This window comes from Mchenga conophoros, linkage group LG12 (genome assembly GCF_057382185.1).
Source record: "Mchenga conophoros isolate Kocher_MC1m ecotype Shallow Benthic linkage group LG12, M_conophoros_male_GT1.1, whole genome shotgun sequence".
Taxonomy (NCBI): Eukaryota; Metazoa; Chordata; class Actinopteri; order Cichliformes; family Cichlidae; genus Mchenga; species Mchenga conophoros.
The window spans coordinates 13,222,926-13,295,014 of record NC_140537.1 but is presented as its reverse complement, the minus strand read 5'-3'; the positions used below and the strand labels follow the sequence as shown (position 1 = coordinate 13,295,014).

At 40.3% G+C, this 72,089-nt stretch overlaps 1 protein-coding gene and 1 long non-coding RNA gene across 5 annotated transcripts; both read left to right on the top strand.

The window, feature by feature from the left end:
- The first annotated feature begins 32,855 nt into the window (after positions 1-32,855).
- Positions 32,856-71,879, top strand: LOC146562223 (multivesicular body subunit 12B-like). Of its 4 annotated transcripts, none has more exons than XM_085293801.1 (10): positions 32,856-32,893; positions 34,350-34,451; positions 46,266-46,361; positions 48,160-48,250; positions 49,302-49,431; positions 49,561-49,671; positions 55,807-55,856; positions 66,871-66,929; positions 67,353-67,412; positions 70,970-71,879. In XM_085293801.1, the coding sequence occupies exons 2-10, from the start codon at positions 34,359-34,361 to the stop codon at positions 71,009-71,011; spliced, it is 732 nt and encodes a 243-aa protein (XP_085149927.1). In that variant the 5' UTR covers positions 32,856-32,893; positions 34,350-34,358; the 3' UTR covers positions 71,012-71,879. The 4 variants fall into 4 exon arrangements, with proteins under 4 accessions (XP_085149927.1, XP_085149928.1, XP_085149925.1 ...); XM_085293802.1 differs by having other exon boundaries at positions 32,858-32,951; XM_085293799.1 differs by having other exon boundaries at positions 32,873-32,970; positions 70,970-71,878.
- Positions 39,039-42,287, top strand: LOC146562224 (uncharacterized). Its single transcript, XR_014894634.1, has 5 exons — positions 39,039-40,529; positions 40,627-40,738; positions 41,054-41,110; positions 41,224-41,396; positions 41,560-42,287. It is a non-coding gene; the product is annotated as an uncharacterized LOC146562224 (long non-coding RNA).
- Positions 71,880-72,089: the final 210 nt, after the last annotated feature.

The window sequence follows — 72,089 nt, the reverse complement described above, 5'->3', positions numbered from 1 at the left end:
ACACACCAGCAACTGTAACGGTAAGGCATTTAAGTAATGGTGCGACTCTTGTCTTGTTTGAATGAATAAATCAAAGCAAATGTAAGGTGTTTGCGTGATCTGAAAAGTCGCTGTGTTACACACCCGGTTTAATTCACAGGTAACCTCATGATAGCTGAAGCAGAAATGCAACATGTCATGCAAAATTAGTTCAGAGAGAATAAGTTTCAGAGGGAAGCAAAATGTTATGAGGGAGTCCATAATGGCAGAGGCAGCTTTATCTGTGCTGCTCTCTCTCACACACACACACTCTAATTACATTTCACAGATTGTACAACAATAGCTGCTGGTAACCTTTAGTGGATGGGCTTTTCAATAATGCAAAGTACACATTTTCATATCTATTTTTCCCACTGTGCTTCCCATTTATTAATTTGCTGAACACAATAAAACAAAGGCTCAACGTAATGTGCTCCTTTGCTCGAAAGGCACCCAACAAGATAAAAACACAAAGCCATCTCTCCATAATGAAGAATGGGCTTGCATGCAAACCAGCAGGGTAATGTCTTATGTTTCCAATTTAGAAGGCCATTTGGCTAGTAACCACAAAATAGGACCTTTTGTTTCTCAAACTTTTTTTGGTGTGTGCGCGTTTAACCATTCAAAATAATTTATAGCCATGTCACGATTTAAATTGTAACCCCAAAATAAAACACTGTATTATTCGCAGATAACACTGGAGCAGAAATCTGAAAACAAATACCGGCTCTTGCAAATGTACAGTAACATGCATTGCTAATTATTTGCTGACATGTTCCTGGAGAGTTGAAGAGATAACTGTGTTTAACCAAACATTTACCGAAGGCAGAGTTCCCCTGGATACAACGTTTTACCTTATGAATGAATAGAAAATAAATTATTTCCATGAAGGTACAAGTGAAAATGTTACATGCTGGTAGACACAACTTTTATTGTTGTTCTAGGAAGCTAAGAGTCAGGTTGGAATAGGCAAATATATAAGGCAAAGCCCCTACAATATTTGGAGGAAGTCCCAACAATCAGACGATCCTATATGAGGAAGTACTGGGCAAGAGTGGGAAGGGAAAACTCCCTTTTAAAAGGAAAAAAAAAAACCTCTGGAAGAAAAAGGCTCATAGAAGGGTGGCCATGTTATAAAACAAACTACTCTAACTGAGCACTCAAAAGGCTTCATCCACCCCAAACACATTCACACAAGCCCTTTGTTGAACATGTACACACTCACACGTCACCAACGGCTGCATCAGGGGCCAAATCACTGAAGAAGCATCCTTCTCCCAGCCTTGGAAAACCAACCAGCTCTACCTCCAGAGCCACAGTCAGGTCATTTGCTACAAGCAACTATGGAAGGGGAAAAAAGAAAAAGGCAAGGATAAGGATAGAGGACAGAACACACACTATGGGAGAAAAGTGTGTGTGTTGACTCCCGTCAAAAAGCTAATACATTCAGATGAACGGTGTGGTAATAAAAACACAAAATCCAAAAAAAAGTTTTCTATAATTGAAAGATCTTCTGCCTCCAGACCCACTCTTCTTCTCCTCCACCAAGATATTTTATTTCAGAAACTGTCATTTACTTGCGTCAGATATAAGACGATCAGTTATCATAGTTCACGTAGGAAAAAAAAAATAAATAGCTGTACCTAAGGATTAATGCAAACAGTCATTCAGCTGGCGTGCGGTTACATTTATAAATCTTGGTGAAGAAAAACTGTTTTGTGGCCCTTGTTCTACCAGTTTGCCTCATAACACAAATAACATGTTCTTTTGATCCAAATCAACTATGGCAGCTGCTACAAGGGATTTTTAATTGAATGATTATTGTATTAAATAGTTGCTTTTAATGGAGCGTGCACCTCTGCAATTATTTCCGCTTTAAGAAGCTGAACCCTGGGCAGGTCTTTACTGCCACGGGCGCTTGGTTTGCTTCCAAATGAGTGGTCACTGTTGGTGTGGAGTCAGCCTTTCACCTGCAAAAGAAACATGCAGAAGACCAGACTAATAAGCCTGAGAAATGTAACCCTCTACGACAAACCATATTTTGGTGATTACACTGTACCTTAATTAGATTTTTTCATTTATTTACTTATTTTGTAACCCAAAACACCTCAGTGTTCAGTTAAATAATGAGCAGCAGAGGGTTTGACCTTTGACCTGGGGGTGGTGCAATCCTATCTGGTGCCAAATCTGCATAAGACGCAGTGCTAGCTACAGCTAATACTAATATTATATTTGTGCCCATTTAAATTGAAAAAAGAATATTTAAAAAAAATCTGAAGAATTATTTATTTAATTTGTTTGTTTAAAGAAAAATTCAGATTGAATTTGTTTACTAAAACAGCCCTTCTTGGTTTGTTGCCTCAGCGCAACATTGTGCAGTTAGATCGTGGTGCTACGTGTTAAGCAGTGGTTCTAAATTCTGGTCCTTGGGACTGCATGTTTTAAGATTTTAGATGCTTTCCCACTCCAAAACACCTGATTCAAATGATCGATCTGTTATCAGCCAGTTGCCGCACACAATACTGAGTTGGTCATTTGAGTCAGGTGTGCTGGAGCAGGGATTGGGATCACTTTTTGAGAGCACTGAGTGATGGAATTGTAAGCAATCAAATCATTCACTAAAATTAGCATTTTATGGGAAGAAAGGATTTGATTGGCCAGTTAGAGTCATAAGGTAGTAAAGGCAGTGAACTGGATGAGAGTGACAGGAAGTAAGAGAGGATCCCAGAATCTGCTCTGAGGAACAGTTAGAAGATCAGGGCTCAGTTAAGGGCTGTAGATATGTGATGTGTGTGGATAAGCAATAGTGTGCGCATTCAAATGATAATGATGATGATGATGATGATGATGTGTGTGCATGTGTGTGTGCGTGTATGGGGGGTTGGGGGCAGGGAGCTTTATGGAGAGAAGACTTTATGAGGAGAGATGTAAGGTACCAGGATATAATTGTATTCAAAAAGTCATAAAGTTCCACACAGAGTAGTTAGACACATTCAGACACATACAAACATAACCCGTGCATCAGCACAGACACAGACACACAAAAAGCACTTAGTTATTTGTCACAAAGCAGGTAATTAATACATTTCATATAAATCATCTACTGATTGAAAGGTTGGTGGTTCGATCCCTAGCTGCTCCAGGCTGTATCCCAAAGTACCCTTGGGCAAGATACTGAACCCTAGTTGCTCCCAATGCATTCATCAGAGTGTGAATGCCTGTGTGAATGTCAGAAAGGAAGCACTTACATATAGAAAAGGTGCTTGTATGAATGTGTGTGTGTGGGTGAGGCATGGATGAGACATGTTGTGGAAAAACTTTGAGTGCTCAAGTAGAAAAGCGCTATAGAAAAGGCAGTGCATTTACCAGTTATGTAGCAGCATGAAACACGTACATGAAAATCACTTTGATGTTTGTTAAAATAAAAATGAAAATTTTGAATGAATTTGTTGTTTTTCTCATAAATTTACAAAATGAGTATATACAAAAAACTGTGACATTGTAGTACCCTTATTGTATATTGTTCCATTGAGGTAAGGAGGGGCACTAATTTATTGATTCATATATTAAGAAGAAGCCCCCACCCCCCATGAAGTAGGGTGAAACATTTCTTTCTCTGAAAAACTAAAATTCATGCCATAGAGGGTTAACTAAATATTTAAAAATACACGTACTGTGTAAACACAGCACAAATCCTTGGCTGTGACTTGAAACTGGCAGCAAGAGATTCACAGCACAGAAGGCCCTTTGAAGTTATGTGACTGCTTTGCAAGTATAAAAAAAGAAGTCTAATAACTACTAATAGAACAAATCTGAACAATTTCCTTAATCCTGTGATATTTTTCTCTGATAGGATCAATATTTGCCAGAACAATTCCCTTATCTACACAGTGTGATGAAATATTGAATGTATGAAAGAGGTGATAATGTTAGTCATAGTCTTCTTCTAAAGCCAAGCACGATCCCAGATTATGGGATCATTTATGAAAGATTCTGCTGTTGTCTGCGAAGATATTTTCCCTGACATCAGAAAGATGGAGAGCCCACATGATCAAACATAGGAAAAATACACTACTGCAAATGCATTAAAGGAGGATTCGGTGCTAAATTCTCTTCATTTTGACTGCTAGACTGAGAAATATAAAAACCCGTGCAAATGTTTCAATTCCTCAATATGAGAAAAACAACAATTGCGGCAACATCTCAATCAAAGAAAGGAGCCTTTGAATGAAATTATCAAGTAAGAAAGCTTTTGTATATTATATGCACAATAAATCAGACTGTATAAAAGCCATTCATGTTATGTTGTCACGTTTTTTGGGTTAAAGTTCTTTATCTTGTGCTCTAATCCAACAGCTGATACATTTCTCTGTCAAAATGTCCTGGCAATTTTCTTGGCATTTCGCTGCTGCCAAATCATGTGAGTGCTAAAGACATGTAAGCAGTGTTGGGAAGGTTACTTTTAAAATGTATTCCATTACAGATTGCAGAATACATGCCCCAAAATGTATTCTGTAACGTATTCCGTTACGTTACTCGATGAGAGTAACATATTCTCAATACTTGGATTACTTAATATATTATCATGCTGTTTACAACTACGTGAACTACATATATATATATATATATATATATATATATATATATATATATATATATATATATATATATATATATATAATGTTTTTCCTCTACACCCCCCCCCCCCCAATTTTTTTGCACATGTCGAGGAGCGTGTCAGGCTACATTTCACTGTGTGTTGTACTTGTATAACTATGCATGTGACAAATAAAGAACCTTGACCTTGACCTTGAATGTACTATTGCTGTGATTTATTACTGTTACTGACGGTCCGCGGCTCCGAACTGTAGTAAAGGGACCTCTGGCTAATACGGTGGGTTCCGTGTCGGCTCGTAGCCGAAAACTAGCTTTACTTTGTTGTCTGGGTCAACTTTGTTTGCCAGAGACAGAGAGAGGCGTTGAAAGACTGTTCCAACGGACCTTATTGTTTCGGAGGAAAACACGAACAGAGCGTACAGTCGAGTCTTAATAGCTTACTTACAACTGGGCTCGTCAGGCACTCTTCTTGGCTACAGTGGTTATTATCATATTTACATGCTTCCAGCTCCCGTTTTTGCTCGATGACAACTTGTACTTTTCCTTTTTCTCCCTCCCTCGCTCACAGACACATAACGGGTATGGCAGTCCATTCTCCCTGCAGCATGGACTACACTGCCTATGAGGCTACATTCTTTAGAGCAGCGGTCCCCAACCCCCGGGCCTCGGACCGGTACCGCTCCGTGAGTCGTTTGGTACCGGGCCGCGAGAGTTGAGGCTCAGGTGTGAAATGTATGGTTTTCAGGGTTTTTATCGGTTTTCAGCGTTATTTTGTTATCATTTTGATCGTTAACTCGGTTTTCCTGGGTCTTTTCACGTGTGTTATGAATAAATCTTCTTTTTTTCAGTACCGGTACTAGTTTTATTTTGTTGTATTTATCCGCGACACCTTAAAGGCTGGTCCGTGAAAATATTGTCGGACATAAACCGGTCCGTGGCGCAAAAAAGGTTGGGGACCACTGCTTTAGAGCTATACCTGTAGCATTCTGCCTATTAGCTTAGCACAACAACAAAAAGGCGCTCTCTCACCCAGGAAACACGCAGAGAGAGAGAGAGCGTCACCGTGTAACCATTGCAACCGTAACGCTGCCGCCTGGAACAACAGAACATAGCTGTCAAACAAAACCTAAACAGTCCTGACCCGCCACAATATGAAACAGGAAAATACCGCTGTGTAATCTATTTATTTCAACAAAGTAACTGTATTCTAAATACCACCTTTTTAAACGGTAACTGTAACAGAATACAGTTACTCATATTTTGTATTTTAAATACGTAACGGCGATACATGTATTCCGTTACTCCCCAACACTGCATGTAAGTAACACATTGCAGAGAAGTAACAACTACCGTGGACAATGCATTCACGACTAGATGTGCGTCTAGAGCTTGAAAAGATAATGTCTTAAGAACATAACGCATACCCCACTCATGATAGGTGGTTTTTGTATTTGTTTGCATTCAGTAACTAATGTGTTTCCACTTAGTTTTCACAACTGCTTAAAAAGGAAAATATCTGAGCATACACCAAATATTCCAACTTATAGTTTGAAAATTTTAATATACAGTTTTATTAAATTAATGAATGCAAAAATGTTGTTCTTTTGGAAATTCTCCTTTTTGTTGTTTTTACTTCCACCACACTGAAGTCGTTAAAACCACAGCCGCAAGTTAAACAAAAGGGACTTGTGCAAATCAAGGAGTTTTGGGTTGACTCCATTACCCATTCTTTATACTGAGTTAAGCTAGAATTAACTGTATGACAAGGATTTTTCTAAAAACAACCTACCCTGCTGTATTGGTATGTTATGGAAGCCCGTTTCCGCCACTGAAAAAAAAAAATCCATAACTAAAAATTTCGAGTTATTTTCTCAAAATTTAGACTTATTAACTAAAAATTTTGAGAAAAGTAACTGCAATCAGTAATCTAGGTGAATGACGTCATTTCCTTGTTACCCGGAAGCTGAAGCCCTCAGCTACAAATACTACAGCTAAGCTACGAGTATTCCAGCCCGTCATGAATGCACAAATTGCTGAGTATTTTCAGCGTGGCTTCACAGATGATGAAATCCTTGTGTTATTAGCTGAATCACATGACGTTACTATCAGCAAACATACTCTCGAAAGCCCCAATTTGTTGCGATCCTGTTTTGAGTCACAATCCTCTGCGCCATATCCTGTCATTCACATAGATTACTGATTGGCAGAGCTAACTCGAAATTTCAACTTATTAACTCAAAATTTCGAGTTAATAAGTTGAAATTTCGAGAAAGATAACTCGAATTTTCGAGTTATGGATACTTTTTTTTTAGTGGCGGAAATGGGCTTCCATAGTATGTAGCTCCATAACAGCCATCATACCCTCCAAATGCAGCTATGTAAACTCTTTCATAGTAGGAATTTTTTCAGTATGATTTGTTAGCTTAGCAGAGTCAGACTTGTATATGAACACATAAATGGAAATCTGACAGTGGTGGAGAAGAAATCATTTGGAAACTACATGGATTCATGTGAACACAAAAGTGTACAAACCACATAAATGCTAAAAAAAATACTCTAATGTTTACATTTTCACAATTATGGTCCTAGTATTTAAATCTCGTGTTCAAAGTGGCTGCTGGCTGTGTCTGTGGCCAGTGAAGTAGGAGCAACATTAAGTACAGACAATATTATTTCCTACCAAGTATCTTTAGGTCACACAGGACCCATTTCACATTTCACTGTCTTTGATTTAATAATGCACCCATACTCTGGAAAATGAGGAACACGAGTGATCGCTTTCTTACTTTTCTCTGAAGTTAGCTTGTCATCGCTCTCTCCTCTCTTTAACAGCCATACCCAAACTTAAGTCCACCCTATTCCCACAGTCACTCTAAAATCCATCACCACACATCTCTGTCAACTCCGGAGAGACACGGAGTCGGGTGCACTGAGTTGTCCGTGCTCACCCAAGCACCAGTGGACCTCCAATGGGGAAATGCTTGGCTGCAGAGGAACCTGCACGAAATTAAATTCTTCACTTGGCTGACTGGGGTGACTCGTCCTGGTCTGCCGGCCTGTTCCTTCATTATTCCTGGGCTGATAACTGACTGAACGGGATGTCTTGTCTGTTTAATGCCAGCTCAGCTGCTTCATGGGAGGAACGGGCTTGTCACTCTCCGCTATAACACACTGTATTACCATCTCCACTTCATTTATTTGGCTCAGATTTTGTACGGCCGTCAAGCCACCCAAGCACCCACCCCCGCCCCCCTCTACCCCAAAAGACACTTGCAATTCTCCACTGCTCAACCTTCTGCATCTTTTAGGAAACTATTCAAAATAACCTGTCTAAAATTTTCATTAAAGTGTCATTTAGATGTCAGCCCGATGACTTGGATTTGAAACAATAAAGGTGACTTTAATTGTAGTTCGTCATACCCCCATCTACTTCTCAATGAGCAGCGCTGGTCGGCAGATTCTTCTTACTACGTGCCTTTTATTAGTGGTTAAAAACACTATCTTTTAAGGATTAAAGCACAAAAACAAAGTAATAAGATTTACCCACTGACCGCAGCAAATACTCTATAAGCACACAGTTTGCTGACGCAGGGCCAGACAGGAAGCTTTGCTCTCCTGCATTTATGAGCATTGAGTTAAAGGTTTCTGTATGAGGGTACCGCATGATTGAATGTTGCGATATGGAAACACGGGCAGGCAGCCGCTGTCAAAGACACGGCTCGCACTTGACCCACCAACACTCAGCGCCTGGCCCCCACCACTTTAGAGTCTCTAGAAATGGCTTTTCTCGGCTAGCTTTGTGGCATTTGCAGAATTAAAATGAATATATCCTTTCCTAATGCACTGGTATGCAGTATACTAATCATAATTCATCGCCTTAATGTAGGCTTTTAAGTGCACATGCTAGTGTTGAGCCTTTAGTGCTCATAAAGGCAAATCAATGGCAAATACTATTGTCTTATTGGCACACAGTTGCTCAACATAGAGAATCAAACATAAGCTTGCTTCTGAGCAAAAGCATCTCAGAGAGGAGAGTAATGAGAGTTGGAAAAAAAGGAGAAACCACTATTTGGAAGTCATTAAACATCCACCGCCCACTCTTTTTGTGTAACCTCAAAGCCAATAGCATTGTGGGACAAAATGCTTTCAAATGTGACAATTGATTGCTTTTTGGGTTAGTTGTTGGTTGATTTCATAATTGGTATAATTTTTCACAAGTACATGAGTGTCATGTCATGATAGGCTTTACAATCCTGGTAATGCAATGGCCTGTAGTTCAACCTTAAGATCAATAATGTATTAAAAACCAAGAGCTTATTGAAATAATAGAAGGGTTTTCGCCAGGGAAGAAAGGCAAGGAAAGAAAAATGCACCAAAGAGAAGTGTTTGATTGTGAGCCAGGCCTTCATTGTGAAGTGCATTGTTTTTATGCCAATGATTTTACTCCAAGAAATAAAGGGACAGAGAAAGTCTTAGTGATGTGAAAACTCTGGGCTCGGTGGTATTGATGCAGAGGACAATGTGCATAAAGAAGCACTTGATATTTCAGAGCCCAGAAGAACTGTAAAAGCAAAACTGTGAACACAAACTGTTCATTTTTTCTTATTTGGATAGCAGTCGGTGTGTTGATGAAGTAAACGATCCCAGACCGTTTTGCCTACACAGGTCATTATTTGCAGTACCTCATCAGTGTATAACATTTGGCAATCTGTGGTTCCCTGCTGCTATCTCTCTCTGTTGGATCTCCCTGTTTTGACAGTGTTTGAGAGAAGAACACTCTGTGAGGTGTCAGGTGAAGACTATATGTGACAGATTTGGAGGGGAAATCAAGAGAAGACAAACAGGCAGCTAAATGCCTGGGAAATATCTCAGCGCTCAGACAGAAGGCGATAAGTGCTGCTGACGTGGACATGACAAGCTAGCAACAGTAAACCTCAGGACACGCAGTCCCACCGGAGGCCTGGGAGTGGACACAGATCTCCATGACTGAATGCTGAATGCGCTTAACGGAAGAAAATTAACAAGAAGTGGGAAGCCCCCATAACCACACACACATATACACACACATCCAACGTCAAGCGCCTCTACCTTTCTACTGTAAGCTCTTTGATATTTCCCTGTTTCTCACTGACAGTCAGCTTTGGTTTTGATCAAAGTTTGATTTCTTGGGACATATCTGATACATACTATGAAAGCAACACAAGCACACATAGAGGTACAATGTATCTAAACTTAACTGTTGCACAGCGGTATGCTGAACAGGGCAATGACAGGAATACATCGCTTTCCCACACTAGCAACAAATAAAAAGGTAAAACCATGCATTAGAAATCATACAGTGTGTAAAGTTTCTTCATACTGGTGTTGATTTCTTTTCAAACTGGTTGTGGCGGGTCGGTGTCAGTGTGTGAGACTGACAGAGGAAAGGGAATACTGCGCTTTCATTTCGACTGCATCAGAAAACCTTGCTTTTCTGTCCTAAACACTGAGCAGCTCAGTACAGAATCTGTATCATGTAAAGGAAATTAAAATAAATCTATTTAGCAGACCAAATAAATATAAAAGAGACAAAAAAAATTCTAATTTTGCAGTTTGTTGTTATTTGTTGTGGTGAAAAGCAACCAATTTACTTAAATTGTGTACAGGTGTTATTAGTATTTATACATATTTTGTCTTCTCATTGGATTTTATTTTGTACTTCTACTTATTATACAAATTTTTGCTACATGGAGCTGAAATACAAAATTCGAATGCTCTGCACATTTAAAAATGTAAGTGTGTTTCCTGTGAACATCGCTAAATTAGAATAGAATAGAATAGAATAGAATAGAATAGCTCTTTACTGTCATTGTTACAAAAACAATGAAGGGCAGTTTGGCATCTCTCCATGTGTGTGAAGTACACAATAGCATAAGTATTTACACAATAACACAGACAAATTTACATTTACATTACATGCAATTAATTGCATGTCTTTTTGTGTGTTTTGTTTTGTTTTTCAAATTACTTTAATCCTAAATTGAAGAAACCTCTGCATTGAGGTTTTACACCCCTGAAAGCAAAAATGGTTCAGCAGTACTCTGTGTCATCTTAAAGGACTGGTGTTGTTATAAAAGCTCTGAAAATAGTCTGAGAATTCAAAGTGAAGCAGCCATAATGCTTACATCATTTTATCCACAACCCAGAGCACTTATCTGGGCTTACTTATTATCAAAGTAAAAGAGCAGATTCCTTTCTGTGAGTTTAACCTATCACAAAGTATTGAAAAAATACTCCATGCATGTACTTATTGTATGGCAGGTGATATCTTCTGCAATTGTTGAACTTCAAGGATGGATATTCTAAATTATTTTAGGATATATATTTGTGTAGCATTGAATTGCTTCATATTTAATACTTGTTTATGGCAATAACTGTGTATTATTTTTACACCAAATCAATAGAAATCTGTGAAGCTGAAAGTATGTTCACAAAGTTCATCACTAAAGTACAGGAAACATATGCAACAGTTTCAAAGTAGATGAAATGAAAAGCAAAAACAGTCTTTTCTCGATGACACTTTATGAACAGTTGGAGCAGAGGCCTGGTATCCAAATGAATTAAAAAATACCCACAAAAACCAACACTGATGTGACTACTTTAATTAGTGCTGTTATTTAAGTTGCAGTCAATTATTATGGTTTATTTTTAGCACAGCTTGATAGCAAGCGAGCTAGCTAGCCAGCGAGATAGATGGAATCAAAACACTTAGCTAAACATGCTAAGCCTCTGTGCTAAGAGAAGGCTGCTCCTTTAACAATAGTAAAAAGGAAACATTCCTTATAATGATTAAAGTCAGGGGTACCTGGGATACTTTTCTCCTTTTGCTCCATCTTCAGTCATCCCGCTGTCTAAGATAAAGGAACTGCTGTATGGGTAAGGTTAGACCTAGCCTGCTTATTTTGTCAGCATTCTAGTGCCTTTTCAATAACACCGACATCACACAGCATCCACCTGAGATGACACTAGTCCAACCAAATGTATAATGCCTAAAAACTGATGCATGTCCTGGTTTGAAACGTCTGGCCAGAATTGCATCGTGAATCAAAATTGGGGTAAAACACTTGAATTACAGAGCACAACTGTGATGTTTTCCCTCCTGGACTGCCAGATCATGAATATATATTGCATTATGAAGATGTGATGACATTTAGAGCAATCACATTTAACCCTCTTCTCTTGTGCCTCTGTTTCTCCTCTCTCCACTAATGCATTTTGCAGCAAGGAATGCATCTTAAAAGATTCAGGGAGAAATGTCAGCCAAAGCAGACACTGCTTGAGAGCTAGGGTCATTTCAGACTGGTTTTCTGAATTCTGGAGAGCACACACACACACGCGCACACACAGATACACACACAAGGGTGCTCTATCCTTCACTATCTCGCCATCCTCACCCACCCTTTCGGGGTTTTTTTCCTGTTTCACTCTGCCTCAGCCCCCTTCTCCTCTAAATATTTCTGTTGGTTTACCCTTGCCCGTGTGGCTGTGTTGGAGGTAGCAGAAACGCACTACCACGAGAGAGAGGCTTGACCAGTTGGGCGCTGTCTCCCACCTCATTACCAGATGCAAATGAAACGGGTACACATGTTTAATATTTAGTGGCAGCAGAAATGTCAGGCTGGCACAAGATGGAATTAAACAGCACTGTCAGCGCAAGTGAACTCAAGGCTTTCTCAGCTATTTCACTTCATATTGAGTTACTGTCACAATTTATTTCACAGCGGTGGGACGACTAGTGTGAAAATGTTCTGTGATGCCTTTAAGGATGGAAGGGGAATCAAGGAAGAAGTGTGAAGGGTATTGTTCTGATGAGGCTTTGTATTTATTTCTAAGCTCTGTGACAAAGCTTTTTTGTCTTAACAAAGCACTACTATTCTTCAAGATTTTATTTCTCCCCCTTCCTTTCTTTTAGATTATCATGGTTGCATTTCCGTTTCATTGGATAATATTTAGATTCAACGCAAAAGTAAGAGCCGGCAAACTCACAGTGTTGTTAAGAAAAGTATGCACACTGGACTGCTGAGCTGCAGACCTCCCAAGAGGGGAGAGTGCGGTTTAACAAATCCTGATGATCTATAATCATATCAAATATGTCATCCGGGCTACGCCATTAATTTGTGGAGGATTTAAAGCAATCTGGCTTTGACTTTTAACACGGAAGTCGCATATAGAGAAAAATATCATATGTTCAAGAACAGTGGTCGAATGTGCTGTCTACGACATGACGTCCGACTGGATTTTGCGCTCCTGTCACCACACGCAGTTGCATATTATCAGACTCGGGGCTAAAGCAAGTTAATGTTCATTCTAATCAGCATGGCAGATAACACAGGGACCCATAGGGACCTAATTAAAGATACTGTACATGAGACGTTTATCTTTGCAGCACTGGCAAAAGTGCACGCATCAATTTATTCTGCAAAAAAGAGGCACAAGCCAGATTGCAGTATATGTTTAGTTGTTACTGAATGTATAGCAAGAAATTTGGAATCTGAATTTTGTCTCATTAACAGGCCTTTGCGGGAGATGAGCAGGATGATGGCAAGTTTAGATTAAAGAGAAAGAGGGACCTTGGAAAAAGAGCAAAAAGTTGTATTTTTAATTAATTAAAGCATTACCGAGCTATATTGTATGACTGAATGGGAAATGAGAAAGTTTTGCTGTGGACAGGCAGTCAATGAACTCCCACTGCCTTCTAAAAAAAAGAAAAAAAGAAAAAATAGAAGCGTTTCATTATTCCAAGGTGAAGGTTTTAAAACAGCATTTTAAATGTTACCCCGCTGTTCAAGATCATGAAAACCTTTAATTTCATGCAAATGAACAGCAAGGAGCATGGAGCTTAATGTAAACGAATGCTTCTTTTGTACTGTTGTAGAAGTGAGCTGGAGAGAGAGAGAGGCCAGGAAGAAAATTCCCAAGGATTCTTTAATTGCTATCTGAAATTATGTAAATCCCTCTGCTAGGCTGAGTGCAATTATCCAGCGCCTCTCGCTGCCAGCTTTACTAATGTCTAACAAAATATCGGTGGCTGACATTTAGACGTGGTAATGCAAATGAGATTTAATTTTTCTTCCAAGACAAAGGGCAGTGGAAAGATCACACCATTTTATACAATAAAGGCTGGGAAAAAAAGTAGGGTTTGCAAGATGACAAAAAATGTTGATCAAGAAATGAGCCAAGCATTGAAGACCATTTTATATTTCGTAGCGCCAAATAAGATTATTCTTTATATTCTGGACTATTAATCTATTTCTGTTGCCACGGCGAGGTATGCTGCGAGCAGCAGACATTTATTTAGGCGCGGAATTAATTGCAGCGTGTGCCTCATTTTTAGTAATGATATGGGAAACCCTCCCAACTCCCAATTGTTAGAACACGTTCCTGCCATGGCTGTGATGTTGGACTGTTTGGGTCACGTTTTTCCATTTATCTCCCCAGGTACAAAGATGGATGTAGGCCAGGCACTGCAGCCTGGTGAGACTCCCCTGTGTGCAGCTCAGAACACCTGTCCCGCTGTGTCTTGGCACCTCCAGTCTTTACCAGGCCAAGGAGAAGCACCATGTCTTCCCCCAAGCCACCGTCTCCCGGGACCCAAAAGGAGCAAGTCGAGGTGGAACTTAGGGACCAGTGTTTACTGGGAGATCTGCCACCCAAAACTGCATTTCTTAACCAGAAATCAAATTACAAGCTGCTGACATGGAAGAAAACTGGCTATTAATATTTTAGTATGGATACTGTGTGCAAGATACCCCCAGCTGTGAGCACTCTCAGATGAAGGGGGGGAAAATACAACATTGTGATACACCAACAAGTACCTGTCTAGTGTGCTTCTACTGCACCAGCATATGACAACAAAGCTACTACTGAATGTTGTGGCAAAAAAATAAGCAGATTAATGATGCACACTTGTAGTTTGTGCAGGTAGTGTCTTGTGATGCTGCTATGGGAGAAGCCTCAGTTGTAATAAAACATGATAATATGAAGGTTTGTTCCTTTATGGGTTAAAAAACACTCATTCCTCAAGCCAAATAAGGAAGATAGAGTAAAGATTAGCTGCTTTTCTTAGCTTGCGAAAAGTTTTAGAGATACATGGATCTCACAGGATAGCAATTTAAGCTCCTAACTAACATGGTAAGAGCATTTTTTTTCTCAAAATCATTTCAATTCAATACAAAATTTTTGTTTTTGCATCTTTTAATGCCAAGAATCCGCTTCATAGAGTACTGAAAAATGTGTCAAACTTTGACATACAGATATTCTGATTTGCTAAATTGCTTTTAAATCGGCTGTTATCATCGGTCTGCGCCATATAGGGAACAAATCATCGCAGGTCACAAGAAATAGGCTTTGAAAATTCACCACACGGGACCTTTATTTTGTTTTGGAGATGGCCTGTCCCACAGAAAGCTTCATCGCGCATGCTAATGTCCTCTCTGGATCTGCAACTACTGCTAATGTGCTGCATTTGTAGGTATTTACTATTGTATCTAACCCCCACTGCACCTCTATCACCCTCCTTCTCCTGCTCATCTCTAGGTTTCTAACCTCCATCTTCCCTGCCCCTCCACCACCCGTACATCCATCAGAGCGCTGTCATGGTAGAGGGGCTTCGATGCTCCTTCCTGATGCGGCCATCAAGGCCCTCCATCTAACACAAGCCGACACATCATAATAACAGTAAGAGGCCTTTCCTGTCCAGTGTCATGCTTGGAGAGATTAGTTCCCCTCCACAAAACCCAGGTAATTTGCTTTTGCTGAAACACATTTGTAGATCGTATTCTTTCAGGTTAACTAGTTCATGAGAAGAGATGAGACACTTGCTGCACAGTATTTGCTCCTTTATGCCATTACTCCTCTCTCACAGTCGCTTTAAGTACAAACCAAACAGCTTTTTGCTTTATAGTTTGAGTAGTTGAGTGCATGGATTCAGTCCTTCAGCAGTTAAAGGATTTTTTCTCTTTATTTTGGATACACACATATTATACTCGTGTGTTTAACTACATAGAAATGCAATCAATTTTATTAGACAAGATTTCAATTTTACTGCAGAGAAGGAGACCACACAGGCACAAATTTACAAAGTTTTTTTGTGTTCTTTTTTACAAATGTCTTTATTTTCTTCTGACACAGACAAGTTAGAATATGTCACCGGCTTCATATAAATCCTTCTGAGGCTCTGATGTAAAGGCTGTCAAATAACAATTTTAGTCTGAGCTTTTAAAGATATATATATATATATATATATATATATATATATATATATATATATATATATATATATATATATATATATATATATATATATATATATATATATATATATACTTTCAACAGAAGTTTACTTTGAATATATTCTGTGACTAGGTCTTTTGAGCAAGACTTAATTTCCTCGGTTCTAATGTCTCTTTCATTCTTTATTAATCACTTGCACTAAATCCTCGCTGTGTATGAATGGGCTGTGCTCTGTGTCTTCTCACATTTGCTGCATGATCATATTTCATAAACACTGCATTTGAATTTTTATGTACAGAGTATGCAATATCCATGATAAACTGAATATGTAAATAGGTAACCTTTATTTATGAGTCCCTGCCAGAGTCTTACTCTTAAGTATTACTTTGGATGATAAGATGGATAGGCAAAAATGTTAGTTAGGGGAATTCTTGTGTGGCCGTGGAATGATTGATAATTAACAGGTTAATCTATACAGGCTGGAGGTTATATTTCAACCTGCTTTCATATATATATTTTTTTTAATGTAGAATAAAATAGATGATGTGGGGTTTTAAAAAAAATTCAAATCACTGGCAAAAATACAACTTTTAATAATTCCTTTAAAAAGAGACAAAAAAGATGTGTTTTTATGCTGCTTACTTACTTCTATTAGGATGTATAACACTGCTGTACTGAGCCGAGAATATCTACTAATTTACTTGAATGAATTACCCGGGGAAGTACCTAAAACTAGTCTGGTCTGTATCTTTTAGTCACACATTTAATCCCAATGCTACATTCCATTACATTTCCAGGCTGTAAGTGCCTTGGAATTACCCATCACATCCTGAAGGATTCCTTTTTGTTATTGTTTAGAGAGTGGTTAGCATGCCGAGGATGCTCCAAATGCGATTTTACATCCACTTATGGAAATCCATTGTTCCTTGAACATTTCCACATACAAACCAATATATGCTTTTCTGAGAGGTCTAAGACCTCAATTACATCAAAGGCAGTTTGTCCTGCTGCTGGGCTGCCTGTTAAAGGGCTTAAACAACTGTGTCAATGCTACCCCCTTGTGACCGCACTGCAGCAGAAGAATTTCTTCGCAGCAGCCTTTCAGTGCAAGAAATATGGTTGAATTCAACAAAACAGGAATGCAATGAAAAAGCAATAGTTTTACTCTGTATCAAATATCTTGAAGGACTTTGGCTCTAAAATGCAAATAGTTTCTGCAACACTGCAACATTTTTGCCCATTGTCGTGCACAGATAATTCTATCTAACACACCTATGTTAAAATAGAGCCTGTGTGTATGCCTTGTTTTGAAGGGCAATTGTCTGACATCTTCATCGCTGTTTGAACTGTGAAGCAGTGAATAATAAAGATTAAAAGAAAGTGTGAGAGGTGTTATTTGCACAATAGGAATTGAAATGTGTCATCGCGTCACCCGTTGCATTTGTAGCTCCTAGATCTCTTTCATTAAAACCAAAGACGTCTAGAAAGTTGCTATGATGACGTGCAGACAGATGTGCATGTCAGAGCCATGAGAGGGAATATTTTGGAGGGCACTCCTCCCGCTATCCGAGCCCCGAGAAGAGAAAAGCACGCAGTCTTTTATTGTATGGACTTGAAAAGAAATAATTAGACACAGAGATATATAATTCTGCAAAGCTGCATGGCTCACTTGTCACATGTGGCAGAGAGAAAAAGGGGCTGAATTCTCTGAAGTGCAGTTTGCCATAGGCCGCCACTTTTATTTTCTCAAGTTTGCTCTACCTTCAAAGACACTGCGTGGGATGAGGAAGTTAGAGCGCCTGGGCTTTTTTATTCTTTGTTATCGTAAGAGAGTATTGAGAAATAGGAAAGAGGAAGGATTTTTACAAATATTAGTATTTCATCTAAAAAATTAAGCACATTACAAAGCAACATTTAATTAAAACATATTGTTCAACAAATATATTACAGAACTTTGTGCTATAACAGATGTATAGTGTTTAATAGTTTGAATAATTACTAAGCAATGCCACGCCAGCATGTTTTAAATTTATATTATTCTCTCTCTGTATAATTATGGCGGATGGTTTAAATTACAAAACAAGATTCTGATTGAAACACTGTAAAGGAAACAGAGATGACATTTTTCATCAACTTCACAGAAAAGTCAGAGGAAGTCGATCATCAGTCAGAGTGGATGTGCCAATACTAATAAGCATAGCGTACTGAGAGAGCGGTGATTTCAACACAGGCCAGGGAACAAGACAAATAAGACATACAATTGGATTTTTGTTGTTATGTTTTCACACTTTCACATTATTATGTAAAGAACAATTCACATTTTATTTTTTAATCTACTCAATTTAAATGAAAGCTTATAATGTTGCTACAAAACTACAAAGCAAAAGAGATGCTTTGCCTATAATTCACTGTGAAACATGAGGCCATATTAGAGGGGGCTGCACTATGCTGACATCTCACACAGCCCTGAGGTTAGGCCGTGTCAATCACAGGACATGTGATTGCAGGAGTCCCCGCCTGCCCTCTCATCGACACCTCCCATCGACTTTCCTTCATGCAGATCAGTGAGCCTAAACCATTTCATTCAGGGTGACCCACCGTCTCCCTCCACACTGGACAGGTTGATTTGTGCCTTGCTGGCAGGCTTCAGCAGAGCTATGACTTTTATCCACTTAAGTATGTATATTTTACCTGACTGTATGGTTCCATCTCTCATTAATAGTCAGTGCACACCAGGAAGCATGGCTCCCAGCAACGTGTACAGTATGCATGCAACCAAACAATGTTCACTTTCAAAGAAGAGAAATAGTGTTTGATTTTTTTTCTCTCCCCCTGACCTTAGGTCTGTGTGTGTAAACATGTGACCTAATATCATGCTACCGCGCTGTTATTTATGTCATATAATCATTTCAACTCCCTCAGGATGCAGTCGGCACACAAACATGACCAAAATACATATTTAGATTTATTTGTCTGCAACTGTCCAATAAAACATATCCTTTGCATTTCCATCTCTGGGCTTTAGTCCCAGTGGGAGTTGCTGGCTGAGAAATGTTGTGCTTTCAAGCTTCAGGGAACAGCAATGTGAGCAATGTTCAGGGCGGGGGAATAAAAAAAAAGTGGTACGCTGCCTAAGTGTTGTACGAGAGAAGAAGTAGGTTTTCACATTCCAAAAGCCTCCAAGGGTTTTAGCTCTGCAGTGGAATGTGGGTGCAATCATCATACTCATCTCAGGAGAGACCAGACTATAGCAGGCTCCCAACCACTCACTCAGTCTCTTTGTCTCATTTTCCTTTTATTTCCAAGTCTCCGTCCTTTTACTTTGACCGTCTCTTAATGCTCACTAAAACCGTCCATGTTTTCTGTCAAGGCGAAGTATTTTGAAATACCCAAACGAGCCTCGGTTATGTCGCTGTCGTTCACGGAAATAAAATGTACAACTGCGTAATGAAACAAGTCGATTATAAAAGCGGAATGAAATATTTTATGATGTGCTTATGAAGAAGAAAGGAATGTCTTGATGAAAGCTGTGCCCTTCGGTGCGCTGCGGATTTCATCCTCATGCCATCCACACATGTTTTAGGGTGTTTGTGGGAGGAGAGGCATCCCCTCTGTGACCAGAGTCATAAATGAATTACTATAAAAAGGGTTACTCAAGGGCTAGATGGCTTTTACGTAATTGTGCTGTGGTGAAACGGGGTAAGGGTCTTTCCATAAAATTTCAATAAATTGTACATTTTCTCAATGACTTGTTGCCCCAGCGAGCGGCACATTGAGAACACTAGACTTGAAGAAGTGGACTGCAAATGCCAGCACAGGCAGTGTTATATTGAAATGTGAACTGTTAAAAGGGTAGCAATATGCTTCCCCCCCCCTGTAACGAACGTATTTAGGCTTATTTAAATTGTCATTGGAGGTCATGTGTGACATCTGTGTAAAAATTGACTGCTAAGTGCACCTCATATTCACAGAACATTATAGGGCTAAATGAAATTCATGATCAAGGCTGCCATTCTCCCTTGAGTAAATCTAAACCCCTTCTCATTGGATATGCCTTTAAATGCAACGCCAAGTTAACTATGTTACAATATAATACACTTGTAGCTTACATGTTCTCATTTACCTCAGGAAACTAAACCAAAGCAGTTGGCTTTAATCATTCTGGTGCTAACACGTGTAACACACTGTTCTTGTATATAACAGTACATGTTTTGGGACTAAAGCAACAACCAAAGATAAAATAGAAAAACAGTAAATTAACAGGCTGGACTTTGTGGGTGTGGCTTAATCAGATGTGCCTGACATCATCCTTATCAGTTCATGGGACCCCAGAAATATTAAGGATGCTGGGTAAGGAAATAGGTCTGCAGGCACTTTGAAGTTGTACGTGTGTCACGTTAAATAACAATTGCGGTCATTTTCAAACTAACTGTTATTAAAACGTTCAGTCCTACCTCTTGGCTGACAGCCGCTCTCTGAGTATCTGCAATATTGGTTTCTCACACTTTCCGTAATTAGCAATGATCAAGAGGAATTATAAACAGCAGTTAACATCATTGTACTCCTCAATGACCTTGATAGATGGTCAATTATAGTGATCAGGTCACGGTGTTTATTGGATTTAAAGTGGCAGTGATGGGCCCTTTTGGCCTAGCGTGGGTAATTATCACATTTACGCATGATTTAAGACGACAGTGTATAACAAGAAAGGCTTGACTTAAATTTAATCATTTTCGTATTTATGCATTTATGCAAAAGTTGACAATGGGCAGCCATGAGTGCGAAAATTAGTGGGAGACCCACGCAAAATATAGACACCATATATATATATATATATATATATATATATATATATATATATATATATATATACATACATACATACATACATATGAATGTGATGTAATTCACTTTAATACATCAAAACTTTATTTTCAAATTGCACCTAAACTTGCTTGCTTTGCATTTTATTGGTACTTCCACAGGCAGCTGTATTTCTGAAAAAACAAACCCAAAACAAAACAAACTGCTCAGAGTAAAACATCTCATGGTCAATAGTCTTTAGCTGTGCTGGCAGTGGGAATCTGCCAATAGAGGGAGGATGCTATATACCGATCACAGCTGTCAATAAATTTTTTCTTCTTCCCCATCATCCATTATTCTGTTCCTGTTGCACTCAAAAAAAGGCATCTCGCCACTCTTGCTTAGGCAGCGGCAGACAGCTTTTTGTATCTAGACACCTGAATATGATCAACGGAAAATCTGCTGCTCAGCTCCTCCGGTAACGCAGGGGAATACATCAGTGCCTTGTTTATTTACTTTTCCACATGCCAGAAAAGGTCAGAGTCAGAGTATTATACTGCACGGCCAAAGCAGAACTCAACAAAAGCCCAGCAATGAAAACAATATCATCCATATTTTAAACAGCTGGCACCAAACAGAGGGAGTCTTACACTAGGGTGCCAATTATTCTAGTTCTCAGGGTTTTGCAGCAAAGCACAGTAGCCCAGGTGTACTTCTCAAATAAAACCATCATTCTTTTATACTTTTTGAAAAATTGCCGATATGTAACTGAACGTGAGCGCTCGGTATCATTTACATTTTAATCATATGGTGCTAACTAATACTTTACACTAAGGAGAGAATTTTCTGGAGTTTAAATGCAGATGCTTTTCAGACAGCAAGCGCGGTTGTTTTTTGTAGTCTGGGTTTGTTTTCTCTCTGTGGACTTATTAAAGTCAGTGCAGCACAGTCTGTGTTCTATAATCCTGATGTATTATTAATCATTTCTTCCTGTGCAACTCCAAAAACTTCCCTTTTTGATTTTTCCACGTGAAAGTGCACTGAATTTGAAACGGAGCCAAGTCCAGGGTGACAGAATGCTTTATTTTCTTTCTGTTACAGAATGTATAAGTAAGTAAATACAATGGCAGCATTGTTCTGGAAATAGTGTTTTGGCACAGGATGGCTTGTCCATGTCCATGCGCATGGAGCACGATGCTTTGAGCAGCTGCTTTTCAAAGTTCACCACTATTGTCATGCAAAAGAGCAGTGTGTGACGGCGGAGAAAGAATTTCAGAGCTTATCCCACTCATATCGGGATTTTCCAGCACTATATTAGACTGCCATGTAAACAGCAATTTGCATCCTGTTTTTACTTATCGTTGATTTAGTGCATGAATGAAATTCCTACAGTTCAAGAAAAAAATTTGGAAAGTGAGTTTATTCAGTTTCCTCAAAACAAATTAAAAACTGAAATTTTACTTGATATTAATGATGTTCTTGATCTTCTTCTACCATATGTGGTGATCAGTAGTCCCAACATACGTAAGTCTGCAACAACAAGACACATATACCCCCTCGCCATCATCGCAGGTGCTTATGGCATTTTTTTCTACCTTTTTTGCCTCGCTTGGGTAAGATGATAATCCAAGCCTAGTCCACTGACAGACTGCAACATGATTCACTTGGACAGTGACTGACTGCACATCCAATTTGTTTCAACTCCAGAGCAGCAGCTTATTATCTGAAATGCATGAGATGTCTGTGCATGAGAGGCGTGATCAGCTGGGGCATGCGCCGGGGCTGCTGGGAAAGTAATCAATAAGGGATTGTCTCTTGTAGTTTAGGCCGACACATTATGACAGAGCTGAAAATTAAACAGGCAGATATTAATAATAATGGAAATCAGAAGCTCATGGGTGAGAATGGGGGGAGGGGTGAAACTCAAAATACTGTATGGATCGTGTTTGGTAGAGGGTGCTTGGGCTTAGAGCTCCGAGTTGCTTTTTTTTTCTGAAAATATGTGAAATGTAAGAGAGAAGGCAACAGTGATGGCATGGTGCATGCATCTCAAAAGTCATCTTACATAAGCAGTGCTACTGACACTTTTAATCTTAACGCTTCTTTTAACCTATTAGAAACATTTCAATTACCACAGTTATCTTAACAGTTAATATCTGTGCTTATTTTATGGTGTTTCAAGTGAACCTGACGTAATTGTTTAAAGCTTATGTAAGTTTGGCATATACAGTGCTGTGCAAAAGTCTTGAGCCACTTTTTATTTTACTCAGAAAATTGGAAACCGGTGCAACATGGACAAACATACATTTAAATACAGAATACAAGGCAAAAAATTCTTTTGTTGTTTTTTTTTTCAGCAATTCTAATGTGTTTAAGATCATTGTCATGCTAAAAACAGAAGCCATTGCCAGTCAGATGACCTGGTATAAGCTAGTACTAGAGGCTGAGAGTACTAGCTACATTCATAATTCCATGAATTTTGATAAGATCCCCAACACCATTGCTTAAAGTGAGCCGCCCTACTGTTTAACAGGTGGCAGTGTTTAACACTCTTTCACATCTTTCCTGAACTCCATACTTATGATGATTTAGCAAAAGCTTACAATTTGATCTGTTGCCACTGATTTTGAGTCCAGTTCATGTGTAATTTGGGATACCACCCTCCCCTGTCACTCTTTCTTCAGAATGGCTTCTTGACAGCTACACATCAATCAACAGCATTTTTAATAAACAGTAGATGACTCAGCTAAAAGGCCTTTGCTGGATTTTTCTCAGGGACATGATCTTCTCATATTGTTCATCTGCAGTAGATATATTTTGTCCCGCCACTTCTTCTTTTGTCATCCACTTGTCCAGATTCCTCAAACTTTTTAAGGACGCACTGCACACCATTCTGAGACATGCCAAGTTTTCAACTAATGTATCTTTGGGAATCACCTTGTTGGTGCAAAAACACTATTTTACGCCTGTCAAACTGTGTTATCTTTGGCATTTTTCATAGATCCACTTAACGAAATGGGAGCAAATTATGTGTTTTGTGACAGGCTGCTACTAACAAAGTGCCTAAAGAGACAATTTAAACATTTCTTCTTTATTAAGTTGTATATTATCTGTAGACACAACACCGGCTCGTCTTGAGTTGAATTTTTTAAAGTGTTTTATGGCTGAACAAACAAAACAAAAACATTTCTCTGAAAATTGCACAGTACTATAATTGATCCATAGAACTAAGTTGAGATTGATGCTCACAGCAAGCAACAGCTAACATAACTCAAGAGAATACACTGAATGACAGAGTCTGAATCCCCTTCATGCACAAGGTCTTATTTCATATAAATCTTGCCTACTCCATGAACAGTTCTACTGAAGGAAAAATGGATATGACACAGATAATGACCATGCAGATGTGATTAAAAACTTTGATTATTGAAACGACAAAACAAAGAAGTACCTCACTGCATGATGTAAAAGGGGTCATGGGCAATAAACACAGAAATAAACTGAGGCGTATAAAGAGAGATTCCCCTGCCTTGTCAATTAGGCATAGCAATCTATTTCTATTGTTTAAGCAACAAACGTGCCATCCTGAATGGGGGAGGGGTTTGGGGGGGGGGGGGGGGGTAACAAACAGCATTACTGGCCATTACAGATGCAGTGTCATTGATTATTTATACCCTTATAAAATGCCTGGCTCCCTAGTGGACCAGACTTGCTTGGCTAGCTTTGATAAAATGTTCCCTCTAAATCACCACACCAGGGCAAACAACACATTCAAATACATAAGAGAGTTGAGCGACAAAGTCCTGCGTGTGTAATAGATATGAAGATCACTGTATAGAGAACAGGAAATATTGTGAGAGCTAAAGCCTACTACATCTTATTAAACTAATAACTCTTTGTGGGTTTTGTTCTCCAGCTCTTGTCTGTTATATGTGTGATTTGTTTAATTTTAGGTCGCATAACCTCTCTCTTGTTGGAAAAAAAAAACCACACAAAGGACAGTAGATCACATTCCTTCTGGAGATTTGGTGACACTGGATGTTTTGCATTAGTTAGCAGTGGAACAGATGGCTGCTGCTAGCTGAGCTCACGAGGAAGTCAGCACTTTTTTGAACTTTCATGTTGTAGGTGTCTGCATTGGAGCAGGACCTTCTTCAACCAGTCACCTCGCCATGGGAATAGTCCCTCTAAGATATTAATGGTCGCCCTTGCAGAGACGACCACCTCAGCACAAAGCCCACCGGGATGCAGCATCGCAAATGGCACACCTTGCAAAGCCACGCTCCTTAATGACACCAGTCTGACATTGTGGAGCCTTCAGAAACTAACTGGATAACATATATCAACCTCTTACTCGACTAAATCACCTGTGTAGCAATTTGACACAATGTCCTCTAAGTAGTTGCTGTTAGTGGCCGTATTCAGACACTCATGAATATCCTTTATTCGTAAAGGTTAAAGGTCAAAATGCCAGATGTCCTACAGCACGGCGCATAGGAAAACATGCAAGAAATACACAACAGTCTCATAGTGACAAACATGTGCCAAATGAATTGCAAACAGGTGAAGTAAGTCCATATTGGACACACTTCCCAGAGCATGGAAAGTATGAAAGAGAGGACAACATCTTGTATCATCTATCTTCCTTAAATGCTGAAGCCGTGACAAAGTGGATAGAGAAATTATGATAAATGATAAGACACATTTAGTCAATATCTGTAATTCTCTTTCTTCACTCTGCTTTGTTTTTATCCTCACATAGTGTCGTTAGAAAGACACCTCTTCATTCAAATTGCACTTTGAAGGCCAGATTGTGATCAAATTGAAATGGACACACGTGTTAATATCAATATCGCCATCTAGGAGATAGATTGTTGAGGGCTCTGTTTTGTAAATTTATATCTTATTTACACTGCGAGGGAGATGCAAACTGTAATGTAGGGGTCTGTCGTCAAGAGCAAAGCAGAAAATCTCTGCTGTTCAATTCAAGTACAGGAAACTACGCCGCACCCATTAGCCATTTCTAACACAATCACTGGAGCTCTAATCAACCATGGAAAATCTTGGTCAAATAAAATCATACCTACTCTTTAACCAGTCATTAACTAAATCTACCATATAATATGTGGTGCACTGTACATGAGTGCAGCATATTCATGCAAACCTAAATGGACATAGACATTTAGACATATGACAAAAGGTTTGATGCATATTGCATGATTTTATGTGGTTATGTGATAAGGAAATGGTAACGACACAGCTGACCTGCATCAACCTGTTTATATTTGTATGATTTCTAAAAGTAGAACTACTTTATATCACATATAACACAAGGACTGATATAATGGCCTGTGAACCTCTGAGCATCCAACCTGGTCTCAGTGTAGCTGCTACTAGTTATGCAGTATGTATGGATTCTCCTCTTGCGTTGAGAGATGAGCATCAGCAGTTTCTGTGGCGTGTGGTGGCTGTGCTGTGTTTGCACTGGGTCAGTGCCTTGTCATGTGTGATGCTAGGCTCCACTTTGGCTTGCATGATGCAGATTGCACATAACTTACATATACGGTCATAACTTGACACAGGTTGTAAGGCACTGGCCTTTTGGCTTGCACATTTCTGCTGCACATCCTCAACCCTCCTCTTTTCAAATATCTAGTTTATTTTGCGACAACAAAGGTTTTTGTCACCAACTAGGTCAGTTTTGAGTCGGTGTGTGTCAGGCGGTGGTTTCTATCTTGCATTATTTTATCAGGGGTGGGCATCCAGAACACTTTGTAACACAGCTGAGTTGGCCTAAGATCAACGTGTTTGGTATCTGGGTGTCATCCGTTCTAACCACATGTCCATCTCAGCAAAAGTGGGCTTTCATAGTCATCCCCTCAGCGCCAGTGATCCCACATCTTGCAAGCACGTCAATGTTTGGAATCTTATCCTGCCATTTGATCTTACACAATCATCTCAGGGAGCACAGATGAAAGGCTTCTGGCTGTTTTATGTGTCTTTGATAAAGGGTCCAAGTCTCACAGACATAAAGGAGAGATGGCAGAACTATTGCTTCATATATATTGCAATATGCCAATTCTGATGTACTGACAATCAAAGCCTCAAGTGTTGAATCCAAAAACGGTTGTAGCCCCCAGTGCATATAGGAAAAATCAGTCATTGTGCAGCTATTTACAGAGGCTTACATATTCTTAAACAGTCATGTTGCTAAGATCAACATTTTTTTATGGTTATAAACAAAAAGGTTAGATGTGCTGATAAGTCCCTAGAAGAGTTTTCAGCTCTCTCATGGAGGGGACTGGTAGCCAGAGAAGTTTATGAAGGATGGGAGTATTATCGTGATGGTGCCACACTGTCATTATCCAAATGACAGTGTGGCACTGCTCTGAATATAACGGAATTTCTAAACTCTTGGCAGGAGGCGCAAAACCAAGTATTGCAGCAGTAAAGCCATGGCATTTACCTCAGAAAAAACGTCAACCTGTGGTGGACCACTAGAGGGCTCCACTCACACCCAGTGTAGAGGAAGTGTGTTCCTGTGTTTTGTGGCGCGATATGCGCAGTTGATGTTGGAGACGAATAAAGAAGGAGTGAGAACTGAGCTGTGTCGTTGATGCTTACCGCCACAAACCGTTATATTTGCATTTTTTAAACAGTATTTGGATCAGAAGACTAAATACAGTATGTGGTTTTAAAGTTTGTACTGGAGATACAGATACAGCGAAAGCTTTAACATGTCATACTAGAAAAAAAACACAGATCTATCAATAACAACACTAGTAATGTTTTAATGAAATGTTACATTGCACTTATTAGCTTGCCAGTAAAAATGGTTTTGAGTACCTGTAATTTCACAGCTTAGTGACCACTCTGCTGGTTGTCCTGTGTAGCCTATGGCCAAGAGAGCTTAATGCTGGCAATAAACTGAGTGAGATATTCATCAGTGTGAACAGCTAAGAGCATGACAGGAAGATGAGTGAAAAGTACAACACAACGTGACATTCCCTCTGAGGTGAAAGACGTGACAGTAGCTCATAATGTATGATGTCTTGTTAAGCTACACACAAGCTACACACACATACACCTAACGCAACTAGTCAAAAATTCATAAATAATTTCAATTTCTACACAAGATACCTGAGGAACATCTAATTATGTAACTGAGAAATGAATGAAGGGTGTCGTAATGGGGTGGACTGCGATGCACTGAAACACCTTGTTGCAAACTTGATGGTTTCCTGCATTATATCCGTCAAACTGCTGCAGGGATGCACAAAAGCACCAGGTACCAGACTGTCTAAGGTGCCTAGCCTCGCTGCGTGCTTTCACAAAGTGAGAGAATCAGAAGGAAAAGGACAACGGCGGGGCTGAGAGCAAAGGACGACGGGATCGTACTGCCCAAAAAATATTTGCAGACTGGATACTGAACACCGTTGTTGAGGTTACTATTTATCTCATGCCAGCCAAGTTGGCACGCACATCTGGCGCTGGGTACTTAGTGCAATTATTTATGATTTCCTCCAAGATTTAAAAGCTCTTCGCCCGGCCTTGTAATGCAGTAACTGATTGCACTGCTAATGTAATTAAGGGGAGATTATGATGTCCACGTGGCACACCAGATGGTGGCATTCACAGCGATGGGGGAAGGCACAACTGGCACACCACTGCACAAGGGCAGTGAGGCGCAGTCAGTCGGAGCAGTCCAGACTCCCCACCAGACGGAGGAAAGTGTATGTGTGTGCGCGCGTGTGTGTGTGTGCGTTTGTGTGTATGTATGTGTGCATGCATTAGTGGTCTGCATGCACAGATGCATGTGCGTGTATGGGTGCATTTAATGATAAGTTGAGCAATAAAGTGTAAGCTGATAGAGATAAGCAAATGTAATATACTACAGAAGCAATTACTTACAGTAGGACGGTCACATAAGATCCATGCACAAGTATAAATACACAAATGAAACTTAGAGGCCATATATAAAAACCACCGGTTGATTTTGGAAGTTGTGTACAACGCCATCTCCAAAAAAGTTGGAAACTGTTTAAGATGTAAATTACAGAATCTAACGATGTGTGAATTATTTAAACTCTGAAGCACGTGTTATTGAAAAAAAAAAGTGTTTCCGTCTTGAAATATATATACTGCATGCTCATTTAAAACCTGATCCCAGTAGCACGATTTGAAAAAGGAAACGTGGTATGTTAAGCTATTCTACCTTTCTATGATCAGAGTTTGCCAAATGCTGCAGATTGGCCTGTTTGACTCTTTTATAGATGTATTTGGTTGTAACACCTGCAGAATGTAGGTGTTACAAGAAGACCTTATCTAAATCATAAAATATGTATATATTGTTCAGCATTAATGATGCCTACACATTTGTGTGCACTAATGCACAGCTATGCTGTCATAAATGCTGGATTTTAACGGTATAACAATCATTTCCTGAAATAATTTCTAGTTTTATTCAGCCAGACAAGACAGCGTGCTACTGTATTTTGCTTAATTCCAACTTAAATGAGCTCCTGATGCAGATTTAACTTGCATTTATAGCTTAAGCGACAAACTCTGCTCACTCTGGTCTGTCGAGCTGGTGCATTGATTTCCACAACAGAACTGTATCAGGTGGAGCTGGAGGTGGCAGAGTTGAAGATGTTGAAATTTTCATTGGATGTAACCAGGAAGGACAGGGTTAGAAATTATTACAGTGAGAGAGTTCAGCTTGGGCGGTTTGGAGACAAAGTTAGAGGGGCAAAGCTGGGATGGTTTGGACATTTAAGACAAGCAGTCCAACTCTTAGACAAAGGACATTAGAGATGGAGCTTTCAGGCAGGAGGAAAAGAGAAGGTCTATGGCTTTAGTGAGAGAAGACATGCAGAAGGTGTGTCTGACATGAGGAGGATACAAGGAGATAGGGTGAGATGAAGACAGCAGATCCCTAAAGAGGAAGATGAAGGAGACTGAATAAGAGCCTGAGGATCATTGCAATTTAACATTTGTTTTTAGCTTTGCCCCTGAAGTACAAGGATATCTCTGGATTCTCGGATTCTTATAATGATATTAGATTCTTAATATCATTAACATTACAATAATGTTAGCTGTAATCTTTTTCAATTTTCCTTGGACTAATGCTATTCCTAAATTGTTGGAATACTTGAAACAGTTGTTAAAAGAGTGGCGAACCCCTCCCTGTCTTTACTTGTGGAAGACTCAGCCTCTCTGTTTATACCCAGTCACGTTACAGACCTGCAGTTAACCTAATTTGCAGTGAAATGTTCACCAGATGTTTGTTTTAGGATTAGATCACTTTTATGTGCTGTTAAAAAACAAAACATGTGGCAGATATTGATTTCAAACTCAAACAGTTTTGATATTAAACTTATTAAATATGCTTTCTTTGTATTTTTCGAGTTAAGATTTGAAAGGATTTCCAAATGAATGCGTTCTGTTTTTACTGAGATACAGCAAGCTTTGTCGGAAATAGCGCCGCGTTATCTAGAAGCATTTTAAGAAGTCTCCTCTTTTTATGGATGATTTGTTTTAAACTGCAAACATGAAGAATTAGTGAGTGAATCTGACAGTTCATACATCTTCAACTTGTGCAATTCAGTGCTTTGGCCAAGAAAACAGATGGCATAAATGGAAAATTAAATCACATTTGGAGAAGCCATCATGTTTCGGGAGTTTTTTTCCAGCCAGGGCAGCAATGAGACTCGACCAAACTGACCTTTAATTAGAGAGAAGCATGATATCATGGAGCCATGCGAGGCTGTATTCTATGGGGACGCTCAGGGTAGGCTTCCTAAAGCTTGTTATTATAAGCTATTCAGGAGACACGTTTTTTTTTTTTTTTTAATGTGTAGAAAAGCAAGGAGGAGGGGGTTGAGGGTTATATATAAAATGAGACCTGCAGATTTCTACATAGCCCATAATGGGCTCATGCGGGTGACGGGGACGTTGGGGCGCAGTAGATTTCCCAAGTTGAGATAGGATATTATTACTCTCGGGGTGGCAACACAGAAATCTCCATCTCTGTTCCCTAGTCTAGTGTCAGCAAATTACTGAACACAGTGAATGACCTTTACACGTGGAAAAGAAAACCTTTGCTGGTTTTTTTTTTCCTTTAATCATTCAGGTGCAAAGTTATTCACCAAGGTATAATTTTAGTCCAGGGGCTCTTCTTTCATCCACTGATTACCACTCACGACTACAAGATTGTTACTAGAATGTGTGTGTGTGTGCATGATATTTTGCTCATGATAAGATGATCCAGTATTTATGGGGTCAACTTTAAAGCGAGATGTGTCATAAAGTATACATGAAACAAAGCGTGAACAGAGAAATCACAGTTTTAATGAACCTTTTCAAAATGCCAGCTGTAATGCTATGCGTCCTACACTGGCTGCTCCCCCACAGAAATCTGCCACAGCCATCATTCATCTTACCCCACAACCCTCAGCATGCAATGTGCCACACATTAAAACACTGTAAAAGCTGATGGTTTTCACAGTTAGCATGTGTTGCTGCTATCTCCAGACTCTCAATGAGTGTTTCATCACCTATTCCATAATTAGAGCATTACTTTAGCAGGTGCACCTCTTCGCAGCTGGAGCATGTGTTGTTGTTTTGGGGTTTTTTCCCCCTCCGTCTACTCTTTTCTCCCTACCAACACCTGAGATTTTATTTTATCAACTTCAGCACCACTGCAAATCTCTGCCCAAAACGAGCGCGTTTCAGTAGGTTGTCAACACCTTGATGTGATAGCATGTGCTGGTGCGTGTGAGGTTGGTGGTGGTGATGATACGGGGTGTTACAGGGGCTTACTAAGTAGGAAAATCTTCTTCCACTGTGTAAACTTCCTCACCGGAATTAATTGCAGCTCCAACTGACATACAGTTAGCCACAGTTATCAGTGCTGTGTTGTATGACGTGAAGAACACTGTTTGCAACATGCCAGGATCTTTACACTTGTTTTATTCTGTCAGCCACAGGCTATGCAAGACAAACTATTCTCCCCATTACAAACTCAAATGATGACTTAAAGGAGTAAAATCTGATAATCAGATATATTTGGAGGATCATGAAAGATGTTATGCGAATTATTCGAATTGTCATCACACTGCATCGACAGTAAGATTTGAAACAAAATGTAAAAGGCAAACATTTTATTTTCTCTAGGTCTTTTATGTTCATTAAATGTTAATATACTGGATAGTGAGACAATCAACATCAGAAAAGATTTTTTAAAGGAAGGGTTATAAAGGCAAGCGGTAATATTTTTGTCTGCATCCTTGGTAAAATCAACCACATGAATGGAAGTGTTAAAATGTTTTTTTGTTACATGGGGTGTCACTTTCCTCTGAAAGTCACCCCCTCTTCATAAATTTCAGAAGGAAAACCGATCGCCAATAAATACATCTCACTGCGTGTGACATTCGGCCAGCATATGGCACCATGTCATAGAGCAGAGCAACAAGTCTTTGATTTGAATACAGTACATTAGGATAATAGTCGCAGAATGAAATAATTTATTTGATTGGTATGGTGGGGGCAGAAATAATAAACTCGATGATGGGAAAGCATCTGCCGCCTGCTGGTGTTTTGGACAGTCTACAAAGAGGCTTTCAAGTTTTGCACTCAGAGAGACATGAACATCCTAATGTTACAGCTAAGTCAATACACTGGGCTTGGTCTTACTTTCATCTGATTACAGAAACGACATGTGACTATTAGAGAGACAACCAACTGCCAGGAGGCGTGACCTGTAGATATAGCCATGTAATGATAGCCATTTAGTGAAGCACAACCTAATTTAGTTACAACAGCTAAATTGGATCACGTAGGTTATTGCTAAAAAATACACCCTGGCATTGCAGGCCTTGAAATTCTTTGCATGCTTTGTTCTTAATTTAAGTTTTTTTTTTTGTTTTGTTTGTTTTAAGCAACTGATATCTAAGCCGTTTGCTGAATAAAATGTCCCATTTTGTTTTTTTTATCGTTTAATTTATTTATTTATTAATAAAACAATAAATCACAGGAAAAAAAATATTCTTGGAAGACCAAATATTGGACTGTAGTTAATAATTTCTTCCCTTGAACACCAGGAAGTATTTCCTTGCTACATGTTGGCATGTAAAGGCCAAAGTTCACAAAGTGGTAGTGATAACGGGGGGAGACGTTTTAGCAGGTAAAAACACAAAGGACTCTGGGTTTAGCTTCTGTGTCAGCTCACCGTTGAGTTTGTGGTGGGTTTCAAGTCTCCAGGTAATTTGTAAGACTGCTATATGACGGGCGTTAGCGTTTTATAACACAAGATGCATGTTGGACGTTAACTAGAGCTGTGTTTGCGTCACACCCCTCTCGGTAAAGCAGTTGTAACTGGGCACTTGTAAATAAGCACTTTCCAGATGGATACAGGATAAAGCTAAAACTATTTAAACCCTAAAACCAGTAAGTATGCTAGCTAAACAGAAAGTTGGTTTTTTTTAGCCAAAGAACTGCTCTTAGCTTGTAAATATGACTGTCAGATACAGCATAAACCGCATTAGCGTCTTAATTTTATGAGCATAGTTTCTAATAATGGTTCTTAACATAAGAATTATTGAAGTTTGTCACCTGTGACCTGACAGGTTAGCAATATGCAAAATGTTCGCAGGTACATGTTTAAATAATTTGTAAGATTATTATTATAATATTATAATATTATAATTCTCCATATAACTTACAACCACAAACTGGCTCTTCAGTACTATTTAAGACTGTATACTATCTTGGATTTCATGGTGATTTTTGTCTTTGGAAATGCAATATGCTTGCAATGGTTTCTCTTTTTTTAGTTAATCTGCCTGGATAAGTTCTCCAGGCCTTGTTTTTGTGCTGGAAAAACAAAGCTCATTTTAAACAAATGAATGTTGCAAAGAGATTCTTCAATCTATTAGCTAATTTGCTATCCTGTTTCATTTGAATAAGTACAGCTATCTAGCATTTGTTAAAGAGACAGCTGTTTTCTGGAGTAAAACCCCTAATTTGATCAGCTTAATTGCAATAGATTTTCTAAATATCAAGATTGAATGCAGCAACTTTGTCAGTTAGTACAAGAATGTTTTAAACCTAATCTAATAAAATTGCGCAAGGGAACCTTTTGTAAAGCCACTTACCCTGTAAGAGGCTTGCATACCCATTAGAAAAAAATTCCCTTAGACAGGAAGAGATAGCAATTGATTGGGACTTCCTTGAAAATATGTGATCACTCCCCCTAATTTGTGATTTGGTGAAGTCATTGGGTAGTCTCCAAATGCTGTTTTGTCACTGGTCTCACTTGTCATTTGATCCTGGATTAGGCGGACACTTTTTCTTCTAGATCCTAATAAGCCTCATCAAGAAGTCAATATTGTGGCCATTTTAGCCAAGAAAGTCTGTGTGCATCCTCTGTGTAATGACTGCCAGAGGTGAAACACACACGCGCGCGTGCACACACACACACACACACACACACACACACACACACACACACACACACACACGCATATATATATGTGTGTGTGTGTGTGTGTGTGTGTGTATGTGTGTGTTTCACCTCTGCAGAAAGAACCGTTGATACCAATTGTACCAATTGTAATGGTACTCTTCTGCTTTTCTAACAGAGCTTCGACATGTCTGAAGTCAGCAGCAAGTTTCCCATAGACCCCATCACTGCAGTTGGAGTAGTGTCTTCACCCAGCAAGGCCCCTGATGGCTACTATGTTGTGAGTACAAACATCCCGAGTATAGGTTTTATATATAAAAGACTGACGTACACCATGAAATCACCAATTGCATTCTGAAGGTTCAGTAAATGGCCTGCATTTGTATAGCGCTTTTCTAGTCCATAGGACCCCAAAGCGCTTTACACTACATTCAGTCATTCACCCATTCACACACACATTCACACACTGGCGATGGCAAGCTACATTGTAGCCACAGCTGCCCTGGGGCGCACAGTGTTAGCATTTTGCCTGCCACCATGATGTAAACCATACATGGATGAAAGGGTGGATTGTTATCACCTTATGCTGGCAAGCCTCGTTATTAAGCTGTATCCATAGTTTTCAGATGTCCAGATATTCACTAATTAGTTCCAAGTAAAGAAGTCATTCACCAAAAATGGACTATTTTTATGGCTGTTCATATAATATAACCACTAGCACTTTATATAGCCTCTGTAGAAACTATCTACACCCTCACTTATCTTAACTGCACTACTGTATAGCTCTGTGTAAATAATCATTCTGTACATTCGATAATCTTTAATCCTACAACTGTTTACAACTTGCATAGTTCCCATTTCTGTATAGCTGTATATCCTAGATTCTGTAAAGTTATTTATTTCATATTCTGTATAGTTTTTCATATTTATATCCTGTTCATATCCTGTACATAGCTTGTACTCACTACAGCCTGTACATACTTATAGTTATAGAATATTCACAACATACGTCATACCGTGTACATTATAACATACCATAATAGACCCATTTCTGTAATATACTCACATATCTATATTATTGCTAATATATATTGTAATATATCTATATCACTAAAGCACTTCTGGATGGATGCAAACTGCATTTCGTTGCCCTGTACCTGTGCATGTGCAATGACAATAAAGTTGAATTCTATTCTATTCTATTCTATTCTATAATTAACATACACAAAACCAGTTAATTAAAATTATCCAAAAGGCGCCAACGATGAAAATACAGTAGATAGATCCAGTTCTGAGTCAAATTAGCAGAGGTGACACCTAGCCACTTTTGTCAGTGGTAACCCCATATAGTTATTATGATGGGTATAATTACTTACAGTAACTGTAACTGTTTTTTGTACCACACCTGTTAAGGTTCTGATGATTTTTACCCCATGAAAGGCTGATGGGGTATCGTCATTATCATGCTGGGTAGGTGGGTGGGTGGCCAGGTGAAGTGGACACCTAAATTTGTGAACATAATAACTCGAGAGCAAGGTGACTCATATTTCATATTTCATTACATCGACTCCAAGGTCAAAATATCCCATTTGTAATTTTTTTGAACTATAGGCACCTGCATGTGTGTTTGCTAAAACAGGCTGAGAGCAAGTCTGCACTTTATTTCATTTCTTTTAAAAATCACAGGTTCAGTAACAAAGCACTTTTTTGTCCTGATGATGCATTTAACATTTTAAAGTGTTTTTGTGATAGGACCAGAATCCAAATTGTTAATCAGTGATTGTTGTCATAATTGGAGATCTAATAAGATTTATTTTGCTTTCTGTACTGAGTTGCACATGTAACAGTTGAAAATGATTGTGTAGCATAATGCACACCCAGGCTGTTGGCACCCTTTCAAGGTGTTTTTGTAAGATCTGCTAGATGACTTATTCATAAAGTTTACTTTGATGATTAGACGGATTGCCATCGTTGGTTGCCACCAGTGTTGTAGACACACCAGAGGCAAAGGTTTAATGATGTTAGGTTTATCCCCATATAATTTAACTTTGTCCTCATGTTTTCTTTATGTTCAAGTCTCACAGCATCTTCACCATTAACAGAAATGTGAAGTAGTGCAGGGTAGGCTGCTTAATTAGATTTTTTTTTGTAACTTAGTTTAAAGGGTAAAAAAAGAGAAGACAATGCGCAAGTTTATCAAAGCACGAAACAAGCTCAAGGGCAGATCTCTCTTCCTCTTCCCTTCTTCCTATTCAAGCTTCTTTTGTTTTCATTAGGCCCCCAAAGCCTCCCTCTTCCCCCTGTTTTTATCTCTTCCTGCTCCACCCAACACACTCAGCTTGTTCCTATCGAGCAGATGACGGTGGGTTGGCATCAGAAAGGAGCCATCGGCACGGAAACTGCGTACACGCAACACAGTAACAAACACAGGGAAATCAGATTTCATTCTCTACCAGTCCACTGCACCTTACGCTGTGTGTGCAAACACTGTGTATGTTCCAGAGGGTGGTAGACGAGAAGTGCAAAATTAAAAACGAATTTTTAAAATAAATATAAATCTGATTTCACTCTGTTTTTGCAGGAAATACTGTTACTGCATGAAAACATGCTAGTAGAACTAATTGACCAAACTTAGTAGGTTACTACTTTAGTTTCAAATGGTAATGTTAGCATCTGAGCTACTTTGGGCTGCTCCCTTGTCACAAAGGGTCACCATAGTGTGTAATTCTGCATGTTGGATTTGGCAGGCTTTTATACCAGATGCCTTTCGCTTACCAAGCAAATGTGTGAGTCGCTACACTTGGAGCCATAGCTTAATGCTATTGATCTGTTGCAAGGGTATCATAATAAATAAATCTTAATCACAATGTGTATGCTCCAATCAGCCTCAGCTGCACTTTGCGTTGAAATGGTCAGCTGCCAGAATGAACTAAGATGGTGTTTAGCAACATGGCAGTTGCTAAATATGAGAAATTTGATATTGTTAATCTTAAATGCACTGTTGTAAGCTTGTTAGCATGCTGTAATTAGGATGTAGTTTATGTAAAGTATTGTGCCTATGTACAGCCTTCCCAATGTGCTAGAGGTTGGCTGTCGACTCCTAGTTGTGTCAAGTTATCAGTGCTTAGCTGCAGGGATGTTGCTAGTAGATTATTTTAAACTACCTCATAGCTGCGCTTTGTGACCTGCGTTGGTCACTAAACTGGCTGTGGTTGGTTTTAAGCGTTAGTGTGTTGTTAGTGGATCACCCACAAACTTTGGCTGCCTAATAAATCTGATGACTTTCTCTATTTGAGATGGTAGCTTCTGATAGAGTAAGATACTCGTTTGTAGAAAAGAAGGACTGCAGTACAACCTTTAAGAGGGTTTTATTGTCAAATTTTTAAGTCAATTTTAAAAAGTTATGATTCAAGATTAGAGCATAAAGAATAAAAAGTTAAGTGCAAGTCATCCTCCAAGATAAGATTCAAGGTCTTTCAGGCTCATAGGATCTATTTCAAATGCGTTTGTCCCATCTTCAAGAATATCTTTTCGAACATCACTATGTGGTCTTTCATCTGCAGACTTGAAATACAAACAAAAATATCTGCAGTTGGTATCAGTGTACTAATGCACCACTGAGGAGGGAAAGTCTCAGGATATTAGCTGTATTGATTTTTTTTCTCCTTTCATATAAGAAATCTTTTCAAATACCTCCTTAATACGGACTGTTCACCATGCTTTCCATATACTTTATAAAGCAGATCAAAGAGCTGATTTACTCTTTTGCTCTCTGATACCGTACGCTCACATCTCTGAACTTGAGCAGGTTGTTCCAACACGAGAGAGCGCAGGCCCAGATCAAACACTGTTCCACTGGGATCAGGAGCTTTGCTAAAGCACCAGCAGCCACCTAACATCAAACGCACTGAGTAGACTCTTGCTCACTCATGCTCTGTTCATGGGTTGCAAAGGAGCTATGGCAGCTAGCTTCTTCCGCTCTGCTTTCAGCTAAACTAATTGCTCGCACGCTTTAGCACCCACTTTAACACACACGCTGAATCTCAACAAGAAAGTCAAGTAGATTTCAAAGTGACTTTAGTTCTTTAAAGTACACATATTATGCTTTTTGGGTTTACCTCTTTTTCTGTCATAAACTATTTTTGTGCTTGTCAAACACCTGCAAAGTTCAAAGGTCATCCAGAAAAGTTATTCTCTGTCCAAAATGTCTTGTTAGGAAAACAGGGTTTCTTGCATGGCTTGTCTACATCCCTGCACATTTGCATAATGGCCACCTAGTGGCTAGTTGAACACAGCCTCAAGCAAACAATATGCAGCTGCCCCACATCATTATTATGTACTTGTTAATGCTCCTCCTCTCTCTGTAAATTATTTCAACCATGAACAAAACATTTAGGCATTGTAAGAAAGAGTGAATACGTCTTATCCATCCTCTTATCCTTATCAAGGTGATGGGGGGCTGGAGCCTATCCCAGCTGTCACAGGGCGACTCTATTGCAGGGCTAACACTTAGAGACAGACAACCATTCACACTCACATTCACACCTATGGGCAATTTTAGAATAATCAATTAACCTAACCCCACTAACTGCATGTCTTTGGATTGTGGGAGGAAGCTGGAGTACCCAGAGAGTACTCCACACTCCACACTGAAAGGCCCCAGCCAGATAGTGGAGTCACACTCAGGACCTTGTTGCTGTGAGGCGCCAGTGTTAACTGTTTTCCTATTATTCCTTGAATAATAGGAAAATCCTTTGCATTAGCAAATTATTGGGTGTATGACATAGATACCCAGATAGCAAGGAGACATTGAACAGATGTTGATTTTCCATCTGAACCATCAGAATCATCAGGATTGAAATGTCAACACAAAACCAATGTTGAAACAACATTGAAATACTGATGAAACCTGACACTGACATTGAAATAACATTGATTCACTGTTGTTCTGTCATCGTTGATTGTTGATCTATTTATAGTTGACAAGGTGACAACAATCACGTTGAAAAACCATCGATTTATGGTTGAGCGGGAAATTAAAGCTGCTACCACTTGGACTATTCCGCAGCACCCCTATCACATTGGTACATCCCTCCAGGTAACCATTGTCTTGTACAGTAGAGCGGGACATTAGATTTACTCTCAGCGGAATTGACCGGAGAAGGCATCAGTTCATGCACTGCACTGGCCTGCACCACGATTAGTATAAGGTAAGAATGAATGACTTTTGTTCTATTCGTTATTTCCACGGTTGCATTTGAATAACAGTAAAAAAAAAAAAAAACTTGTTAATGTAAAGTTTCAGATAAAATGTGGGAGCCCGAAATTGTGTCTACTTTCATCTTACAATCCGGCAACAAATAAATTGCACTGCAAACAAAGTCTATCAACAAAGAAAACATTTTCGTTTCATACTTTTCCGTTATATTCCCTTACAAAGCTAGCTTTAACGCTTCGAGTGTTCCTTTGTTCTTGCCGTCGCCTCAGCGCTTGACCCAGACTTTCGCTCTGTGGTTGCTTTTTAGCATAGTACTACAAAAAATTGTAAATCTGTGATATATGATTGATAAACGTAAAGGTAACTGTATAAATGTGTTCAATGACTTTGTTACTTTTAATGATTGGAGAGCACCCGCTTCGATTCGCACTCAATTCAAACTTTACGCTGCACGCTCACCTAACTTGCGTTTGCACCTTTTGTCCACACGTAAACTGCGTTTAGCATTTACGTGTGGACGAGGAAGACGGAGAAAACGCAGCGTCAAAGGTGTGCGCCTATTTTGACGCCACACTGTGCGCCAAGTTTTTGTCTCGGTGCCATGAATTCCTACAATGGCAGACTTAGACAAAATACTGTTAATTTTATTATCTTCAGTGTTTAATGGTAAAATGGCCTGTATTTGTATAGCGCTTTTCTAGTCCCTAAGGACCCCAAAGCGCTTTACACAACCTGTCATCCACCCATTCACACACACATTCACACACTTACATATACGGGTTTGCTTGTAATTGTTGCCTATATACATTTTAAGCTATTATTTATTATTTAGTTCAATCAATAGATCAAGTTTTGTAGTGACTATGAAATATATTGTAATTATCTGTTTCCTGTTTATCCTAGACAGGGCAAAAAAGGACTCCAAATTAAAAAAGATAAAAATGAAAGACTGGTGCATTGTGCAGTTTAGCACTGGTGGTACAGAAATAGTCCCTAGATCATGGATAAATGGGGAGAAATTGTCATGGCCTCCATATCCTCCGTGAGACACATTCAGGATCCACGACGCAGTAAAGAGGAGAGTTCATCCTGGTGCAACATGGCTCACCTATGCACCAGTCCGACTTCTAATAAGCCATGGTGGGTATCATCTGGATTGGTGTTGTATAAATGTAACAATAACAAGTTTTTCGTGTCCTAATTTATGTCTGGCCATACATTGTGTTTGTACTTCCAGACACATTTCACGAAGCAGAACGCAGTCTTCAGAAATATCTAAGTGAACACTGTGATACGTCTGTCCTTCAGTCCGAAGCTGAAACTCAGACCAGTCATAAAAGAAAGCACAAGTAAAACTTTTTTTATTTCACAAACATATCTTTGATTGCTAAGAATTTATGATCTTGTCTTTTATACATATCTGTGGTGCTTGCATACTGCAATATCACCACATAATATAGTCCAAAAAGTGGAAGTTTGTAAACTTTTTATAAATGCAAAGCCGTGTACACTTGTGCACTTCAAAAATTCCTTGTATACTGTACCTTCTTGCACATCTCCGTTTCCTGTGTGTGTTGTTATAAATCAAACTGTAACTTTAGGAAAAAATATTCCAAAAGCACATTTGTAATTACTTATGACCGTTTTCAACTTTTTTTCTTTAGCAGATGAGCAGCCCACAAAAAAATGGTTTCCCCAGGCCCCTCGAGTGAAAATACCAGGTAATAAAATACTGTCTAGTGTCTTTGTACATATCTGTGTGTGACACAAGGAAACGTTTGACAAGTTGTCTGTATTCTTAAATACTTAAAAAAAAATTATCTTTTTCTGTCAGACCTGACGAGAGCTGTTAACGAACTCCGTGAGGAGGTCAGAGCCATCCGCAATACCGGCTGCAATGAATCGGTAGATGCTGGGGTACTGCCTCTGGATTTGCCCTTGCACAACATTGAGGAGCTAAACAATGCAGAGGCAGCTCTTCAATCACAAGAGGCAAATAAGGCAATGGTAAGTATATAAAGGTTATGTACACTTTGTAACTATAAATTGTAATAGCTGTCAGATGTGATTTAAATACATAACAACGGCCTGTTGGTTAAACACACAAGCACTTGCATACACATTTAAGACATGAGACACGCTAATTCCATCTCTTAAAATGTGTCTATAGGTGAGACGCTTTGCCTTGATTGGAGCCTGACGCAGCAGTTAGGGGCAAACTCTATGTCCGAGTTTGTCTTTGCACAAGCAGTGCAGAAATGGCTCCGATACGCCCCAGATCGTTTGGGTGGTGCAGGACGCACATCATGCAAAAAATTACAAACTTCTGTGAATTATATAAACGTAAATTGGAAACTGTCTTTTAATAAAGTATTTAGCAAATGAAACATGCCTATTGACCTTTTTTTGTTTATTTTTTTTCTCTGTTACATCACATGCAATGCTTTCTTATTTTAGGATATTAATATTGACATGATACATTGTGAGACATTTAGGTTTTTTTTTATAAAGGGTGTCCAATTTAAGGAATAAGTACAATTATGTGTTTAGGTGGTTGAAGTATTGATGGAAACATGCAGTAGTTTAGTATTGGTTAAAATACCTATAAAGAAAGGTAGATTTCCAGTCATGATTTAACTGTTGTTTTAATAAAAAGCAACTGTGCGAAAGAGGCGGAAAATCAACACCATAGCTCAACAGTGTTTCAATATCAGAATCTGACATTGTTTCAATGTCAGCAGTATTAGAAAATATAACGTTGAATCAACGTCAGGTTTCAACATTGATTCAACATCAAAACCTGACGTTGTTTCAACATTAAAAAAGGGTGCAAGAGTGACGTTAGGTCAACGTCACACTTCAACGTTGATTCAATGACACAGCCTGATATTGACTCAACATTGTTTCAGTGTTTCCTTGCTATCTGGGTAGTAATGATGGACATTGCTTCCAACTAGGGCTGCCACGATTAGTCGACTAATCACGATTACGTCGACTATTAAAATCGTCGACGACTAATTTAATAGTCGACGCGTCGTTTGAAGCTTTGTAAGATCCCAAAAGATGCAGGAATAAGAAGTTGGATTTAAGAGTGTAATAACGGACTGAAACAGAAGATGGCAGCACTGCATGTACAAGGATGCCAGCTGCCGTTAAACCCCAAAGAGGAAGAAGAAGCAGTGTCCGGTATCGTAGCTGTGTCCAAATTCAGGAACCGCGCGGCCCTGCTCAGTTTCCAGCAATGGCGGCAGCTAGTTAGTTTTAATATTACGCTTATTATTCTTTCTGGGTCACAAAATAAACATTTAACATATTTTCAGGCAAGAATGTAGCCGTGTAAACTTCAAATATCTGCTTGGTTTATCAAGACAACCACATATTTTCAAAAGCGCTCCGACGTTTTCGGAGACGTCTGTTACCCACCAGCTCGATCGTTAGCCGGGGTTCAAGGCTCATTAGAGCCGGTGAGAACACCGGACTCTCGGCAAATCGTTTTCAAACCCAACGCCGTCTTTCACTACTCAGGTTAAACATGATATATGAGTCACTTAGATAACTTAAAAATGTTATTGTTTGGCTTTTTTTTAGTATTTTATTTGTTCCTGAGTAAATCGGTTTGGCTGAGATTAAAGTTATAGTTTTTACACAGCTGAATAAACGTCAAGCAGACAACTGATTATCAGAAGTATGAGATACTCGAGAATATACTCCAGTGTCCTGTTATATTTTAGATAGCAAGGAGCAACGGCTGAATTTATTAAACTCCACCGAAACAATCTGCAAATTTCATTAAAAATTTTATAAACTATCATCTTGTCTTTCTTTTTAGTTAGCACATACCTTAAACACTTAAAGCTGTAAGCTAATGATAGTTATATAAGAGCAGATGCTGCTGGTGCAATAAGCTGTACGTTTTATGTCCAATGGATGCATGATCTGAAAATAATCGGTGACTTGTCGACTATCAAAATAATCGTTTGTGGCAGCCCTACTTCCAACTGAAATATTGGACTGTGTATTGGAGTATGTCTATACAAAATATGTCTGTTTTTTAAATCTTGGTCATACTGTTTCAGAGAGGATTATCTGGGGTTCACGCATTGAACCATCATTGGCTAACAACTTGTTACTGACAAGCCATTAGCCAATGGGTGGCTTCATAGTCGGACCCGCCCCCTTCACAACTTCCAGTTTGTTGCATTGCACCTGAAAGTTGTATCTCAAAGCTTCAAAATGGGACTTAAGAAACAAATGGATCATGTAACTGTAGTTTTACTTTGCTTTATGCTTTAGTGTCCCCAAAGACGAAATTTGTTGTTGTGTCCAAGCTCAAGCTGCCAGCAGGACAGCCACTATAACTACCATGTAGATACAACTAAATCTATCTGTCTGTGGCGTATGCTCACAGGGGCAATGTCAGAACTGGAATACTGAAGGACAATAAGGATAAGTGTTAAATTGTAAATGCAAACCAATAAACAAGGACTGGGTGTGGGTCATTATGTTTTCATGTCACTCAGCTGGATTTTCATTAGCCTACCCTAATATATATTATTATATTATACACACACACACACAAGGGGATTTAAGGGGCAAAAACTCTACCAAGGCAAATGCTGTATTCAGCCGTTTTGAAGAAAGTGATTTTTCTTTAAAATGGCCCAAATGTAAAGGGCACCCATGTGTACCCATGTGCTCCACTTCTCAGGTTTTCTTGGTAGTTTTTTCCATGGTCCTAATGACAGGCAGACAAACAGAACAGCAAACATAGCTTATAAAGACTTTATCAGAGGAATAAATTGTAATGATGGAAGTCATTTCAGTGTTGTATGAGAGTACTGTGCATACTCACACACATATTTTAAGTACTTGATCTACTCCTCATTTAGTCTGTCCAGCTGTCACGGGTCTGTTAATAAGGTGGGCCTCAAAGCAACAGGAACTTAATGGTTATTTTTAATCATTAAAATGTGTGCGCTTTTACGCTATTTTACAGACCCCCCAAATAGAGTTAAAAACCTGTAAATAGCCACAGTGTGTGTGTTTTTTTAATATATTGTCAGAAGCTGATTTATTTTAAAATAAGATCTGAAATACTTCTCAGCTTCTGTGTTTTTCTTTGTTTCCCTGTGCCTCGTATATTTTCTCTTCACCTGGTTTTACTCTCCAGAGAGTTTTGATTTTATGCCTTTATATCTGTATTCACAGCTGTGTCTCTCAGTGCTTCATGGCATCTTGCTGCTTATGTCTGTCTCCAGAGATGCTTCATAGGAATATTCAATACCCCCTAAAGACTTGTTTCATCGGTGGGCTTTCAGATCACTGCGAGCATAAGCTTTTAAGAAGCAGTAGTTGAATCTGACATTGCATTTTAAATCAAATGACACGACCATATTTCAATATCAGAGGTGTGATATCTCTTATCAGACAGGTGACATTCTTCTCATTGAAGTCTGTGTAATGACGGCGCCATACAGTGGCACTCGTGTATGTATTAGACAAGATCCACTACAAGTTTACACATGCTTTTGCTGCCGTGGCTCAGCGGTTGGCGTTTCAAATTCAAGCTGCGTTGCGTTCTTGTGGCAGGATGATGCCTGAGGTGCCTCCTCAGAGGACCGTGCCCTCGTTACTCCTCAACTTGACTTTGGGTTTCACAAAGCGAGCCCTTTGTTTACGCTGACAGGATGCGCTGGCTACTGACCTGGAAAAAGGTGGCCAAGACGGGTTGTCTTGTAAGGAAGTAAGAGAGGCTGGTGATGTATTGGCTCCTTCTGGGACCTTTCATGGAACTGCTGTGGAGAGGCCCTGCAATCCCTCTCTCTGCTCATCTTCTCCTCTTTCTCTCTTCTCATCCTACTATCTGTCTCTGTTCCCCACTCTAGCCTCTGCTCTCATCCCATCTAGTCAGTGGTGGTTTTGCATGAAACCCATACCATGTCCCCCCCCCCCTCAACCAGTCACCGGGGTCATTCATCATTATTGTCAAGGGGGTAATGTGTGTGGGTGGGTGCAGAGATCTATGACTTCTTCATTTGAATGAACCTCATTAGATTGACTCTTCTTTGTAAAGGATCCCTTTAGAAAGTAACTCTGGCAGTTATTTAGGTTATTCTCACATGATAGCCAATGGAACATGACGCTTCAGCCAAGCATGTTTGCTCGAACGATGGAAGAGTCTCTGCGATGCAGTCTGCAGGTTATATTTTGCTTTATCACTCTGCCCTGCATACCTAAATTTACATAGCAATGCAGTATAGGACCTTGAGGTTGACTTGTGGTACCCACATGCTGTCAATTTGATGCAATCTCTCTTTTTTTTTACTGACTCTACTGCTTGTTTACAACTATGAATGAGCCTGTTGTACAAGGGCAAGCGGCTCGGGTCTTTGAAATCAGACTTTAAATTCTTTGTAATTTATTCTTAGAAAAAGCTGTCTCCTTAAATAAAGTAAAACTACTCGTGCTGTGTGCGCAGTGTCTCAGTCTCAGTTTACCCACGTCTTCACTCTGGATACATTACAGAAGGTTTATTTTTTTTTAAAAGATACATTCCACATTTACCATAAATATATTCCCTGCTTTCCCACGTTGAAGTTTGCCTCCCTTATTAGAGCAGATCCTTGTCAGGGCATCTTTAATCAGCCAAGTCCCAAGAGATGATATTTTTAGCCACCTTTTTGGAGGCTAAGACTTCTTTACCCACGCAGAGCACTAATGAGATGGAGCAGTAGTGTAGGCAAGCGTTAATTAAGGCTAGTATGCAAAGGAAGAGGCAAAAGCAGCACGCTCATGGCATACATACATTAACTTTATCCCACCTCCTGCATGTTTTCTCTCTCCTTGTTTTTTTTTTCCCCTATTTTTTCCACGTAGGTTGCACAAACAACAGATGGCTCTGACGCCGACCTGAGGAAGGACAGCTTATTCAAATCCAAGGTCACACGCTACCTCTGTTTCACCAGGAAAACTGTAAGCGTGAATGTAAACTTCTCCCTTTTCCTATGTGCTCTGCACTAGCTCCTCATCTGCTGCACCTTCTTTTTTGATTGTTGTATGCCAATGGTCATTAGCTCACTTTTTGCTGCCAGAATATCTTAATAGGCCTTGTGTTTGTCCTGCTTTAAAAAAGCCAGGACTGGTAGTGCAGTTTTAAAGTTTTCGATAAAATGGATATGCATGCATATTCTGGATGGATAATACCTGGAAGAGGTATTTTTCATGTTGGTGGCCCTCGAAGATATTATTTATGTTTATTCATGAAATAGCAATGAGCTGCATTTTAACTATTCCAATTTATCTGATCAGCAGCAGCCATGGTTACCAAAGCTTATGTACATATAATATTTGAATCAGAAAATGCCTCCTATTTATGCAAGAGAAAATGCTGTAGGATATATATATATTTACAGAGAGAGAGCTCCTGATTTGAGTAGCCACGACTCCTCTGTGGCTGAAATGATCTTTGCATTGTATTTCTCATAATGCTGTTGGGGCATTTTTTTGACTCCTCTCCTGCCTGCAGCCTACAGCTGATGTGTTTCTGCTTGGCTGTCAGCTGCTCTGTGGCCATAAATACACCTGCTTACATTGCCAGGATAATCAACCTGTCTAACCTCAGCGCATACAGCTTACTATTGGTCGTCTATTAATTAAGTTTCCGTGGGTTGCAGGTGGACGGTGCAGGCAGTAAACAAAACCTGCATTTTTGTTATTACTTTGCATCAGCTCAATTTTAGGACTTAATCGAGTCCGATTCTTTTTCAGCATCCCCCTTAAAGTCAGGCAACCTGGCAGCGGCTGCCTCGTGCCGGAGCTCAATCTGGCCCTCGGTTTAGTATATAGCATACAAATGGCCTTCCCCTAGTTCCTGTATATTATCTTAAAATGCGTGTCCACATTGTTTTGAAGACTTTGACGCAAATAAAACATGACAGAGCCATCAACAAAGGCTATTTTGTCTGCCAGTCATTGGAGCTCCCACTGTAATTGTCTATGACAAAAACAGATTCTGTAGAATTAGCCCCTGTATTATGTGGGGAGAAGTAAATAGTTTGTGATTTATCATACTCTAGGTTGAAGGTAGATAGGCCCCTTTGTCAGTTTGCAAAGGAAAAATTCTCCCCGGAAAAAGAAAGGGGGGGAAACACTAAAAAAAAGGTTTCATGCATAGTAATAACATTCATCCATATTCCTCCTTACGTCAGTGTAAAAACTATGAATAAAAAATGTCTCTAATGGTAATGACTGTCGGGCAACAGTGGCAGTGGAATCCAGGCTTTTCGGACGCATCAAGTCACGCCTGGCTCGCCCCACTCTCTACTGCCGCTGTGTATTATTGCAATTTATTATGGCAAAAAATGAAAATGTAATGGGAGACAGGGAAGAGTCATGCTTGAAAATGTCAGCTACACAGTCCGTGATTATTTTTAACTAGTCCCATTCTGTTGATCAGACTGCCTGCTCTGTCTCCCATCACCCCATAGCTTCTCGCCAAAAGGTTGAGAATGATTACAAGTTCACACATGCATTCTCTCACTCCAGAAAAAGCTATTAGAGAGTAATTACGTGAGCTATTTTGTCAACCATTCTCTTTAGAGACTTCTTGAGCTTTTAGTAAATCATTGAGTCTATTATCTCTACATTTTCCTCCCTGAGTACCCAAAAAAATGACTAACCTTTTTCTCATTCTTGCTCTCTGTCCTTTCCAAAGTTGCATTTGCATATATTATTTTTAAAAGTTGCTGCCTCCGCGCTGTCGTTCGTGCAGGGGCCCGATGTTGTCGTGGACATGAAGCTGACTGATATTAAAGACGCCCTGCCAGAGTCGTTCACACCACTGCAAGAAACAATGGACACAAGTAGGTAAACAGTCAATACCGACCACAGGCTCGCTCCCTTCCTCTTGCTTGTTTTTTTCCCCCACCACTCTCCGACCAGCTTATGCCGAGGTCCTCAGGGGCAGCTTTGCTTGAGATAGTGAATGTTTTATGGGTGCAGGTTAGCTTAATTTATGGCAGGCTGTGGGAATAAAATAAACATTTTGCCCTGGAGGTACAAGAGAAGAGAATCATGAGTCATTGTTTATCTCAGCTGGAGCTGTGCTTTTCTTTATGAGGGCCTTATTTATGTATTTATTTGGGGAGAGGACGAGTGGATGGGGGTTATCTAATATTAATGAAATGCATTCCCCAATGCTTTAGTGCTTTTTGAGTGCTACGTATTTCCCCCTCACTATCCACGCCGTGGAAATGTAATAATATTTTGGTGTGGGGAGTGAGGACAGCTTGTTTATTATTTTTATTATCATTGCATTTACACTGCACTTTCTAGTGTTGCTGGGGAAATAAATGAGCAAGGCACAGATGCAATATAGGGAAAGCATGGCAATGTGTTTTTTTTTTCTTTTTTCTTTTTGCCAGAATGAAGAAAAGAGATTATGTTTTGTTTGGCTATGTTGTAATTTAATGTTTTATTACTTTATGTGAATCCATGTTTAATGTATACATGTGACATTATGTATGAGTTTCTATCTAGAATATTGAGTTTAAATCCCCGTTGTGCTCTAAAGCTGATGGAGGATTCACTTAGTTCTGTCATTTTACCTACTAAAGCGATAAAAATGATAATAACACATGTGAATTTTGTGGCTTTCCAGTGTCCACTCATTTCCACTTTGAGCACAGCAAGTCACCCACAAACTGATATTAGCTCATCTTTTATTCGGAGGATGGTAATGACTAAATAGCAAAGCATAAATGGGATTTGTGAATATATATTTTTTCCTAGAGGCTCAAACTGTCGACAGGTTTTTTTTTTCCTTTTCTTTAGCCCCAAACTGTGGAGAAAACAGAACTGAATAATCAACTAACAATTTCTCTCTGACATCCTCATATGTACTTGACTCATCAGAGGAAGCTGCCATGAGGAAGAGGAGGCTCTGTGTGAAAATGAGCCCTCGTGAGGATGCGAAGACAGCTGTATGTGACATCCAGATCACGGCAAAGTCCAAGACCCATCTTGTTAACTACACCTGTGTAGGGTGAGCTATTTGACAGCGGGAATGAATGAAATCGTGAAGTTTTGCAACTTTTCTTTTCGTCGCAATCATTTTGCCATTTGCAGGTAAAACTGCTAACCAAGCTGTTGTGTGGCTTTTTTTCGTACACAGCGAACTAAACAACATGGGAATATGGTATCGGTTGGGAGATGTTCACCAGCGTCAGCCGTCTAGAGTCACGTCCGGCAGGGTCGAAAGCGACGCCCGACCCAGCACAGCGAGGTAACGCCCCGCCACAATATTCAGCTGTGCGTCTCGGGTTTTAACTTTTCCTCCTTGCCTTACTTTTCATTTCCTGCGCTTGTGAGCTTTTGTTACGCTCCTGTGCCTCTTGTACGCCAACAAAGACACGAGCAATTGATCACTCCTGGGCAATCTGCTGTAAAGGTTGCTGCTGGACAACAAGGTAGCGAGGGTGAACTGGATAGACGGGGCTAACTAGACAGGAACCCCTGAACAAGAACAGAAGTTCAATGAGGGCTAAACTCCTGCTATTTGTGTAGTGTCCCAGGAGGCAGAGGGAGGTCGCTCCTCCGACTGCGGTGACAAGAGGGTTGTAGTTTGCAGACAAAAAAAAGAGGAGATGTAGCCCGGAGAGGGAGCGACAGCTGCAGAGGAAGGGAGAGCACCAAGATCTCCTCCACGCTGGTATTCGTGTGTCCCCGCCTCTGCTCATGCTGCTCCGGCTTCCTCTGCCTCGGGCCTCCGAGTGAACGGAGCAAACCTTTGTACTGTGTCCAGAGCAAACAGCTCAATTATTTATCGCAGTGAAGAGCTGGGGATTTCCACAGCAAATTGTAAATAAACAATCGAGACTCCTTTGGTGTGGCGGTGCTGTGGAGGGTGAAGCTTGGCACAGCGATCTGACGTCTTTGCCAGCTTGAAGTGCTACGTTCTGCCATCCTGTGCCGGGCTGAGTAAAAGCTCCAGCAGGCCAGAGCGGTGGAAGCCACCAGCAGGAGTATTCAAAACAGAGCTTCTGTTCGCCGTGGCTGTGCAGTGGGGTGAGAACCATTAAAACTGGAAGGCTGTGGATTCAAAACCCCAGGTTCAGACCACGTGGAGTTTTGTGAATGGTCCATATTTTGGAAGCCGATGGTCAATAATCTTTGATGTGATGAAGTTAGATCGAGTGCTCGGGCCCACGTGCGCCTTCACAGCTCTCTTGCCGGTAATCCTCAGTTCTTTTGAAGCCCACTTTCAAGTTGGTGAGGCACAGAGGTTGGAATAAATTGTACCTCGAAGCGACTCACACACCCACTGCCCCCCCTTACTCTTGATGCCTGCTGAGATCACAGGCCGCTGTTTTTGTGTTAACATTAAAATTCATTCCACAGTCAGACTCTTCTTTTGAGAGTATTTCCCTCCGTAATGCACCGACGCATAAGGACCAAACTGTGGGCAATTTACACAGTAGCAGTTCTTACATGTACTTCAGACAGCCATACATAGAGCCATAAATAGTTCTGTAATTTTTTTTAAGTCACAGATAAGATAGTTTGACACAGTGATTTATAAACAGCTCCTCAACAAGCACCGATTCCCTGAAGAAGTACAGTAACACAGTGTAACTGTCTGTGCAGTGTTACCCCACTATACTTTATTCATATTCAGCAAGAGAAAATTCTCTCCTTCACGCCTCCTTCGGGCTATCTATTACAAGTTTATGGCCGTTGGAGAATAGCACCTCTTAAATTTAAGTGCTCTTTACAGTCAGTGGAAAAGATGTTTTAAATACAGTCAATAATGTATAAATTTTTAATGACCCTTATAATTTTGAAAGCTGCAGTGATCCCTCTCAAATGTTACGTTGCCTCGGGCGGCGAGAGCTCGTTAGGGTTGTATACAAACGTAAACCGCAAATCAGGTTTTTTCGGCGGCAACAGAGCTGCAGTAACTGCAGAGCGTTGCATCATTACGGGACACGCGCAGTTACTGCATCGAGGCCAAGGTGTTATATTTAAATTGCTTTTGTATCGTTTTTGTCAGCTGTAAAACGCAGGGGGTGAGAAGTTTCGGTTTCGCTTTAAGAGTCCGAAATTGAATTTGCAAAAATCTTAAAGCACTTTAGCTTTTCTTTCGTGGGCACTAATACTCGTTATAAGTGGTTTCTGTGTGAAATAATGAGCCTGGTGAGGGCTTTTCTTTGGCGTGACTCAGAGGTTCAGTCAGCGCCATCAGACCTATTTTAACCACTCTTACTACTGCTAAGCACAGTATAGGGAAATTTATACTAGAATTATGGCTTCAAGTAATTATTTACCTTCATGATTATTGTAACGAGTCTCTTTTATAATTAGTTTATAAAATTATCAGTATAAAGGAAACAGCCATGGAAACTTGCCTCACCCTGTGTGACTGGGGTTGCAAAACCTAAAAAAAAGACTGAGACTGAAATTATTCATTGGACTTCTGGCTTGTTTGCTGTGTCCAGGTGGCATTAAATTCATACATGTAATAAAAATTGTTATTGACTACTGTGAAGTGCTACAGATAATAAACAAAGAAATGGTTTTTCATCATATTTCAGGTTTTATGTTAATCAGACAGGTGTTAAAATGTGATCTACTTTCTATTCAGCGTGAAGGAAAGTCCTAAACAAGTCCGATTTTTTAAATTCAACTTTCATTTAAGCATTAGGAACCTTGAGATTAAAATCTCTGTTTCTAGTGAGATCTGTCATAGAGAGGACACCATATAAATGACAACATAAGCAAACAAAGGAACTCAACAAGTAACGTAACACAAAACATAAAGTGAACAGCAGTTGCACAGTTTTTATATGGGCTCTGAATTCTCCCAGGGAGACAAAAAGTATTCTGATTTAGTGAGTTTGAACTTTATTTCGTGACCCAGGTGCAAAATCAGAGGACGCTGCTCTAACAAGTTCAGAAAAAGTCCTTGGTGCCTTAAAGAAGCTCTGCTTCTAGAGGAATGCAAGACTCTAGCAGGTGCTTGTAAAACTGCAAAAAGGAATGTTGGGGATTTGTAATGCAATAATTTATTTTCCTCATGCAGTTTAGTAGTTAAAATTATGGATAAACAGTAAAGCTGAAATGCTTGTTTCTCACTGGCTCAGGCTGTTGTGCCATATTGAGCAACTAAAAGTTATAGGGAGGAGGCCCGCTGAGCCGTCTGCTGCGCAAATACGTTTAAACACTGTGTGCTTAACGTCTCTTTATCAGGTTTGTCTGAAGCGTCTCAACCCGAGACGGTGTTCTGATTCCATTCATGGCAGCAGGTTGATGTCAACCACTTCAGCTTGTTCTCTGTCAAGACTGACCGTATCAGCAAGTCCCTGACTTTATAATGTTAGGGGGGAAAAAACAGCACCATCCGGCCAGCCTTTTAATGTGGCCAGTAAAGTATCTCCCTGCTTCCTCCTCCTGACCAACGCTGCCATTTGTTCTCCTGATAAAACTGTCATTGTTGAAGCTGGTATCTGACCTCTGCAGTGACTGCTAGCATAAATTAGCCTTATTCTAACATTGCAATTTCTTTTGCCTCACTCAGAATCAAGGTTTTTGACATTTCTCTTAAAATAATGGGCCACTGTACACACGGACACTTTTTAAATCAATCTGTGCAGTGATAAAAATGTCAAGGCAAAGTCTCTTTTTCTTCCATTTCAGAGGTTTTTTTGCCTTTAACACCTGAAGGCTCGATAGTCATCAGTGTCAGAAATGGCACGCGTATCAATACATTTAGGATTGCACAGTCTTCTACCTGTGACACTCCACGCGTTGCTGCTGCTCCGCACGATTATTGTATCAGCTTTCATTGCACGCTGGTTAACCAAGACTTCCCACTGCACACAACTCTTGAGAGAAAGAGACACGGTGACTGTCAGCGTGTCGCATGACAGATCCCCTGTCTGAAGTGTTGAAGAACAATCCTTCCCGGCTCAATCTCACTCATTACTTTGCTACGTTTTGGAAAAAGTTGCAAAAACTAGCCGAGATCAAGCGAATGGATGCAGAGTGGTGCCAGAAATGATCGAATGATCAGCTAAGATCTGATGGGCAGAGACTACTCGGTGATTTGCCACCAAAGTCTAAGAGATTCTCTTTTCAACACCTGACACTGAACTTAAAGAAGGATAATGATGGGTGAGAAAGCAGCTCCCACAAAGCAGCACTGTTGGCACATAGAGGAAGGTGTGGAGATGTTGTCACGGCAAAGGCTGGATGTGTGTCAAAGCAAGAGCTTCCAGCTCTCTGTATCGCAGCTCTGGCTCTTCAGTCAGTGATATTACTCTCATTCTCATCTTACCTACCTGCCTGTCTGTCGCCACTGTCTCTTCCACTTTCTCTTCTCCTCCTTTTTTTTTTTTAAGTAGACAACTCTTTTCCGCATTTGCTATTTGTAACAACAAAAAACGAACACCACTGAATCGTAATTCATGTTGTCGAATAATCCTTTGTGCTTTGGTTTGCTTTCTTATTTTAACTGATTTTAACTCGGGCAGATTTCACGGGGAACTCTTGATCCACGTTGTAATTGTGTAAATCTATCAGGCCGCGTTCCCAGTTTTACTCTAATTTCATGAGGAACTACACCATAATTGAATATTCAAATTAGGAATATGTGTCAATATGGCTCTCCTTGCCTGAAATGAGGATTAATTGTTGTCAAAACTCCTGTGGCCAACATAACACTGCTGTTGATTAGCAAATGCACTTGCCATGTTTTTTTTTTCCTGTTTTGTTTTAAGAATTAGTTGTCTAATTGATTTGCCATATGTTACCCTCTCCAATCCACCTAAAATTGTATTTAGAAATCACCAATTTGGACTGAGACAGTTTTGAGCTTTTCAAACAGATGGGAAAAGAAACCCTGGAGGTTGCCTGTGGAACAGTATTCCACGAGCCTAGTAGGGATTTCCACGAGTACCACATTCACTTTTTAGGTTCACAGATAAATAGCCAGACTTAATGCGGAGCTCCCTGCTCTCTGCGTCTCCTCCGAGCGCTAATATAACACCACAAACTGCGATCCCTTAAAAGACATTTAAACCGTTTGCCTCCACTTTATCACTCCGAGGGACGTCTCTGTGCTTTGAGAGACGCGCACCTTTCTTCCTCAGCTCCTCAGCTGTGGAATCAACCTTTGCAGGGTAAAAGAAGTCTGCCTTGAATATGGCAATCGTTCCCACAAGATTGATGCCAACCTTTTAAAAATTCACCATTGGCCTGGATTTAACATGGCCAAATGCTGATGTAAATGAGGAGGAGAAAAAGTCGACCCTTTCATTGCAAATAAATCTGAGTTGCAGGCTTCAGCTCATAAATACCACAGCCTGTCACGAGTCTTGTTTTATTGCTCTTGATGGAAATTATTGCATTTATTTATGTCGTCCGTAGATACGAGTCTTTGCAAGTCACAACTTGCACACGTACTAATAGAATGTGCAGATCCGACTTTAGTCTTAATTTTTTTAAAGTTTTACACTCTCCGTCAGTGAAAAATTGATTATGTTTTTTCCCATAAACACACCAAAAACAGTACATAATACGCAGAACGCACTTTGTTATTTGCAGCTTCACACCTGCTCACTCCCAGAATCTGTCCTGTCTGCGTTATAATTCAGATTCCTTTTATAACCGACTTGTCTTGTTCGTGGTCTCTAACAACAAACTCGCGTGTGCTCTAATGAAAGCAATTCCCCCTTTTTTTATTGATATCACCAACTGCTTTGCATTATCGTTATAAGAGCATTTGTTTTATAATGCCATCGTTGCTCCCTTTACCTACAAAGCATGTCATGTTATGCAGCTCTCTTGAAGCTGTGAATTCCCCCCACCAGCACCACCACTGCTTGCTGTGGATTTATCGATCCGTAGGGGTGAGTCACAGGGTGTAATTCATGATAGCTTGATTGATGAGGATTTCAATCTTATATGGTTTGTTAACTTCAACTCCCCGCAAAGTGCATTCTGTGCTGTTTTCTGTAATACAAGGCCTTGAAAGAGGGAGAGAAGAGGGAAAAAAACAGACTTCCCTTGAATAATGGAATCTCTCAGTTCCTCCAGAATTAACAAGATCCTGCTCCAAACCCCTGCTAAAGGTCTGCTCGAGCCCCTGGGCAGCTGAGGCACAGTTTAACTTCGATCATTTCTCCTCTTCAAGTTCACCCTGTTATTTCAGTGCTCTGTTTTGCCTTTGGACATTTTAGAAAGCCCTTTGTATTTTGGAGGAGTTCTAATGCTTTTAATCCGTAAATAAATTTCCTGCTTTATTATATTTGAATTCCCGAGGGATGTCTTTGGGAGCACAGGTGTTCCAAAACACAAAGTTAACAAGCATTTTTCTTGTGTGTAACGTGACTGAATATTGTTGCTTTTTTTCTCTCTCCAGCTCGAGGATTTACTCTGAGCGTCACGGCACTGGACTCTACACCATGACAGGTAAAAGGTGTCTCACTCACACACACACACACACACACACACACACACACACACACACACACACACACACACACAAATATGCTTGTCAGTGCTATTTATGATGCTGTCACTATAGACAATTACATGAAGTGAATATTTGAATATTTCCCAGAATGCACTATGCTGTTAAACTGCTGTCAAAGTTGATATAATGCTTAATGCTTTCTGTGTCGTTTTTGCCGTTTGTAAAAACAACACAAATTTCTGTCTGTACTTGGAAAAGCAGCTCCGATGGCACTTGATCTACAAATGCTCTGTCTCAGATGTTCTCACTGCTGGATGCTGGACAGAGCTTTGCTCGTCTCAGAGAACGTGGCTTCCCGGAGGAGCTCGGCATTATGCTCAAGAGAACATTTAACAGCTGTCAAAGACGGTCCGTCACATGCCATACTTACATATGCACCTTTGCATGCACTGGAGGTATTCCTTTGGCTTTGTCAAGGAGAAACTCAACAACAATTGCAATGCTCCGTGACTAAAACACGCGCACACACACACATACACACGCACACACACAAAAAAGGCTAATTCATTAGGAAACAGAGCTTAGACTATGACAGCCTAAGCACCACCGAGTCAGAGCCGGCTGAGACGTTCAAGTCTAAAAGAGTGTGTGAGCCACACGAGGTGAATGAGGCAGGTTTTTATCCAGCTGGAGAGAGACACCATGTGGTGAGGAATCCTCCTGCTGCTCCAGCAGAGTCCCAGGCTATAGCCGTGCTACACCCATCTTATTAAATATATAAAAACATGATGTGACATGTGGATATGTGCAGTTCAGGATGCTGATTTTATTTCAGTTTTTAAAAAAAAATGTATTTATCTTTTAAGGACCCTGAATTTAAATCCAGTGATGTTCAAACAAACAAAAAAAAAAGGAAAAGAAATACAGAAGAGACAAAGAGCGTATCATTGACAAAATTACTGATTAATACATCATTGTGCGTGTATGACAGTCATTTTCTTAGATGGTCAGGACAAGTAAGGCCCTGAAGGAGCAGACGTTACCACACAGCTGAACAGTTTGTGGCATTTGGTGTGGGATTCCTCCGCTGGGACGGGGTTTTGAGTGACAGCGAAGGAACCTGCACATACTGTACACGGCGCTGGCAGCAGTCACCATTTATCTCCAGAAAACTGTCCTTTGCAGGTGCACGCTCCCCTTCCTTCTCCTCTTTATGAGCTGGCGAGATTTTTAAGAAAAATTGATAATGGAGTTAGCCTGACACACTTCTCGCTTTATTACTTGAGACTGCGTACCCGTCAGCCTCGCAGCATCACACTGCGAGTGTGAGAGGACGCGCCTTCCCTTCATTAACAGTATGATGGCCCGCGGACCAAGTGTGAGGTCGTAGCCGACAGCCTATTTGTGTTAATTGTTAGCATGTCGGTAGCCCCGGTGTGTGTTTGTGCGCTGGTGCATGCGCGCCTGCGTGTGTGTGGGCTGACAGCTGGCCAGGTTCGAGTTGGTCTAAAACCATGTGCGCTCTGTCAGGGTTGTACAGGCGCCTTCTTTAGGATTGATGAATTGCCTGCTTTCTTGATTAAACCCTCCGTCACTTCCCAACAAAACAAAAACCCCAACACACACACGCGCGCGCACACACACAAAAAAAGGCGAGTTGAGGGGAGGAGAGGTAACATGTCTGGGAAATCTGTCATCTGCAGTCACATCATGTACAGATGTGATGTGCAGAAGCTTTGACATTTATTACCAGAATATTAAAAACGAATTCACATTTATTTTGCAGCCCTCTTTCGCTTGACAGTTGGAGCTCATTTGAAAAGTTATCAAGTTTTCATTGCAGCTCGAACCGTTTGCTTTTCTTCCACCGCCGTTGCTTTGATCCATGCCAAGTCCCTTTGCCAATTAGGTCTTTTATTCATACCTTGGCAGAAAATCAGGATATTTTTAAAAGTAATTATACATGCATTTGAGCTATCTGTCTAAAAAGCATATGTCTGATAAAATAAATAAATAAATGTAAATGTTTTGAAAAAAACACAAAAAAGCAGCCCCAAACTCTAAAATAAAACCACGTTGCATCGCAGTCTGTCTTTATTACCTGCTGGACAATATATAGCATTCAGCAGGCATCCATCTGATAAAACGGTAAATGTAATAAAAAGTAATACATTTACATATCTATAGCATTAATCAAAAATAAATACTGACATTGGCCCTGATCTAACATAATATGGAGAGCAATTATTTCCCTATCCATTAGGGGAACTTCAATTAACATACACGAGAAGGTTCATCCTTCAGAGGAGGATGAGGGAGAGAAAAAAATAGGGAGCTGAAAATTAACTTGGGTTTGCAAAATATCTTGGCAGGATGACAGTGATTTTTGATTTTCAGGAAACAATATTAGAATTCTTATTAAACTATGTGCATCTGCTTTTAATTTGCTGCAAATAATTGGAAAATGCAATGGAGCTTTCCAATTAAAGCTCCACTTTATGCTGTTTAATAATACCCTCATAATATTATAGCTTATGAAATGACAGGTGAGTTGGTGTATGAATAAAACATAAAGCCCTGTAATAAGAGACAGAAAAAAAAGAAGAGGAAAAAAAAAACGAGACAGTTGTTGGGGGGCTTTTAAATGCTCGACATAATTTGCATATATTAATCTCCTCTTTTCAGCCTTATCAAGTATTCCACTGTATTTGAAGTTAAAATAGTCGTGACAGGCAGGGGTACGCTTCGTTTTTCCATGGATTTATTACTTGTATAATTCTGGATCTTTAATAAGCCAATATGACTGATCCTCTGAGTTCTGTGGAATTTGGTTAATTGTTCCAGATGGTGCTCACTGATTATGCAAAATTACTTTCTTTCTCCTTTTTCCCCCCCTACCAACTACACTATTTCTTGATTGACTAACATGGAGAAAAAAGATTATTTTTGGCGCAGCACTTTCATTAAGAGGGTTCTCATCAGGTTTCAAACAAAAGTTCCATCTTATCTCCCTGTGTAGTTCTGGGCGAGGCTGTGCAGAGGGAGGAGATCAGCCGGCTCTTATCTCAAACCATGATGGATCTCAACTGCTTCTGCACCGCTGGGGTTATATTTTAGAATAACACAATTCTTTAGGCTGAGGGATTAAAAAACACGACCTCTGGATAGTGACACAAAAGTTATTATTAGTGTACAGCGTTCGCTTCTTTCTCCTTTCTCTCTCCAAAGATTGATGAAATTGCTAAGCAGCTGGGTTTGTCCTCCACTTGCAGCTCGGGCTCCATCCACAATTCACTAACATTCTGTTTTGCATCAGCTAAACTGAGCTGAATGAATCATTTATGGAAGTGTTATGGGGGAGGTATGGGCAGATTTACTGCCGAGCTTTTACTTTAGATGGAATGGGATTTCTATGAAACCGATCTTGATGTCTGAAGTAATGCCAAAGCTTGCATCAAGACATGAAAGGAACGCTCTTAAAACCCACGTTTTGCTTCTTAATTCCCCTGGTCAGCAAAAGGCGAAACATACAGAGAGAGAGAGGGAAAGTTCACAGGGAGAACTGTAGTATTTACATCTAATGCCTGTACAGACATTCTCAAACTACTGCTAGCAAGTCTTGATACAAAGAAGCACCTGATTACCTCATAATAAATGAATGGCATATAGTTTAGTGCTTCTGTGCTCATATTAACCTATATGTACGTTTTCCATATTGACATGGCAGCATGTCTTGGGTGGATACTGCACGAGTGAAGCGAAGCACTGGCACAAAATACTACGGTGCAAATCCTGTGCTAAAATATAAAAGCAAGAAATAATGTGTTTTGTGTTAAAAAAGAAACTTTAATCCAAGTCTCTTGAAATGCGAAAAAGGTTGCTTTCTCTTCACATCTCAAGCGTTGCTTCCTATTTAGAATAAAGTTTGGATGGTTTGTTATGTAGATCTTGTTGTTTTCACATTTTTTGCATTATTCCAGAAAGTGTCAGTTTCTATTTTTAAACAAATGACAGGCACAACAAGTATTTCCAGTTGTAGATATAGTCAGACGTTGTGGAGTACGAGTCAGTGTCAAAAAGCACATCTGGATTAAAGGCTTTCACGCCATTCAGTCACTTTTATTCAATTAGACGATCCAGGTTTAGTAGCAAAACATGATTGATCCTGGTGCGACGGTGCCATTAAGTATTTGAGGATCAATCCTGTATAAATCCTAATGGAATTTTTGACTCCAGCCTTGAGGCCCTCGGGCATTTTTTGGACCTTTATTACAGTCAAATAAGAGACTTTAAATGGCTTTGCATTTGCAGGCCAGACTGGACTCTGGAGTCTCATCCCTCATTGCTTTCTATCCATCCCTGAGATAGAAGCAGTGCTCCATTAGTTTCAGTGTCCAGACGTGGACAGGCTCAATGGATGGGCCTGTCACAGCTCCCTCATTTGCCCCATGTACAGCAGGGTTTGTTATCACACATCTAATTAGAACTTGATAAAAAATATTTCACAAAAATCCAGTCATTAAATATAGTTTAAGGAGATTTATGGTCAAATATGCCTTAAAGATCTTTTAATGGCTCTGCTGACTTGTTAAGTTTGTAATTAATGATCTTCTAATACATACTGTGGTGTGATTTAGAAAGCACAATGAGATTCTGGGAATGAAGTCGTTTTGGAAAAGGGCATCTGGGGTTCCCAGAAGCTATATTAAATGACTCTGCTCACACTGGTTTGCTTAAAACCATGAAAGTCTGCTGTGAAAAGGTTCAAACACATCCATGTGCTTGCATAGATGGGGCCATTTTTTTGTTGAGGCGCAGGGAATATTGCATTATTATGAAATGGCTGGCTTATCGTTTTGCAATAGTCCATTAGCGTGTACAGAGAAGTTCCAGGCTCAAACGTAACAGCACTTTTATTTAGGTGCTGCAAAATATCTCTTTTCAAAGTCCACTCATCCTCACACTGTAAAAGTAATAAGCAAGTGAATATGTATCAGACTGTAAATGCATTATACTAATAACAGTCTCCTGTTTCATCAGGAGAGTAATGGTGTCCTTATTAGCATAATTAATGACAAATGGCAGTGCAGCATTGGTGGATTGGTTCTAGGGGATGATAAATTGGTGGATGCCCAGGTTAGTGGCTGCCAAGGAGGCCTCTTTGGCTGTCATCCCTCCTGCTTCCGCTCTGGCACAGTTCATTACTCACTGTGTGAGATGCCACTTTACATTGCTTGGTACTGTGAGCATGGAGAACTTAATAATACCACCCACAACCACATAGGGCCTGCTGCTTTACCCACAGTCCAGAGGGCAAGTAGCTCAGCAAGGGCTAGGGGTTGTGGAGGAGCAGGGCTACATGGGAATCATCTCCTGCAGCTGCACTGATCAAAACAGATCACGCGTCAGTCGATACTTCAGGGGAGCTGGGGCCATATGACCAAGTCTCCAGTGCTGGTGAGTGTTTCTTGTTAGGATTTCTGGGGCTCACCACATCCCTCGCATCATTACGGGTTAGTTTGCCCACAGAACCGCTAATTAAGAGGGGATTTGTATAATTGTGCCTTCTGCTGTGTCCCATCCGGCACATGCAATTTACTGTCAGCCCTCTGCCAGCTTTTACACTTGTCCAGAGAGGCGTACCCCATTTATACACACATTCTGCTGCACATTTACCAGCAGCCACAGCTAGGGATCAATGCCAATGCCATGGCAGTGTCTTAAAACACACTGTGCTGCTGATTAAAATCTGATTGTCCATTTAATTTCATGAGAGTTCAGCCCAGCCAGCAAGGAGGGTTCTCTCTGTACTTCTCTAGCATTAAGTGCTTTAGAAGAATGACTAAAACAGGTTTTAAACCAAGTGACCGAACAGCCTCGGTGCTTCACGCTAAATAGCCTGTGCTACATATACATGCTCGGTCTTGAGAAGTTATCACACATGTACGCACCCCCTCAGAGCGCTCTGCGTTATGCAGCGGTGTTCGTGGCCAAGGCACCGTAAGTGTTGCTGGCTCTGCCCACTTTCTGGAAGACTGATGGACCAGCGCCCGACTGAGGCTGTCGGCTGGCTCCCTACCCACAACCAGATTTCAAGGACTGCTTGTCACAGATGGAAAAATAAGTGGGTCATTCTACATAAGCATGTTGTTTTGCACCCCTCTGGTAACAAAGAGCAAAATTTTAACACTGGTGAATTCAACAATAAAGCAGTTTATTCAGACTCCATTTGAGTCTGTTGCTAGTTTTGCCAGTCTGTCTCATTACTTTTTGGTACTTGTCACGAAAATCTCAGCTGCAGCTCTGCTTACAGTTTGACTATAAAGCCAATTTCATATCTCATTCTATTTATACACTGCATTTATACATTTATTCTTCTCATACACTTATTATTATTATTCTTTTTTATACTAAGTTAATATACTGTGTTGTGTTGTTTGTTGCGTTGTGATGTGTCATATCGTGTCGTGTTGTGTTATATGTAGTGCCGACGTAGGACAGTTTTCCAATTTCATTGTACTACTGTACTATGTATGACTGTGCAATGACAATAAAGAGTTATCTTATCTTATCTTATATGTTAGGAAAGTAACTGTTTTACTTAATTTAATGGATTAAAGATCAAAATAAGCAGTCAAGTGGGCAAAGAGTGAGTTTTAAAAAGTGGTGCAGTTTCTCTCCACTCACTCGACGCTTTCCTTCCACGATTCCTGAACTCTGTAGCAGCCCCAGCCTGTAGCATGCAACTATAAATGCATTCATCCACTGGATCTTATGCGACGAACTCTTAGTGCTTCAGAAACCTTTTAAGCTTGTTTACGTTTTTTAAGCGTTAGGACGAAATGAAATTAATATTTCAGTATAAACTAACTGACTGACTGTCGGGAGAATTGCGAGAGAAGCTCGCACACACTGCTGCCGTGAGACCGCTGCGGAAACAAACTGCACACAGCCGGCAGAAAGAAAATAAAAATAGATTATCAGAAACCCTCAACATCACTTCAGCGCGGGATCTATTTTAATATCAGCGTTTTACTCTCTTTTTTAGAATGTTAATCGACTCCCCGGTAAACATTTTAATAATTTAAAAAGTTACATTTCCGCTATTGCAAAGTTTTTTTTCACTCATCTGTCTAGAGGGGTTGAAAAAGTAGGAGGAGAAAAAAAGATAAAAGAAAAAGAATGGGTTTCATAGAGCCATAGTCATTAAAAGAATCTGAAAATAGCAACTCGCTATCATCTGTTCTCATAGCACGGGTCAGGAGCTCTGACACCTCCAAAATTCCTCCTGTCAGGGTAGGGGGCCATTTGTATTCTCTCTCATTAGGCAATTTGACTAATGACCTGCCGTGGCTGCAGAGCTACTGAGGGACCCAGAGCCTCGCGCCCTCTCTCTTGCAGCAGCCTGAACACACACCCTCTATTGGAATGGCACAGATGGCATGCCCGGGCGACAAAATAAACTACAATATGTCTCCGAGATGCTGTCAGGTCTGGGCACTATTTCTCATGTCAGACTCAGGCTAAGGGCTGTGAGTGGGCATAGGGGGTCCTCCTCCAGCTCTCTGTTCATCTACTCACCATTATCTGCAGAGGTGACAGAGAGCAGGGTCTGCAGCAGCTAGAATAGCATTTCCATGGTCTGCATAAAGAATCCAACTCAAATTGAGAGTCGCACCGACAGGGGAGGCAGTGCCATGTCTAGCTCTGGCTACACACAGAGAAAAAAGCAGCATCCAATTGTTTGGCATATGAAATGCAGCAGCCACCAGATAAAGCTTTAACTTTTTTTAAAAATTATTATTTCTATGTTCAGATTATTTTGTGACACAAAACAATAGATGGCAGCTCGATCATGAGTAAAAACTTGTAAAAGACGTTCATTTGCACTTTTCGCATAATCGCCCTGATTCCGCCTCCCCGCCCCCACCCCCACCCCCTCTCCAATTCAGCTGCGAGACAGATTCACCCAAGTAATCATACTAGACAGAGATCAATGCAATTCTGCTGAATTAGTGAAGTGTAAAATAAAAGTTCATCAACATTCCTAAAGTGCGACTCTCCAGTTGTGGTTCAGGTAATATGGGGCATGCTCGATCACCCACGCATATTTTTCCATCAGTCAGTGTCGGAGCACAACTCGGTGTGGTTTATGTGTTCGTGTGTGTGTGTCTGTGGGTATGCCGCCACTTGCGTTACACGCGGCCATGTTTGTTAGAGCCCTGGAAATGCAATGTATGGCACTGCTGAAATCCTGGGTGACAGTGCATCCAACAATGGAAGAGTGAGGGATTAGTGCTCAGCCCAGCGTACGAGGGAGCCCTTCCCGCCCTGAAACAGCCATTCATCTGTGCCCAGGGGCTGGAGATGACAATGCAGCCATTGCTCATCGCACCTGACGGAGCCATTAATAAGGCGATGATCCACACGGGGCCTGTGCTGACTTCGTTCTTTACACTACAATCACTCAATCCGCAGGGTCCTCCTTACTTAACACCACCTCTGTGTTCACTGCCACCATCATCATCATCATCATCACCATCATCATCTTAGACGCTATGCCAAAATTCCTTCCAGATGTTTTTGTGCTGAATATACTGACAGGCTCCAAATGCCAAATAACTGCCCAGTTCCCCGCACTGCAATGCACTCATGAGTTAATGGAGTGTAGCGGGGCCATTTAAGCAGCTAGAACATGCTTCATACTGGGATTCCTGCTCAGAAGATTGGATTTACATTATTTTTGCCCTTTGCACCTTCAGATTTCTCCTCAGTACAGCATCCATTCCTTACCACCAAGTCACCACCCGTGCTTTTCCATTTGTCTGGATGTAAGATAGCCTCTCTGGTATAGATGGGGGAGGAATACAAAGTGGGATCTGGTTTTAAATGTAATCCTTGAGCAATAAAGAAACTCTCTGGCCTTCAGCACTGTCCATTCATCTGTCTGTGCCACGCAGATCCATCAGCAGCTACAATCTCTGCTTCCCATTGCTGGCTATTGATTCAGATGTATTCTCCCTGCCTACTTGTGCCTGGCGTTGGTACTCCCAGCAACAGAGTGCATGTTTATTCACTTGTAGTCCCGAGCTTGAACAAGCCATCATGCCTACCTAGTTGCCCTCTGCTTCAAATAGCAACGCATTCAAAACCGCTGCAGGGAGATGAGATCGGGCTCAATGTGTTTTTACTCCTAGCACCTATAAAACCTACTTGTGACATCGCTTGCTTGATAGTAATGTCTCTTGATTTTGAACCAGTCTGAACTATTCTAAATATTGGATTTGTTACCAGAAAATTGAATGGTGGTGCACAGAGGAGTAATAACTTTGGTGATCCACCGACTTTCCTGAAATGCAATCATTTTGATAATGCATGAACTCTTCATCTAGTGTCAATCAGCTCAAATTTATATCATATATTGACTCACATGACTTTTTTCAACAAAGGCTTGTGACGCCTTAAGACTGTGTTTGTGTCTCCTTCGGGAATCCTGTGTTAACTGTACCACAGAAGTGCTAGCTTTGTTAATTTGTTAATTAAGTGCTAATTAGTGTAACAATTCCAAATTAGTCTGTTATTTTTGCAATTATGTACACAGAACTTTTTTACCTTTATTTACCCGAGAGAGAGAGTTTGAATCAGCAGGAGCGCTCTGGGCTGGGATAGGCAGGGGAAACAGGGGCTCATGGAGAACAGCAGCACAGGGGAAAACGCCGCTGTGTTTAAGTACAAAACGGCTATCACGGTCGCAGAGTCTTGCTACTGCTGCACTTTTTACTACGGGAGATGATTGGAATCCGAGGAAGTGAGCGAGCTTTCCTGCGGTCACGCAGGGCGCGGGTCACGCTTTGATTACAAAGATCACATTGTGCTGCACTTGTGCGGAAAGTGCCAAACCGTGGATCTGTGTAATAACCTAGAAAAAAAAAGAAAGGGAAAGCAACTCGCATAAGTGTCAAAGTGAGGGATATTTTAGAATTTCATAATTTTCAGATATTGCTGTGTGAACAGGAAAAGGCCAAAAGGAGTTTCAGCCCCCCCATCCTTTCCACCCCCAAAACGATGACTCATGAACAGCTCTGGCTTACGTTTATGAGTTCCGTTTCCTGTGCCAGCGCCTGATGGACTGCGGGTGAAAGAACACCAGTTGGAAGCTCGGCCTCTTGATATTTGGGGCTCGCGTTGAAGTCGACTGCAGCAAGTTTTGTGCTTCCAGATTTGGGAGTTTTCTAATGAAGCCGAGCAGCTGCAGTTTTCCCTTCAGTCTGGAAACGAGAGGCTTTGTGTCTCTTGTCACCCTGTGTTAATTTGGGCCCTAATGTATTTTATAAACAAAGGGCTGCTCTCTAGCCTGACAGTCGTGACACCTTGATTCCAGTGCAGGATGCATGCAGGACGGGGTTACACCATTAATAATCAACTGGCAGCCATCACACCATTTTAACCACGATCATTATGATAAAGGGCATACACTTAATTACAGGCCTGCTTAATTATAGCTCTGTTGAAGCTCGTTTGTTTGGTCAAATGCTAATTATACCACCACGCTCTTGGCAAGTCCTCATTTCAATCCACTTTTTTTGCCAGCTGAACAGTGCGGCTTATTTTCATGCAAATTTGATATCTGGTGAATGTTTTGTCTCTCTTCTTTCCGCTTTTCTGTGCCTAGTGTGAGTGTGTCTTTGTTTCGGAGGTGAACATCTCTCAGACAAGACGGAATCGGGAATAATCAAGAGTAATTAAACTGGAAGAGGGCTAGGAAAGGGCTGGGTTGGAGGAGAGAGAGTGGAGGTGCTCAAATACAGCGGAGAATTAAAAAAAAAAGCCTTTCATCTTCTCTCCGTAGACGGAAGGAAGGGAGGTGTCAGGGTGGCTGGGGATGTTGATAGCTTTGCTGTTTTTATAATCCCACGTTTAGTCTCGTGGAGATTCTTGGGATCAAGAGTGGGGAGTATTATGTTTATGTATAAAAGTCAGACTTCAACTTTGTTTTTTGTTTTTTTGCAGCTTTGGATGATGTGCCCTTTGTGATCTCGGAGAAGTTTTCGCAAAAAATCCCCAAAGAGGTAAAAAAAAAAAAAAATAAATAAATAAATCAAAAGGTTTCGTGGCTCTAGTGACAAACTGCAAAATGATTTCTTATGAAGGTGCCGATGATTTTTCCTACAAACTCTCTTCAGGTGAACACTAGTTCTGTCCTTTTCTTCCTTTCTTCGCCTTTTTTTCTCCCTATTCTTTCCTTTTCCTTTCCTCCAGACTGAGTGATGAATGCGTGCAGTCAGGCAGAGCTGGCTCAATGCAGTCCATTTGGCTGGCTGGCGGTGGTTGTCACTATAGCCCCGTTTGTATTGACACAGAGAGGGAGAGGATTAAAGATTTTAAGCATGCTTACTTAGCCATGAGCCTAACCGCCATGTTTCTTGTGTGTGTTTTTTTTTTTCTTCCCCCTTCTCCTTCTCCCTCCTCCTCTCCCCTGCTTTTGATTTCAGATGCAGCAAGTCAATTTAATGGGCATTACGATCAAATCCCTGGCAGACATCGAGGAGGAAGTGAGTAGAGGCTGCAATGCTCGGCTGCCGCTGACGCCGCTGGCCCAGAATGCAAAGCAAACGGTCTTGGGGTTGTAATTAAGTGTCTGAGACAGCGAGGCCCTGTTGGCTCCACTAAGCCCCAATTGAATAAAAGCACGGCCAAGCTAGGCAGCCATTCTTTCTTAAAAGCTTCGTATCCTGTTCCAAAACACTTGACTTATATTCCCCCAATTCTACTCTCCCCCCCACCTCTCACACAGCTCAATCGAGAATCTTGCAAGCAGCGCCGTACATCTTAAGGAGCCTTTTTCCGGTCACATAAACTTTTTAAGTTTCCAATCAGCTTTGCAGTTAAAAATAAATAAATAAAAAGTTAAGAGATCACGCCGAGTGAGTAGAAAGCGCCACAAAGCCCTCCACATTTCTGATGAAACACTGTAGCCTACAGGCATTCGTATGAAGCAGATCAGCTGTGTGCAGCAGCTCCTTCTTTGGAGCTCATGTGTTTGTGATGGCAAAGAGAAAGAGAGCCGCTATGTCTTTGTGTGAGCGAGCGTGCGCGTGCGAATGTGTGTAGGTGTGTGTGCGTGTGCTTTAAAGAGAGTGACAACCCCCCTTCTCTCTCATTAGCACGGTATCTCGGTATCAGAACTGCCAGGAAGTGACAGACCACTGTAAAAGAACAGGTGCTGTTGGGTTTGAGATGTGTTACAGAGCAAACACTCCCTCATCAAACCGGGTGTCTGTTCTGCACTCTGCCTCTGTCTTCTGTCATATACTATCCAAATCACACAGAGTCGCCATCTTGTCATATGGTCATCTGAATGAAGCTCATTGTCAGCACAGGTATTAATGGCATGTACATATATGTGTATGTGAGTGAGTGTGTGTGTGTCCCGGTTGGAGACAGCCTGACTGCTCATCCTATATGTTCTTTTTCCCCCCCCCCTTCTTCCTCTCCCCTCTTCTCATCCTTCCTCCTCTCCTCCTCCTCCTTCCTTTCTTCTCCGAGAGTGTGATTAGCAGGAGGACACATGGTGAGCTGAGCTGGGGAAGAGAAGGGAAGGGCATGAGAAATCATTAATTACAGCCGCGCTGGAGCTGATGAAGTAAATGTGAGATAGTGTAACACACAAGATTTAGTGAAGTGGACGACAGCACAAGATTAATGGTGGGGCCAGGCTGATGAGGATGAAGTCACAGCTTAGCTTGATAATTAGTTTCCAAGTGGAAACATCCCTCACCATTGTGTTATTTTTACTTCTCTCCTCTTATTATTACCCCACAATGATATCTGCAGGACAAAGGAGGGGGTGGGGGGTGGAAACGTAGTCTGTGATATTCTCGCAAACACGCTGGAAAACATCCTGTCTGTAAATTTTCTCCTTTTTTTTTCCGGGTCTGTGCTACATTATTAATTTAATATCCACCGTGTTTTCTTTTCTTTTCTTGTCTTTCTTTTCTCCAGGCTGCTAAAGAAGCAGAACTTTATTCGTGGTTGTATAAAACAAAACAAGACAAAAAAAGGCAGCTGTTTTGGATCTAATTGTCCCTCAGCTGGAAGTAGATTTCTTCTTCTCTTGTCCAGAAGAGGTCACTGTCCGTGCCTCACTGTAGGGCTCCTTCTCTTTTTTTCCTCCCTTATTCAGAAACTGGAGGCGCTTTCTGCACAGAACCTAATTGCCTCCTTTTTAAATCCCTTTAAAATTATAGATTCATGGAAGAGATGCGCTTTCCAGAATTCTACATATGCACATGTAATTGAGGAAAACTGTTGTAATCACAGCCACAGTTGTAGATAAGACCATTTCCTAACAGGCATCACTTAAGCCATGTCTCAGATGATGTTGGTTCCAGCAATTAGGCATTCTTTTCATTTCCCAAATGACTCGCAAAACTTGCGGATATTATAATTGCTTTTAGCCACGCATATCTAATTTGTGTCTTTTTAAGTGTTAATTAGTAAGCGATTTAAAGTGACGTCTTTATGTAGTTTGCTCTGCTGAAAAATGTTGTTGGCGGCTGGCTAATGATTTTCAGAGGGAGTACGTTAGGGTGGAAAAGAAGTGTGTATCCACACATGACAAGATTTTCATTAGCACCTATGTATGATTAGTTTTCAGTGCTTGTGGGGAGTTGGGTGTGTGTGTGTGTGCGTGTGTGTGCTTCTCTTCCTGCTTATGTTTGCGTGACTGTGCGTTTCCATGTGAATGTATGGCAGGACAGTAGTGTACAGGGGGTATGTGAGAGGGAGAGCTCCAAATAGAGGTGGAATTAATGAAGACAACATGTCACATATTTTTGGCAGTGGAGCAGGGACAGGAAATGAAGCCCGGCTCGTCTGGGTGACTGCCGCCCATGTTCTAGTGTGTCACTGTCCTGTCAGCCTGTGTGTAAAACTGGCAGACATTGATACATGCTCTCCCTGATAACACCCCATTCCCCCATCCATCATCCACACTCACACACGTACACGCAGGAATATTTATTTACTGTGCCAGATGTTAGAGACTGAATTTTTGTGTGGTGTTGGTGGCGGTGAAGTGGGGGGAGGTAGAATTTCTTTTCGCAAATAACGGGCTTGTGATATGTGACAGCTTTTGGGTAAGTTGCAGATTCCCCCCTCAAGTAGATGAAAATGAGGAAAGGTGGTGCTTTGAATCCGGAGAAGCCGATTTCAGCCATTGTGGCTCTGTGGAGTCAGTTGGAGAAACTTATTTGAGTGATCATACAGCATCACCTAGTGCTGCGTTGCAGTAATAACAGCTGTCTAACTTGGTGGAGTGGGCACAGCTTTTGGTGCAAAAGTTTCCAGAAAGCGCTCACAAACAAAATCATGAAAACTTCAGTATTTCAGAGATGTCGTTTAATAATTTAGGGCCAACAGTGTTATTGTTTTTGGCTTTTTTTTTTTCAGATCACACACCACAGCCACCACAAATTTAACATATGCACATCACCCCCAGGAGCTCTGCAGTCATTTTTTTATGATGGTTAATCGAAGCCAGAGATTGAGGGGCTCCGAAAACTGACTGAATGAAAACGTTTAAATTTATAAACCACGCTTTCGCAGAGGTATTCATTAATGTCAGTCTGTAGTGTTTCCATATCAAGGCCAAAAACAGTCTTTGACGTTCAGTGTTGTTTTTTTAAACATGACATCACAGGTTTGTGGCACTAAAATTTTAATTCTACTCAGTTGGATTTTGATCTTTTTGGAAAAACGAATTTAAATAATAAACATGCATAAAATCTTTGAAACAAAACAAAAAAATGAAGCATTTCCTGTCGTTAACGCCACAGAAGTCAACAGTGTTTCAGGCTCTCACTTTATTTCTAGCCTTGTCCATGCCAAGCCACAAGGGGGCAGTGGTTCTGTTTAGTTTCTCAGTCTTTGGGGAAAGTAGCAAATTATTCTTAAATGTTTAATCAGTTTGTTTTTTAGTTTATAGTTATGAAAATGTTTGACTGTAACATTTGATTTTTGGTGGATTTGCTGCTTGATGTAATTGTTGGTGATGTTTTTATTCTGTTAACAGTGTGTGTACCTCTTTGTCTTCTTCTTCTCTTTGCAGTTTCAGTACAACTTCAGCACAGAGCGAAGCATTGTTCTGTAACTTGTCACCGAGCCTCGTCTCAGCTGACAGAGTCGCAGCGACTGAGAGAGTACAGACGGACAAAGGGGATTATTCAGAACAATCATGAACTATCAAATTACACCACAATTTTGAATTGTGTAATTTAAAAAAGGGGGAAAAAATAGTCCTTATGGAGATACTGGGATGATGGATTGTATTTAAATAATTCAATACTTTAAATATTTTAAATAGTTGCTACAAATGTGCACAATTAAATTTGACAAAATAATTTATTTTTCATGACGGTTACTTTTCTAAATTTGCATTTTGTCTTATTTCACCCATCACGTTCAAAGTTCATCTTTTCTAGTTAGTATTCCTGAATAGATTCATTCATGAAAGTATGTTAGCTGTGACTCACATATTGCTCATCAGGGTAACGGGTACATGCTGACAGTAAGTAGCAGTCGGAGTGGAACAGAGAGGCAGCTTCATCACACACGAAAAGGCCGGTCTAACGTTCATTTCCCAGCAGAAGCATCTTTCCGTCAAGAGGTTTATCATGAGCAGCACGCTGCAAGAATGAGCAGAGCCTTGGGACACGGGAGCGCTTACCCCAGGCGCCCACCCACGTCAGCAGTGACTCCTCCACTGAGTCACCGAGAACAGTTTCAGATGCCATATATATTCACCCAGCTGCAGTTTGCTACAGGAAACTGGTTAGGAAAATCAATTCGAGGGTTTTATAAAGCTGATTTTCAAATATTGTAATATTTATTTGCACATTTTTTTCTTAATATTCAAAACATTAAAAACAAACCTACATGAAATTATTTGTTTATCTTTTTTTAAAATAAACTAAACAACACCCTGCTGCCACATAGAGGTCAAATTTAGAAGCAGAATTTACACTTGAGTACTGAGACATAACTTGCCTCCTTTTTCTTCATGTGTAATTTGCAACTAATTAAATTGCAAAAGAATCCATTCTCACATTTGTGCAGGGGTAATTAGTATCAGAAAGTCGTGAATAGATAAATGTCGCTGTTGGTAATTAGAGTCTTATAGTGCTAATCATACTGCATTGTGAACTTTTGCATTCAGAATTACTGAAGAC

Coding starts and splice junctions, on each gene's coding strand:
- LOC146562223 (XM_085293801.1), top strand. CDS start 34,359: ATGTCTGAAGTCAGCAGCAAGTTTCCCATAGACCCCATCACTGCAGTT. Junction 48,251..49,301: donor GCAAGAAACAATGGACACAA/GTAGGTAAACAG, acceptor TTGACTCATCAG/AGGAAGCTGCCATGAGGAAG. Junction 66,930..67,352: donor CGCAAAAAATCCCCAAAGAG/GTAAAAAAAAAA, acceptor TTTTGATTTCAG/ATGCAGCAAGTCAATTTAAT.